This window comes from Musca vetustissima, unplaced genomic scaffold, assembly GCF_032173495.1.
Source record: "Musca vetustissima isolate MV318-11 ecotype Yass unplaced genomic scaffold, APGP_CSIRO_Mvet_v1 utg90517, whole genome shotgun sequence".
In the NCBI taxonomy this organism is placed as follows: Eukaryota; Metazoa; Arthropoda; class Insecta; order Diptera; family Muscidae; genus Musca; species Musca vetustissima.
The window spans coordinates 1,947-74,035 of record NW_026888116.1 but is presented as its reverse complement, the minus strand read 5'-3'; the positions used below and the strand labels follow the sequence as shown (position 1 = coordinate 74,035).

The window sequence follows — 72,089 nt, the reverse complement described above, 5'->3', positions numbered from 1 at the left end:
GAATACCTATCCGAAGCATTTGAATTATTTACCACATAATATTTTTGAAATTTTGATATTTCCGAAGGAATGGGGTTCTAAAATTTAATATATACATACTATTTCTCCTATGGACAATTGGAAAATTGGGCAACGCGAGCAGATTTTTCTTTTGATTTCAAATTTAAGCTCAACCCTTAACTCCACATATGAAAACCAAATGGGGTTATTTTGAAAAAAATTGGAACTCCATACCCACGGAAGTACGAAGTTATCCCCAAACAATAATTGTGGTTTGAATCAGTATCCAAAGGATCATTAGAAAAAATCTTTAATATTTTAATATTTTCCCGATCAACTTACCATTTATTTACAACAGAAAGTTGTTACGTGTGATCGGGGTTTCCAGCCTTTGTTATGAAGGTCGCTCTTACCCCATTTTCAATAGCAATCCCTATGATAGATAGATATGACACAGAACTTATCTACCACATATGTTCAAACCAAATTAGGCCAATTAATTGGTGATTTATCGTCTTCAATTCGAGTTCGAAATAATGAGTTCATTAGGTCCTGACAACTCAGGCAATTAAAAATATAAACAGATCCTAAATCTGTAATACGGAATTATTCCACAGACTATTAATTTGTTTTATACTATCTATGAATTTAAAATCCTTGTGTAATATTCACCCTAAATCTATATGTGCCATAAAGCAAATGATTTATTTTCCTATCAAACGAAAGCTTTCTACCATAACAACAACTACTACCGCTGTATAGCACAATGCCATCCTTGTTACAACTCTGTATATATTTTTGAAAGCTTTTCTCCCCAGTGTTACCACTACCTACCTACTACGCCTCTTATTTTCATCACACATACCGAATATCACAATTAACCCATGTTATTGCATCAGTCACTACTTGTATTCACACCTAAAACATTACTACATACATGATATCTGTTTTTATTTCTATTCCGGGTTCAATCAATTCTCAATACGACATAAAAAGACAACAATTCCCCAGCTATTTCAAATTGTTTTGTCAGCGCAAACAACAACTTTCTTTAACTGAGAAAATAGATACAAACGCACACATTTGTATAACAACACGTTGTATTTTGTGGAGTTATCAAAATGACGAAAAAAGTATTTTATAAAGCAAAAAAAAAAAAAAAAACTAAATTGTTCCATTAAACAAGAACTCGTATCATGGACAAAGTTTCATTATTTATTTATCTTTTGTTATATTGACACGTAAATATACCACCAGACCCCATCACATACGGTTTTTTTTTAATAATTCAATACATACATAATTGTAATACATAAATACTTTGGTGTTTCTTGTTTCAAGTGTTTTGTTTTCTATGCCCTACATTATAAAGGGGCGAATTCGAAATAATGTATAATATTGATTTTTTTACTTCTTTTTCCTACACTTACAGGCCAATAAGATGAAGAAGGAAAAGCAAAAGAATGCTCCTGCTGATACTGGCAAGAAAGGTAAGAATTAGAAAAACTTATGAAACCGGCCGGTATATATAATTGTAGCATATTCCACTTCATATGTTCGTAAATAATAAAATTATGAAGTAAATATTTTATACTGTATAGAACGGGAACTCTCCTCTCGCCTCTGTGAATATATTAGATCTATATATGCATATCATGAAATTATATATACTATCTTTCGCATGTGCCTATCTTATAAAGATATTTAAGATTTTAGACTGAATTCCGTTAATCTATATATCCAATCAAGCATTTTCTTCGCACTTAAAGTACTCCCTTCTGATTGCAATACTCTACTAAAGCGAAAACTCTATAGGAAATACCCTCCTAACGCACTACGGTGACAGACTCGGTAGCGATCCTGGTGTCTCCTCCGAAGCAAGGTGAGTCCTCCCAGATGCTGAGTAGGGATGTAAACCATGGCGAGTTTGAGGATCCGAACTCAGTCTCCATGCCCTCTAGTGATGTCGCGAGACTACTCAGGCAGTTGGCTGTCGATGCGGATACTGGTACTGATGAGACTCCCGTCGATAAGATGGATGAATCACCAGTAACTGCAAGGCAAGTCGATCGCTGCGAAGAAGATGTACCGGAGAGGGGTTAACTACTGCAACCGATTCATTGGAGGGGACAGCGACGCCATCACGGGAAAGTAGTTCCTTTTGATCAAAAGGAACTTCAAATTCATCCGGAAGTTCTCGGCTGGGCCTATTTCGTCGGCGATTGTAAACCCGGGTGCCAAATCTCGGCAACAGCCTACAGCTGTTAAGAGAATGAGGTCCTCGGAGGAACAACAACCTGCTGCCAAGAGACCCATACAGTCGTCAGCTGCACAAAGCTCTGCTTCGTTTGCGTCTTTAGTAGTGTCGAAGTAGAAACCTGCCAAGAGCGGTGAGTGTGTGGTGAAAATCAAACACGCTGTCTCCAAGCAGGTATCTTAGAAACCTTCAACGGCGCTTAGCGACTCTGCTGCTCCACAGGAGGTACTGGATGATCTGCTAGATGATACAAAAGGGTCAAAGTTGTTAATTGTCAAAGTTGTTAATTGTCGAACTAAGGATACAGCGGACTTCCTTAAGAAGACAACAGCTGCGACCCTCTTTGATAATGTAGCTGACTGGCAGCCGTAGCGGTCCAAGATATACCAAGCGGAATGTTAACCTTTGAGTGGATCCCACCCCTTTTTATGGGGCTGGAGAACACACTAAGGTTAAAAGCAGAACGGCCGTCTTCAGATGAAGTGGAGAGTCCCCGCCTCATTTGAAAAGAACGGCGGTGTAGTCGCAAAGTTCGCTACGGAATCTGCTGCCGAGAAATTTTTTGAGAATATGGTCCGAACCGGCCATGCTGCAACACGCTGATTAACGGGTATGAATGTCCTAGTCTATGGAAAGAGGTAACAGTGATCTTCATCCCGTAGGCCGGGAAGCCGAGTCATACGCTGCCTAAGAACTATAGACCACCGATCGATGGTTCATGCACTCGCCGCAGAACAAATGGAAAAACAAAACGGTGTAGGTTATTCATATATCCCACATCCTTCAAAATATTTAATGTCGGTAGAGGAACTATTAGTCACCGTAGTAAATGTGCCGATATCCAATAAATTCGTATGAATTACAAGTCTGATTATATGGCGGAAACAATCAGACCAGCAAAGGTATTTGATGCAGTCGGATTACCTGATCAACTATGAGTATATCAAACGTGGCGATTTGAAGGATTTAGTTATTAACAGGTCGTACCTTTTGTGGTCAATCAAGATGTCCAGGAAGCAATTATTTAGAACCAAATTTCTAATGAAACCACTCTTGTTGCATTTCCACATGCAGGGTGTTCTTTGTATCTTTAAAAAAGCGAGATAATTTGTTGAACGTTTGCAAAAAATTAAATTTGTCCTCACTTTGGCGTTCTTGAACGTCTCTCACTTAATTTCATTACTAGTTTGTTGATAATAAATTTACCACAATTTTTATTTTTTTCTTTTACTTCTTTACAGTCAAAGAACTTAATCCATGGCCAGCATATATTGAGGAACGTAATGCATTGTGGGAAAAATGCAAAGCTGAATATTTAGCTGAATTAGCTGCCAAGCCACGTAATCCCATTAAGATCACTTTGCCCGATGGTAAACAAGTCGATGGTACATCATGGGAAACTACACCCTATGATGTAGCTAAGGGTATTAGTCAAGGCTTGGCCGATAATACCATTATATCTAAGGTTAATGGTGAGGTATGGGATTTAGATCGTGTCTTGGAGGGAGACTGTACATTGCATTTGTTGAAATTCGACGATCCTGATGCGCAGGCCGTATTCTGGCATAGTTCAGCTCATATTATGGGCGAGGCTATGGAACGTATTTATGGTGGTCATTTGTGTTATGGTCCACCAATTGCTGATGGTTTCTATTACGATATGCATTTGGAAGGCGAAGGTGTAAGTTCCTTTAATATCTTTTATTAAACGTCGTTTAACTCAAAATTTCATTCCAACAGATTTCCACAAACGATTACCCAGTCATGGAGGGCTTAATCAAACAAATTGTTAAGGAAAAACAACCATTCGAACGTCTTGAAATGAAAAAAGCCGATCTATTGGAAATGTTCAAATACAATGAATTCAAGTGCCGAATTTTGAATGAAAAAGTTACAACGGACACTACCACTGTTTACAAATGTGGACCCTTAATTGATTTATGTCGTGGTCCCCATGTCCGCCACACTGGCAAGGTAAAGGCTTTGAAAATCACCAAGAACTCCTCTACCTATTGGGAGGGTAAAGCTGATGCTGAGACATTGCAACGTGTCTATGGTATTTCATTCCCTGATCCCAAACAACTTAAGGAATGGGAAAAGATTCAAGAAGAAGCAGCAAAACGTGATCATCGTAAAATCGGCAAGGAGCAGGAGCTTTTCTTTTTCCATGAACTATCTCCTGGATCGTGTTTCTTCCAACCCCGTGGAGCTCACATCTATAATACTCTAATGAATTTCATTAAATCAGAATATAGAAAACGTGGTTTCCAGGAGGTTATTACACCGAATATTTACAATTCGAAATTGTGGGTAACATCTGGCCATTGGCAGCATTATGCCGAGAATATGTTCTCATTTGAGGCTGAAAAGGAAACATTTGCATTGAAGCCAATGAATTGTCCTGGTCACTGGTAGGTGTTTATTAGAAATTTAATCAATCATTTGTGTTAGTTATTCTGAAAAAGGTCTTCATAACAGTTAAAGAAAGTCTTCTTGCTTTAGAAAGAAAATATTCTATCTATAGAGAAGGTGAAGAAGATCATCTATATATAAGATTTGTAGAAAGTGTATAATTTGTAGAAGATCTCAGTAAAGAAGAGCTGAATAAGATCTCAATCTGTAGTAGACCCTCCTTTTTTGTTTACAAACAATTATTTGTCTTAAAGTAATTTTAAATAATGTTGTTATTAAACTATTCCTCCCACTATAGTGTAATGTTCGACGTACGCAACCGTTCGTGGCGTGAATTGCCCTTGCGTATGGCCGATTTTGGTGTTTTACATCGTAACGAATTGTCCGGCGCTTTGACAGGCCTCACTCGTGTACGCCGTTTCCAACAAGATGATGCTCACATTTTCTGTGCACCCGAGCAAATCAAGAGCGAAATGAAGGGATGCTTAGACTTTTTGCGTCATGTCTACACCATCTTTGGATTCTCCTTTAATTTGGTACTCTCGACCAGACCAGAAAAGTATTTGGGCGATTTGGAGCAATGGAATGCTGCCGAAAAGGCTTTGGCCGAGTCTCTCGATGAATTCGGCATGCCATGGAAAGAAAATCCTGGTGATGGTGCTTTCTATGGTCCCAAAATCGATATTACCATTATGGATGCTTTGAAGAGAGCACATCAATGTGCCACCATCCAATTGGATTTCCAACTTCCCATTCGATTCAATTTGAACTATATTGCCGATGATGGCGAAAAGAAACGTCCCGTTATTATACACAGAGCTATTTTGGGTTCAGTTGAGCGCATGATTGCCATTCTTACCGAAAATTATGCCGGCAAATGGCCATTCTGGCTGTCACCCCGTCAAGTAATGGTCGTTCCTGTTGGACCACAATTCGATGAATATGCCCAATCGGTACGCGATCAATTGCACGCTGCTGGTTTTATGGTCGAAGCTGATTGTGATGCTGGCGATACAATGAATAAGAAAATTCGTAATGCTCAACTGGCTCAATTTAATTTCATTTTGGTCGTTGGCGAAAAGGAACGCTCTTCGAATACCGTAAATGTACGTACACGCGATAACAAAGTACATGGTGAGGTTTCGATTACCGATTTGATTGGCAAACTACAAAAGATCCGCGATGAATTCATTACAAATGAAGATAGTTTTTAAATATGCGTAATATTTCAATAAATTTACTTAATACAATTTCTTACAATTACTATTTATTTAAAGAGAGTATAACAAAAATGATAACAACAACAACAGTATATGAAACTATGTAAGTTCGACTTGAATATGATGAAATGAAATAAGCACGCATTTTTTTTGGTTTTTGTCATTGAAATGCCTCAAGTGAAAATATTGTTAACAATATATAGAATAATAAAAATGCCGCGCTAAATGCCTAATCGGAGGCAGAAACAAATGGATTGGTATTTTCTTTTTGGGAGGAATTTAAATAGGAAATCATAATGGGAAATGGAATAATTCCTCACTATTTGGAAGTGTCTATCATTCTATCGGTCAAATCATAATATGTACGGTATGCTACCTACTTAAAAACTATCCCCTATCTAACTATAATTCTGAAATTTCACAAACCATATTGAATTTCTAAAAGGTCATTTTATCCAAAAAGTGATTTGTAACTCTTTAAGGTATTGAAACTATTCTCATGATTAGTTTTCCATTTTTCGGTCCAAATTGTTTGCTATTTGCATATTGTTTTTTTTTATATCTCTCTCATCTAATATCTCTCATGTAAATATTCGCCGGAATATTTACATTCTCACACTCCTCGACAAATCTTCAGATAATTATTCCAAAGATTTATAAAAATATTAATGCGAGGTGATTTTTAGTTCCCCTAACAAGGTGTTGGAATTTCCTCCCACTTCAATTACGAATATTTAAACATAAAAAATAGCTATAATAGTTTTCGGTTTGGCGTTTAGAATCGTTTTCAAGATTCCTCTGGGTTATAGTTTTTTTAGGTTGTAATGACCTATCTATTAGTTGGGTTACTACTCGCTGGACATACATATACAATATATAAATACACACATCTTTTATTATGGCTGGGGAGCCAACATTTGAAGACGCTTATGCCAATTTAAAGAACATATAATAATTAAAAAATTTATAAATTTTTTAAAGTTTTTGTTAGTTTTAAATTTTATATATAAACTAGCATATGCCCGCAACTTCGTTAGCGAATGTAGGAAATACTTAAACAAGTATTAACATTTTATTTTATTTTCACAGAAAACTGCATATGCCAGATAAAAAATCCAAGCATTAATATCGACTATAAATTAAATTTGAGTACCATTTAATACCACATTTCAAAATTTTAACTCTAAAGGTTCACCAAAATCCAAATTTAGTTCCATTCCAACGGTGATTCTAAATCCATGTTTCAAGATTCCAACTCCATATGTTCACAATTCAAATTGTACCAAATTTAGTACATAGAAGTACTTATTTCCAAAAAATTCCTTCCTACCCTAAACCTACACCCCCACAATGATCCTAAATCCAAGTTTCAGTTTACCACAATTCAAATTGTACCAAATTTAGTACACAGTAGTACGAATTTCCAAAACTTCCTACTTAACACAAACCAACGCCCCCACAGTGATCCTAAATCCAAGTTTCAGCATTCCAACTCTTTCAGTTCACTTACAATTCAAATTGTACCAAATTTAGTACACAGTAGTACGAATTTCCAAAACGTTTAACATACTCCAATCCTACACCGCTACGGTGATCCTAAATCCAAGTTTCTGGATATAATACCATATATATTTTACACCCCTTCAATGACCCTCATTTAACATTTAAGAGTTCTAGCTCTACCGGTTCGCCATATGCAAGTGGTACATTTAGTACTTTTCGTACCGTTCTAGTACGAATTTCCAAAAACCCAGCCTTATCTGTCACCTTTGGACCAAGAGTGACCCTCACCCAAAATTTCAAGATTCTAGCTTTAGCAGTTTCGTCTGGGCGTCGATGAATCGTTAATCACTTTACTCTTTTATTAGTATAGATTACCCTGTGCAGCACTAAAATCTTGAAAGACCGCCAAAATCTGAAAGCTTATGATGGGAGAAGATCTACAAATTACACAAACACAAAATAACATGCATATTCAAAGCATTTTTTATAATTTTTCGCACTGGGCTTAGAGCTTGCCATTAAATCGACCAACAATATATGACAGGAAGATAATATAAGTATATCTATAAATATATATATATTACTTTAAGTTACAATACGAACCATATGACCACTTCTTATTACATTTCCAATATGGTATAGAATATCATAGACAGCCTCTTCCGACTGTTTTAAAGCATTTTAGTATTGTGTATTGGTTTCCAAATGCAAAGTGCTTTTGTGGGACCATTGTAATTTTAAATATACCCAAGTGTTGAGGTAGGCCAGTGATAAAACTAAAGAAACCTGCTGTTCTTGATTACAAGTTTAAAATAGAATGAGGTTAATTTAACCGTGCCGTGATTACACCTATTAGCTGTGACGATGATGATGATTGAAAAGGCAAGTCATTGAATTTGGTTTAGTAGAACATGCGATAAAATAAATGATAAGATATAATAGGAAATTTCGACATACATATGTAGTTTAAAGATTGTATTATACTTGCAATGAAAATACATCGTTTGAAATCTTTTAATAAAAGCAGAAATAGAATTTTGAATTTATTTAGATATGCCAATACATTACAGTATTTCAAAATACCTGATAGCACAATCTTTGTGTATATTAAGATTGAACATTGTGCAACGACAACATTTTGTTCCAGTAATGCAAATAACATTAAGACAATAATAGAAAAATCAAATATAAAATTGAAAGCTTGAAGATAAAAATTTAACCCAAATAGCCAGAAATGCAAAAAACATTCTTAAGACAAATATAAAATTGAAAACTTGAAGATAAAAATGTAACCCATGTTACCATACCAAAACGCTTAAAGCTTACATTATATTTTCTAAACGAACACAGATACTTACTACACTACTCCGCCCACATTCAAAATTTACATAAATTCAACATTTTTTTAGATTTTTGTTTTATTTATTTTTGAATGGATTTTTCTCATTATTCTTCTTTTCCTTGTGTTATAATCATCATCATTATTATTTATTTTACGTTATAAATAAACTTAAATATTACATATATCTTTAAAAAAATAATAATTGTATAGTAGAAATGAATGTAAGAATATATAAAAAAATGTGTGTGTGTATATACTATATATGAAGTTGCCATTATGATAAGTGCTAGAAAGTCCTTTTCTTTTTCGTTTCATTATAAATAGATATATCAAATCCATTTGAACTAAAAAAAAGAAATAATTTACTTTCCCCTTTGGAAAACTGTGTACACACACATTTTGGCTTGTTGTTGATTTTAAAAAATGTTGTTTTTACTTTTTTTCTTTTGTTAGGGTGTTGTTTTTTTCATTATTTTTAGCTACTTTACTAGTTTAAAAAAATTAAGTTTGACAAAGTCTTGTTTTCGGTATGGAGAGATTGAGAGGATGTTTGCCTTTTATAAAAAAAAAGAAAAACAAACAACAATCCTACATATATTGTTGTTGTTGATATTATTTCTCTTGGTAGCCTGGGGTATGTCATCATTCATAGTATATGAATTGTTGTGGGTGAAACATGAGTCGTTGATTGAATGTTTGTTTGGAGTAGGGGCCGATGTCGACGACAGTTGGAGATGGAATCAATGGAATATTGAAACTAATAGCAGCGACAGCATTCAGCAGGCACAGCCTCCTTCGGGATCCTTTGTTTCTTTTTGTGTGTCAAGTGTAATTTCTTGCATATCTTCATTTGGTTTATTCTCTGTCGCTGAGTCCATGCCCGGCAATGCAGCAGCCACACGTCGAAACAGCTGTTTCACATTATAGCCGGCTTTGGCACTTGTTTCAATAAACATCACATTCAACTCTTTCGCCTTGCGTTCACCCTCTTCCGTCGACACTTGCCGCTTGTCCGACAGATCTGTTTTATTGCCAACCAACATGATAATGACATCACTGCCTCTCTCGGTTCGCACGTCATCGATCCACTTAGACGTTTGATGGAATGAATTTGTGTTGGTGATATCATAGACGACCACAGCCACGGTCGAGTCGCGAATATACGATGGAATTAATGAACGGAAACGTTCCTGGCCGGCAGTATCCCATAATTGTAGGCGCACTGTACGATCTTCCAAGTACATTGTCTTTGAAAGGAAATCAATGCCGATGGTGGCCTGATAGGTATTATCAAAACTGTCATACATGAAGCGTGTAATTAGCGATGTCTTGCCCACACTCTGTTCGCCCAAGAACACCAATTTAAATTTACGCAAAGGATTTGCAAAATCTCCGGACATGATGAGAGTTTTTGTTTTCTATGTATAAAAATGCCAAATACAATAAAAAGAAATAGAGATCGTAACTTGTTTAAACAGGCCCACCACGTATACACAGAATGTGCTGAAACACTTTAATTGCTTATTGCTTTTCTTTCGTACACAACGACAATTGCTTTTCTAACTTCTTCTACTGCTGCGACTTCTACCAATGATGATGATAGTTTTTAACAAATTATCACCTAAATCCAAAATAATCTTGTCAACAATTACTTCTTGAATGACTTGAATGAATGGAGTAGTAAGTAGTTTGCGTTGTCGTTGCTTGCGTATTCGGGGCTGGGCTGGTTACTTGAAACTTTTTTTTCACCTATGCGTAGTTTTTTCTTCTAATCGCAGCAGCACTTGTCCTCCTTTGCAATGAGTATTTTTTTCTTTACTTTGTTACTGTAGCGCAGCGTTTATGAATAGTATATTGTATAGATATTTGTATTAATTGCACTCTGTTCTTCACTTCCTTTTTGAATAAATTCTCTGTATTGTTGTCCCCGATTGTATTGCTAATTAAATTTTTGTTAAAAGCGTAAAAATTGACATTCTCCAACTGAGTCACCACCAAAAAGTTATTTGCCTGATTGGATGAACTGTTTTATCGGCCAACACATATGTCAATTACGGCGACGTGTAATGTTGCCACTTGGTTTAGTATTAGTAGTGGTAATACAGTGATTTGGTGTAATGTCGACTTTGTGATATCTACAAATACAGTAGGACCTCGACTACGGTAACTATTATAAATTTTTATTCAGGAGCTTCAACACGTTATTACAATTAACATCATATATTTAAACTAAATATCGCTGGCTTAACTTGTAAAGGCGATAAGTCCCTTTTTAAACAATTTTTCAGGAGAGTTTATTGTCTCAAAAGTAGCACGTTTACATTTTATTGTATTTTATTGAAATCTCAATTCCATCCATTACATTCGAAATAAATCCTTTTATTTTGGTATGAGGATATATTTGACATACAGTGGTGGTCACGTAATTAAAATATTACTTTGGCAAACATTTTTTGATCAGCTCTCGATTCGTTTGAAGTATTCTTATTTTTTTTTTTTTAATTCAGAACATTTAGATATACTGCACTTAAGAGATTTAGTGTGGAAAGACTAAATTATAGCTTGCAATTTTTCCATAAAAAACTTTTTTTTTGATATTGATATTTTCTCACATACTGCAAAAAAATTCCGGCCTTCTTCAATAAAGCCTTTCGAAATCGGATTGTTCCTTTAGGTTAGTTCCCATATTTAGGGTTTTTATTTCAAATATTTATTTATTTAAAGAATTATTTATTGATATCTACTAGTTCCAGCAATTTCTGGCACATTCGGACCTTTTTTTCCATATTTTGGGTGATTTTCTCAATGTTATGTGTACTGTACAAATTGTTGCCAATTTTAATAGATTTTACAGATTTTTTTATCGGTGCTTAGTTTATTTAATTTATCAAATTTAATGAGTTTCTTTAAAACATTTCCAAAAAAAACTGCAGTAAAGTAAAAAATCACACAATGTTTTAATTATGTGGCCACTTCAAAGACCGTTATTTATGGAAAAACTGCATGATATTATTCTATATTTTCACACTACATCTAAGTGTTCTGAATTAAAAATAATTTAATTTAAAAGTACTTCAAACGAATCGAGGACTGATCCAAAAATGTTTGCCACAGTTAATTTTTTATTTACGTGACCACCACTGTATATGCAATGGAATTGACAACTTATACCCACAGGATTAATGCGTAATTTTTAGAAAATAAAATTACGATTATTCCATCCAGCGATTTAAATTTATTTGTTCATCTCATCCAATCATAGGATGTTAAGTTGGCATTATTTAACGTACAGTATTTTTCGGTTAATTGCACATCAAATTTTGCACAAATTTTCGTTCAATTAACCGAAGAACCAATTATTCAAACCCGCTTAAGTGAATAGTTTGTTCAATTACAGTAATCACGTATAATTGGAACTACTAATGATTTAAAAAAATCGAATGTCAAATACAAATTACGCTTTCTCGAAGTTTTTCCTTAGCAATAAACATATGTTTTGAATTAGTACAGATGCCGCCTAGCCTTTTTCACAAATTATGTCAAATATGTATGTAAAAAATGACAGATTATTTTTCAATTATTATTATGCAATTAACCGGTAAAAGTAAATTTATTTTTGATGACATGAATTTTGAATCAATTAAGCGGGAAAATCAATCAAATGTAACTTATATTTATAAATTTTAGAGGCAGGGAACTTCAAAATATTTATTAATATAGATTATTTAGCAATTTTTGCCATTGTACACATGATATGCGTGCATTTCGAAGGAAGATATTTTCATTTAAATATTGAAAGATGACTGTATAAGACTAGCTTGTATAATTATGCCATGGTATAATAATAAAAAAAGAACGGCGTATAAACTCAAGCCCGACTCTAACATCCCCTTACAAATTGGCATTTAATACTGTTACGAATATAACTTTAGATTTAAGTTAATTTAGATGAATTCCGTTAATTTAAGAATTTGAATTGTAACGTAAATTTCTACTACGCAGTTTTTTCGAATAACTTCACAACAACAAATACTGTATAGATTTTTCTACATCCTTCCATTTCCTCTTTCATTGTCCATTTTGTTGTTGACGTACAATTCTTGTTAAACGTCATCATTGGTTATCGCTTAATTCCTCTTTCTTTGTTACTCCCTCGCCTGTATTTGCGTTGTTGTTATTGTTCACTCAATGTAAGTTTGTATGTGTTTGTTGCATTGGTAGATTGTTCGTAATCTAGGTGTTACCAAATCGTCTAGAAACTTCTGTAGCGACAGGCAAGGCTCATATAAATAGGGGAAATGGCAAGGCAGTTAGTCAGTTGTGAATCAGACCGCGAATTGGAACCGTCAAGTAAAGTAAAGTACAAAGTAAAGTTGTGTCAATAAAATCATTGTAATATTCGTAATCAGAAAGAACACGCGTTTTATTTAGTACAAACTGTACTGGGAAATAAAACAACGTCTACACGGGATTAAGTAAAATCCAAGAACGTAACAATACATTATGTTTTTTACATATGTGCTGTCACTTCTTTCATCCGCATTTGCGTCAAATTAGCATCGTACATAAAACGGCATTTACATAAGAACTTTTTACGGGGTTAACCTACTTCATGAGGATTTATTTGGTATATATTCAAAGGAATTTACAATTTAAACTCACTGGGTTAACAAATTCCGATATAATGTAAACATACTATAAGACTTTTTGTTTTTGCGTTCATACCTGCATATGGATTTTTCGTATGACTACAAATAAAACAATGACTTTAAATTTTTTTAATCAACATCATTTTTTCATCCTTTCAATTTCTTTGATTTTCAATTCAAAAAAAATTTAAATGTGTTTCTTCCAAACAGCTGATTTCCTTTTGTTTCACATACTATTTCCGTATGTTTTACACGACGAGTTCATGTGGCATATGTAAATAAAGTGACACCGTTAAAGAGGCATGCCAGAAATCTTCGAATGTGTCTCCTGTTTATCTGTAAAACGGCATTTACATTAGAACTTTTTACCGGATTAACCTACTATATTAGGATTTATTTGACATGTATACAATGGAATAGACTATTGAAACCCACTGGGTTAACGAAATCCGGTATAATGCAAACGTACTATAATATAGAATTTTTCTATATGATACTTATAACACATTCCAATTAAAAAGAAAACAATGAACAACACATTTTCAAATTTTGATTCATTGTGACAGAAATGTATTGTTTCTTACATAAACTGACTTGCATCACATTTGTATAATGATAATTCATGATTTAAACAAGTCTATTAACTTTGTATTACAAATCATGAAAATTTTAGCATGATTAAGAAGAAAATAAAGCCTGATTCAGCTTTTAATCATGATTAGCTCTCAGAGCGATTTTGAGATTCCGCAATGAGAATGAAAATGTGGTGTATATATTTAAAAAAATGTCCTTTTTAATAAAACTTCAAATATGTTATCTCATAATAAAATACATATTTATTTTTTAATATATTTAACAAAAACAATTACTTTTCTTATCATTCTTTTGTGTTGCTTCTTTCTGCATTTCCAATTCGATTCTTTGTTCATATTCATCACTTGATGACGTTCTTGGAACAGCTGAAGCTACCGCCGGCAATGCGGAAGCTACACGTTCAAATAATTTCTTAACATTATAACTGGTTTTTGCACTTGTCTCTAGGAACATAACATTCAATTCTTTGGCTCGACTTTCACCTTCTTCCGTTGTGACTTGCCGCTTACCGGCCAGATCTGTTTTATTACCCACCAGCATAATTATTACCTCATTACCGCGTTCAGCTCTTACTTCAGCGATCCATTTTGAAGTATATTCGAAAGTAACTGGTTTTGTAACATCATAGACAACAATGGCGGCTGTCGAATCGCGAATGTAGGATGGTATTAGAGAACGAAAACGTTCTTGACCCGCGGTATCCCATAGTTGAAGGCGTACAGTTCGATCATCTAAATACAGAGTTTTCGATAGGAAATCTATTCCTACTGTAGCTTGATAGGTATTGTCGAAACTGTCGTACATAAATCGTGTTATAATAGACGTTTTTCCCACACATTGCTCTCCCAAGAAGACTAATTTACATTTAGTTATTGGACTAGAAATTTCGCCAGAAGCCATTTAGATGAACTGGATGATTAATACAATTATTTAATTAATTATTTTAGCGCGATATTTAATCTCTGGCTATACAATATTAATACTGATTGTTCGTTTGTGAATGTAGCAATAAAACATTAAACTTGATATACTGTTGTAATTTAAAATCGTGTGCTGAATTTAGAAACTTGTGGTTTTGTGATATATGAGTATTATTTTTAGAGCATTACTAAAGTTGTTGTTGAAAAAACAACAACAACAAATGCATACTCTGTCTAGAAAATTCGTATTTGAATGCAAACAATTCTATATATACAGTGATGCTCAAAACATTTGCAACTAAAACTGCAATGCAATAAAATGGAAAATACTTGGAAAAATAATATATTTCAATATGTTGTTGTTATTTTCCCAAGAATATAAAAAGACATGATTCGGCCTGCTCAAAACATTTGCAACTACTTAATACTCCTTCTTTTCTCCCTTGTCTGTGGTAATATTATACAAAATAGTGTCTCAAAAAGAAATATCTGAAATTTATAAAGTCCATAAATCCGTCTCATAGAAAGCAGAAACGCCTAGAAAAGTTGATCGGAAAATAAAAATAATTATACAACAATTCCCTCATATAACATCCATAATTTCAATAAAATGAGTTGGTTGCAAATGTTTTGAGCAGCACTGTATATATATGCTATGCCCCTGTCCACGGTAATTTCATGAAATTGTTACTTCTTAGTAAATAGATGGAATTCCTCATTGAATCAATTCTTTTTTAAATTACTAGAGTGGAGAACTCGTTGTAAGACCGCCTAATTTCATGAAAGTACTTTAGTGTGGACCGCGACTAAACAAATATATAACACCAACACTTTTCATCATTTTGCTATGTCAGGAAGAAATTTCGATATTTTTATTATATTTAAATGTTGGCGTTTCATACATTTTTAAAATAATGTTCTTAAATAGCATTTACATTAGAAATTTTTACCAGGTACTGTCAATTTTACACGAGCCATCAATGCCGTTTGTACTGTCAAATTTTATATATGTGAGCAAGGTGTATTTAATAAGGTGTAAGTGACAATCATTTTTGTTTGTGAAGCAAAATGTCAAACGAAATTTTGAAAAAAAAAATTGATTTAATAATTAATTCCCCTGTTTACGAAAACTTGTCATAGGGATACGTGGTCGAGCACAAAAGTAGACTTTAAGATTTTCAATTTTTGCCTCTGACCAAAAAGCCGATTTTTCTTGTTCAAAATTGATTTTCGACTTTTACTGACTTTGTAATAATAAACCCAGTATTTATGAAGAAAATTTAAAGTTGATCATGAAAAGTTTTCCTGCAAGGCCAAAAGTCGACTTTTCAATACAAATTGTCGAATAATCGATTAGTCAAAAGTGGAAATAATAAAGCCAATGAAGTGGAGTATACAACAAGTAAATCCTATAAAATCCAAAAGTTTTAAATCCCAGCTGTTAAGACTGGTATTAAAATAATATAAAGATGGCGTTGTAAAGAGCTTTTTTCACCCCATGACTTGTAATTTTCGAGACACGTCATTTATATGATGTATAAATGATAAGTTTTATTAAACTCAGTTTGGTGCAAATATATTTATTTTTATAATGATGTTTGTGGTTTCACAATATATTGTGGAGGAGTAACAAAATGGATTTCAGTTAATCATTAGGATTCTAATTTTTGTTCTCGGTGTGTGATCAATTCCCTAGCAAGTGAGAGCTCTTTCCATTTACATGTCATGTAGTTGAACGTGACGATTTTCTTTAATTGCTAACTTTTTTGAAATGACCTGAATTAGTGATTTTCCATTTGGTATGTTTCTTATAAAAACCACATTCTATTTCATCAGTGATTGAACTAAATTAAAAAAAAGTGTTCTACACATGCACAATAACATCATTAATATGACTAACAATTTATAGTTAATACGTAAATCCCAAGAAATTTGTTTATTAATAATTTTGGATTAGCTTTACATTAGAACTTTTTACCGGGTTAACCTACTTTATGAGGATTAATTTGACATATATACAATGGATTTGACAATTGAAATCCGGTTAAATGTAAACGTACTTTAAGAGATATACGTATTTCCAATTTAGAAATATACCGCAAAAGATGATTTGCATACATTCAGTATAAAATAATTATCCATCTATAATGCATATAGATCATTCTTTAGCGGAAATCTACTACAGTAGGCTAGGTATTCATTTAAAAAAATTGCAATGTCGTCGAGAAATAAATTCAAAGTGATTTTCTTGGGAGAACGAAATGTTGGAAAGTCAACGTTAATTACACGCTTCATGTATGACAATTTCGACAATACTTATCAAGCAACAGTGGGTATTGACTTCCTCACAAAGACGATTGTTGTGGATCAAAGAAGTGTACGTCTTCAGTTATGGGATACAGCGGGACAAGAGCGCTTTCGTTCTCTAATACCCTCCTATATACGTGAATCAGCAGCAGCGATAGTGGTTTATGATGTTGGCAACAGTCGATCGTTTGTACAAATCTCGATGTGGATTGATGAATTACGAGCTCAGTTGGGCATGGATGTGGTTATTATGCTCGTAGGAAATAAAAAGGATCTTATTGACGAACGTGTAATCGAAACTAAAGAAGGTCAAGAAAAAGCCGAAGAATTGAATTTAATGTTTATTGAAACAAGTGCAAAAACTCGTTATAATGTCAAAGAATTGTTTTATCGCGTGGCAAAGGCATTGATCTATAGAAATTTAATTTCCAACAGTTCGTCAATTATTGAGGAACATGTAATCGAACTGGAAGTAGAGAATGAGAATAAAAACGATAAGAAGGGTGTATGTTTTTGCTGAATTGTACAAATTTGTGAATCTTTAATAATATGAATGCATAACATTATAAAATACATGATTTGAGTATAAACAATCAAAGATGCGAATTTCTTAAAATACTTTTAAAAATTGCACAATGTATAACATCTGTAAACAAAATAATAAATAACGAATTATGGATTATACTATGGTAGAATTGCTACATCGTTTTACCGAACAAAATGAAATCCACCCATTATCTTAATTTGCTCGAATTCATCAAATTTTTTGAAGAATATAAAAAATGCAATACTTATAAATATTGTTTGCCGTGGCATAATTATACAAGGTAGTCTCATATGATTCCAATTTTTTCATAATTTTACTTTTGTCGACATTCAGCTTTCAAAATTTAAATGAGAATATCCTTCTTCGAAATCTGCGCACAACACAAGGTTTATTCATAAGGTTAACAAACCGTAGATTGGTTTGGCCATGATGACAGGAGACCTACTCTTTTATTGTGTACCGGCTACTCTCAGTCGTCCACACACGGCTACGTACAAAAAAAATTCATATGTCACAAAGAAAATACCATCGATTAAGTTTGTTGTTGTTGCGGACTCAAAATGTTGTTGTCGTTGTGGTTGGTACCCCTAGATGACAATGGGTACCTCTTATCCCTCCCATGGGTTCTGTAAGAACCCCCATATGGGCTTCAAAACATTTGAAGACCCCCAAATTCTGTCGGCTGTACCTTAACCCTGTTTACATATCCTTTTTAAATTAATTAACTAGAACACATTTTATTTTCTTTTAAATTCATTATTCAAATTCATATTCATTTTAAGAATAAACAATTTCTACTTAAAGATTATACTTAGATTTACTTAAATCTAATTATATCCATAAGTGGAATCAAAATCTATACAATTAAAAAAAATCAAAGAAAAAGGCACAATTTAATCAGCAGGATACATACAACAATTATTAATTTAAATTTTTGTTTGTCAATCCCATTTCGGTGCCAATATGCACTAAATTAATAATCCAAATAATACCTAACACCTATTGAGCTCAAAGGGGTTATTATATAGTCCTTTTAATTAATAAGGGCTGATTTTGTTTTTCTCACCCAATGGGATTAACAACTAACAATATTGACTCTAAATGATGATAAAAAAATGAAATATTTGTATATTTATATTGATTTATATATATACATATGTATATATTCATATATATATATATATACTCATATATATGTATGCCTATATATGTATATATGTTCTTATATATATATAATGTTCTTATACCTATAGACGTATTTTTAAAGAAATAAAAAAAGGAAATTATGTACATATAAATAGATTTTTAAATTGGTACATTGGTACAGGCTCATATAATTTTTTTAAAAACAATTTAAAATTATTGGGATTGCAACAAAAAAAACAAGAATTTTGGAATTTGTCCAAAAGAAACAACAAAATAATTGAGAAATATCTCGGCTGACCGTCGAGGAACTTTTTAAAAAAACTGGGCCCACACCATCCCGTCTGTGACTGGAGGTGATGGTTACCCTTGCTCTGATTTTATCAGCGTCAAATATTCACGGGCTCTTGTTGACGTACTTACTCCGTTTCTTCTTTATAGCACGTTGGATTTGAAGCTTACGATTTTGTTGAACGCCGGCACTAACAGCTTTAAATGTTCAATGCGGTATTGTGTTGAACAATGGTCTTAATAGTCGCTTCCAAAAGATTCACTATTGGCCAAAATGTTGAAAATTGATAGCAATGAGATGTTGGGGTTATATGCCCGGAGTACTGCTGGAGTAACGGAGTAACGCTGATTCGGGACGTTAACCTTTCTCAAAATCGGAAGTGGGGAAGAACCGCGACCCTAATACAATTCAACAACAGCCGGGCAACTATTTCATGGGAACTATATGTTGGAGGTCTTTCGAGTGATAGACCCCTATGTTACGTCCTTGCAGATCCTCGATTTCATAAAGTGAGGTCCCTACCTTTTTGACTACCCTACATTTGACGAACTTCCGACAAAGCTTTGAATTAAGATGGCGGGCTGCGTCACTTAATACAAAGTTGCGTCGAAGTACTTCCTGTCCGGGCTTGAAGCTAACTTCACGTGATCTAGTGTTATAACGTGCCGCTGACCTTTCGTAAGAATCGTGGAGTTTTTCTTTAATCGTGTCTCTGATTAGATCGTGTATGTTGTGTTTCGGGATAATTTCAACCGATCCGTCTTCTAATGTGCCTAGCTTACTCGCTAATGTATACGCGCTACCGTGTGTGATCATGTGTGTTCCGAAAAGTGAAAAATACGGTGAACATCCTATGGATGTATGGATTGTGGATCGAAGTGAACACTCAATCGCAGATAAATAACGGTCCCAATCCTTCTGATCTTCGGATACATAAGTTCGAATCGCCGCAACAATTGTTCGGTTGACTCTCTCCGACGCATTCGCCTGTGGAGAATACACCGCGTTTCGGATCTGAGTACATCCGTACCGATCTAAAAATGAAGTGAATTCGGAAGAAATGAACTGTTTTCCGTTGTCAGAATGGACGGTTTGTGGTACTCCAAATTTATGGAAAACTTCACTTTCCAAAAATCGAATGACGTTTCGAGAGTTTGCTTTCGCTAAAGGCTTTAAAAGAACGAACTTTGTTAAGTGATCTAATACGATAAAGACGTATGCGTTACCTAACTTAGACCTCGGGAAGGGTCCTATAAAATCAATGAAAATTTTCTGAAAAGGTCTATCAGTGACGGTCTCGTTTCCCATTTTCGGTCGTAACACCTTGTTTGGAGCTTTCGTTTCTTTACACAAAACACATGAGTTTATATAATCGCGAATTTGCTTTGCCATCTTCGGCCAATAAAAATATTGTCGAAGTGCCGCTATAGTTCTACCAATACCACAGTGACTTTTAACTATTGATTTGTGAGCATTTTCTATCAGTGATTCGGTCAATTCGGATGGAACCCAAAGTTTCCAAATGAAATTTTCATGCACCGGTGTGCCATCAGACGGAAGTGTCTTTTTATAAACGAATTAATCTGAAATTTTTAAATCGGGAAGACTGTCTTGGTTCTCACGCACCATTTCAACCAACTGTGTATATTCTTCATTCTTGAATTCGGGCGAGTCTAAATCAATCAAAGGTTTTTCATCAGTGAACATGTTGATTTCATCCATGTGTAAGCGGGATAAAGTGTCAGCAACTACATTTTGCGACCCCTTACGATGCTGAATATCGAAATTAAAAGCCTGTAGTTTTAAACTCCACCTCGCTAAACGACCGCTGAGATCTTTCTGTCCCATCAGCCATTTCAACGCACTATGATCAGTAACAACAGTAAACGGCATCATCTCAATATATGGACGGAATTTCTTTATTGCACTGATCACGGCTAAGCACTCTCGCTCAGTGACACTATAGTTTCTTTCGGCTTTTGTCAACTGGGCAGAATGAAAGGCGATGGGACGTTCCAAGCCTTCAGCGTCTAGTTGGAACAACACTGCGCCTAACCCTAAATTGGAGGCGTCACACTGGACATAAAATCTTTTGTCGAAAACTGGATGATTCAATACAGGACTTGTAGTCAAAGCTACTTTTAATTTGTTAAAAGCCTCGATAGCATTATGATCGAAAGAAAAAACTTTGCCCTTTTTCAAGGTGCTGGTTAAGGCAGCTGTAATCTCAGCATAATCTTTAATAAATCGCCTGAACCAAGAAGCCATCCCTAGAAACCTACGAACGTCTCTAGTGGACTTCGGAATCGGAATGTCAGTGATTGAGTTAATGTTGGATGGATCTGGCTTTAATTTGCCTTCGCCAACTATATACCCCAAATATTTAAGTTCTCTGCGGCAAAATTTAGACTTTTTCAAATTGATGGTCAGGTTCGCTCTGGACAACATTTCACCTACCTTACGAAGCAGTTCGATATGTGAATCAAAATCTGGGGAGACTGCTAGCAAGTCATCGAGGTATACGAAAACTTTGTTCTTCAGTTCCGGTGAGATCACTCTATCCATTAACCGACATAACCGTTGGGCTGCATTGCATAACCCAAACGGCATGACAGTGAATTGATAGTGTGGTCTCCCCGGCACTGTGAACGCAGTCTTCGGACGGCTTTCTGCTGCCAGAGGGACCTGCCAGAATGCATCCTTCAGATCTATGCTCGATATATAATATGTGTCTTGAAGTCGACCTAACAAAGCATCTATAAATGGTAGCGGGTATGCATCTTTCACTGTGACTTCATTCAACTTACGGGCGTCTAAACATAGTCGATTTTTTTCGCCTCTACGCACTAAGGTGACTGGAGAATTCCATGGGCTTGTACTTGGTTCAATAACACCTAGACTCAGCATGCGATCAAGTTCCTGATATATAAGAGTTTCGACAGCTGGAGAAACAGGATAATGTCGCTGCTTTATTGGGACAGCATCCCCTGTATCAATCACATGCTCCTCCAGATTTGTCTTTCCGAGACCATGCTTATCGAAATCAAGGAAACTGTCTTTGGCTTTCTCAAGCAAAGCTGATTCATCATCGGACAATATATGCATATCTGAATCTACTTCTTTAGAACTGATCTCCAAGCTGCTAATAAGTTTTGGTGCTACACCGAATTCTTTCCAAAAGTCTATACCACAATACATTGAATTCTCTAAGCCAGGTACAAGATAAACCTCCATGGTTTTCGTTTTACCATCGTACGAGAGCTCAACACTAACTTTTCCACAACAAGAAACTCGTTGACCATTCGCTGTACCAACACTACACTTATATACCGGATTAATATTCAATTTTAAATCATCAATCAACGAAAAACAATTTTTGCCTAAGCAAGTTACAGTGGCTCCACTGTCAAAAAGAGCTAACACTGGTATGCCGTTAACAATAACTTCTCGAAAAGGTCGAGGATCATTGGATTTAAAATCAGAGAATGTGGCAGAAGAAATCGATATTCTTTTGAAACGTCTAAGCCTATATCGTTCACGTGCCTTCAAGATACGTTTGGAAACAAAAACACCAGTATTTACAGAAATTTCGGAATTAAAAATTCGTTCTCGGGTCTTTAAATAATTTGCCATACGCACGTGAAATGGTAACGTCAAATCAGGTTTGGATATAATTAGAGGTTCGGAATGTTTTGGAGTTACTAAGTTGTCAACAATGGGTGGATTTATAGAAATATGGTCTGAATCTAGTCAGTCTACGGTCTGTGTAGAAACTGATTCGGATTTAAAAGGATTGGATGGCCGAATATTTTTCTTGCAATTATTGCATTGAGGAGCTGTTATTCCTGGTGAGCCGCATTTAAAACAAAACAAAGATCGTTGTGAACTAGTGCACTGTTTGAAAACATGACCGTTGTCACCACAGTTCCAGCAACGAGAAGTTTCAGCTCTGGGGAAACTAGTTACCTTCGGTCGCAGCTTCAACTCATCAACTTCCTTAGTAATTTCTTCATAATCGGAATCGAAAATTTCATTAACCATGCGAGGTGGTGCATTCGTTCTAATCCTAGCAACTGACTCTCTGTCTAGAAACTCTTCAGCCTTCCTACATTCATTGCGGAGCTGTTCCACAGAATAAATATCAGCACTAAACAACAGATGAGCGATTCTGGGTTTTAATCCTGCCTTGATAATATCAATAACCTCATAATATTGGAGTGGTTGCCTTAATTGAGTGCGTAAAATAGTGATGGCATCTATGTACTGAGTCACAGTTTCATCGCGACCTTGTTTCCTATCCATCATCTGCCTCAATACATCCAAGTTTGATTGGTACCGCTGAAATTCGCGAGTCATATTCAATTTAAAATTTTTCCAATTCATGTCTGGATATTGCCGAGTTTGAGCCCAGTACCACTGGTTAGCACGGCCTTCTAACAACAAATGAAAACCTTCCAATAATTCACGCTCTGAAAAACCATAACTCTTCCGCAGTCTCTCAACTCTGAATAAAAAATCCTCAATCTGTGGAGTTTTTGTAGTACCGTCAAATTTTATACCCCATTTGCTGATGTATGGGTATTTGGGTCTACTGAAACAATTCCTATTCTCAACATTAAGAAAATCGTAATTTGGAATATTCGAAGCGTAATTTGGAATATAGTCAAATCTGATTACAGATTCACTAAAATCGGAAGCTCTCAAATAAATTCAAAACCACAAAAAAAATCTACACTTGAAAATCAAATATGATCAAAATGTTTCATTAACATTTAGTTTCTTTTCTTCTTCAGAAAATCAACTCATACGAAATCAAAAGGATATTATAAACAGTTTTGGTATCAGCCATAAAAATCAACAACAACAATAAAATGAGTATATAACTATGATTAGTTATATGCAACACAATTATTTTCCTTCCAGGAAATGGAAAAAAGTGAATATCTTCAATATGTCATACAATCACAAACCAAATGAAATATCGCAAATTGTCTTTGTCCATACATGACAATGACTAATGACCATATATCTTCAATGACTTGTATTTAGATATAGTATTTTGATATAATATTTTATCGCAAATTGGATATTATCATATATATAATACTCCAATGACATATAAAATATCTTTCTATAAGATGAAATTCTAGAAAACCATTATAATTAATTTCGTTGAATCGCTATTGAGTGTTGTCATCTAACAAAAACTCAAGACAGATACAAAGAAATCAATAAAAATCAAAAATAAAAAAACATATTATGATAAACCAGGATTAAACCTGGCTTCTACGTTGGGCGCCATTTTGTAACGTTCAGGGGCGTGTGTGAAACCGTAGATTGGTTTGGCCATGATGACAGGAGACCTACTCTTTTATTGTGTACCGGCTATACTCAGTCGTCCACACACGGCTACGTACAAAAAAAATTCATATGTCACAAAGAAAATACCATCGATTAAGTTTGTTGTTGTTGCGGACTCAAAATGTTGTTGTCGTTGTGGTTGGTACCCCTAGATGACAATGGGTACCTCTTATCCCTCCCATGGGTTCTGTAAGAACCCCCATATGGGCTTCAAAACATTTGAAGACCCCCAAATTCTGTCGGCTGTACCTTAACCCTGTTTACATATCCTTTTTAAATTAATTAACTAGAACACATTTTATTTTCTTTTAAATTCATTATTCAAATTCATATTCATTTTAAGAATAAACAATTTCTACTTAAAGATTATACTTAGATTTACTTAAATCTAATTATATCCATAAGTGGAATCAAAATCTATACAATTAAAAAAAATCAAAGAAAAAGGCACAATTTAATCAGCAGGATACATACAAAAATTATTAATTTAAATTTTTGTTTGTCAATCCCATTTCGGTGCCAATATGCACTAAATTAATAATCCAAATAATACCTAACACCTATTGAGCTCAAAGGGGTTATTATATAGTCCTTTTAATTAATAAGGGCTGATTTTGTTTTTCTCAACTAATGGGATTAACAACTAACAATATTGACTCTAAATGATGATAAAAAAATGAAATATTTGTATATTTATATTGATTTATATATATACATATGTATATGTTCATATATATATGGGCAATATTGCCAATTTTTTAACATAGCTGAAGCGGAGGTTCACCCCTTTATAACTCGGGAACTACTTAAGTATATGAAAAAAAGTGAATAGTTTTGGGTTAATTGATCTGTCGTTGCAAACTGTTCATGATATTGACCTCCAAACTTTATTTTGGTAGAAGCAGTGTCTACTTTATTGTAAAAAAACGTGTAAAAACAGGTTGAGGCGAACCAGTTTTTTTATGTTCTCTATCGATTTGTGACTAAGCCACTCATTGCACGGTCTTCGTGTCAAAAGAAAACTAGAAGCCAACAAAATGGGGACTACGCCCCTTATGTATCATTTTTCAAAATTTTAACTGCATCTACCTTTATATGATGCTGACATTTTGAAGCTCGATTTTGAGTGTTTTTTTTTTTTAATTTTACTTCTAGCTTTAATACGCAAACAGGAATTTATAAAAATCGATTATAAGATTATTGTAGTCGCGAATCTGCGTAATTTGATATGTATTTTGTGTATGTAGTATGCACAGCTTCAGAGTAATACTCATCCGAAGGTGCGAATTTTGTGCGATCAAATTTCTAAAAAAACTATTTTTCGGGCCAAATTTTTAGATCTGTCAACTGAATGATATGGGTACCCGCGATCAATAAGGTTTTTTACGTTTCGGATGATATAAAATCTTCTTCGTGAAAATCCATCTACTAGAACGGCGGGAACTGGCCTTCCAAAAACACGAAATTTGGCAAAAAATGTTTTTGAAAATATCGCGGATTTATTTGCGTTTTCTGTGTATCATTTCCGCTTCAATAAATGACCTCATACGGATTTTGATCTTCTTCGAGAAGAGAACTTTAAAAACTTCAGCCGAAAGAGAGATGTACCCAATTTATCTCAAAAATAGATTGTGATGGCACATCCATGGTTCTTAATGGACCACATTGAAATGGTATATATCGATGTATTTTTTTAGGGTGCACACCGAAATCGGATGCGCGTTAATGGCATATGGAGTTTTCGGAAATTATTCGCGTTTTACGATTTTTTGGGTACTTCAATGTAACGTGCGGCACATCTTAGCCGTCAAATGAAATTTCGCAAAATATATATGAATTGGAAGATAAACTTCAGTACTTCCTGGAAACCGCATGCGCATCAAATGATTTTGAGAATTACGCGATGTAGACGCAATTTAAAATGTATATTTCATAATACTATTTTATTTTAAGATTTATTCCTATTTATAGAATTCTAAGATTTTTCGGAAGGGTCTTGATATAATCCGCAAGTCGTATACTTATAAACAAAAAGTGATTATTTTTATATATGTCAATTTTTCGGCGAAATACGGGTAAAATAGCAGAATAACTCAAACATATTTTTCTGAAATTTCTTGTATAATATTAAAAAAACAAATATGATGACATTATTTTTTCGAACCAAAAACAAATATTTTTCCTCAATATTTTGTTTTGTTGTCGATTTGATTTAGAAACCGCTACACGGACTTGTGTGATTTTGAAATCATTTGATTCACCATCGTGTTTAGATTGTGTAGATATTTTTAAATTAATTTTTAGGTGTGTGTATGTCATTAATATAATGAAAATATTGATGTAATCTGCTATATTTTTTTATTTTTCTCATATTTCGCGAATATGTGCAACTTTATCGTGATTATTATAATATATTCATATTCTTATTTTACGGAGGAAGATATATATCAACGTTTTTGGTCAATATAATAAACGGCGTAATATTAAGATTTTTTTCTTATGCCCAAAATTAAAACCTCGATAACTTTTGCGCGCATCAACCAAAAATTTGATCGCGAACGGTTTCGGAGTCAGAACATTTTTCTCTATATGTGTACCAAAAATCATAGATGTGCTACAAAAACAAAAAAGCTGATTTTTTGAAAATGGAATATTAAAAAATTGGCAATATTGCCCATATATATATATATACTCATATATATGTATGCCTATATATGTATATATGTTCTTATATATATATATATATATAATGTTCTTATACCTATAGACGTATTTTTAAAGAAATAAAAAAAGGAAATTATGTACATATAAATAGATTTTTAAATTGGTACATTGGTACAGGCTCATATAATTTTTAAAAACAATTTAAAATTATTTGAATTGCAACAAAAAAAAAACAAGAATTTTGGAATTTGTCCAAAAGAAACAACAAAATAATTGAGAAATATCTCGGCTGACCGTCGAGGAACTTTAAAAAAAATGGGTCCACACCATCCCGTCTGTGACTGGAGGTGATGGTTATCCTTGCTCTGATTTTATCAGCTTCAAATATTCACGGGCTCTTGTACTTACGTACTTACTCCGTTTCTTCTTTATAGCACGTTGGATTTGAAGCTTACGATTTTGTTGAACGCCGGCACTAACAGCTTTAAATGTTCAATGCGGTATTGTTGAAAATTGAAAGAATTTTGGTGATCAATAATTTTGGGTACTGTGTTGAACAATGGTCTTAATAGTCGCTTCCAAAAGATTCACTATTGGCCAAAATGTTGAAAATTGATAGCAATGAGATGTTGGGGTTATATGCCCGGAAGCCTGATAAAATTTGCCTTAATATCCACAAAAGCACACGAAAAATCCAGACTATTAGCAAAGCCAGCAATCCGGCTCTGGAACGTTGTGCCGTGTAAAGGAAGTGTAAAAAAAAACAAACAGAATTGTTGATGGAGTAATCCTTAGGGTTCAATATCGCCAATGGAATATCACCAAGCACGTGTTGTTCACGTTGGTAACGTGTACCCAGCATACGTATATTGCTGTGCGGTACCGTTAACCAACGGGACTTCTAGAAAAAAACCAAAAATTTGGTGTGAATTTTTGTTTAAAATTTTCACAATTCTTTTTAAAAGCTCACCTTAATAGAAAAATTTCCTTAAGAAATTGAACGTGTTTTGAACACTTCACAATGCCTCTTAATGATAAGCAATTCACAATTTCGATTGTGCAATATTGTCTTTATGCACTGTTTACTATTGCAATGACTGCAATCACTACACACTTTTTTCTTTACTTTTCTCTGACTGGTGTTCGTGTTGCTCCTTCGGATATTTTTTTGCAATGAAGCAATTTTGAAGGTGGCTGCAATGCGCCAATTACGAATTGTCAAAAATGACAAACAAAGAAAATGACAGACGCTGTCAGGGCTACCAACGTCTGCGCTCAATGACGACGTTTTTTACGCCGTCGCTTGCGCTGTCGGGTTATGGTAGGTTAACACAACACTTTGACTGTGATCACTTATTGTTCGAAGAATAAATAAACAAAAAATTACGTTACCATAATTACCGTTAAATCATTTTAAATTTAATAAAAATAATTCAATTTTTTTTTCAAAATTGCGTTTGACAAATTGCTTCACAAACAAAAATGAAAAAAAGTTTGAAACCATATGATTGTCACTTACACCTTATTAAATACACCTTGTACAATTTGACAGTACATACGGCATTGATGGCTCGTGTAAAATTGACAGTACATGGTAAAAAATTCTAATGTAAATGTTATTTAAGAACATTATTTTAAAATGTATGAAAAAAACGTATTTACACCAAACTGAGTTTAATAAAACTCATAATTTATACGTCATATAAATAACGTGTCTCGAAAATTACAAGTCATGGGGTGAAAAAAGCTCTTTACAACGCCATCTTTATATTATTTTAATACCAGTCTTAACAGCTGGGATTTAGTTTTTTTTTCGATTTGAAAATTGATTCTAACTAAGAAATTCACTCGATATAAAACGTCAAAAAAACTTTTGGATTTTATAGGATTTACTTGTTGTATACTCCACTTCATTGGCTTTCGACTTTTGACTAATCGATTATTCGACAATTTGTATTGAAAAGTCGAAGTCGACTTTTGGCCTTGCAGGAAAACTTTTCATGATCAACTTTAACTTTTCTTCATAAATACTGGATTTGCTATTACAAAGTCAGTCAAAGTCGAAAATCGATTTTGAACAAGAATAATCGGGTTTTTGGTCAGAGGCAAAAATCGAAAATCTTAAAGTCTACTTTTGCGCTCGACCACGTATCCCTATGACAATTTTTCGTAAACAGGGGAATTAATTATTATTATGCGTTTAGGTCAAAATCTTTGTAGATATAATAGTAATTCCTCTCCGTGTGAAAAATATACATATGAAAAAGCTTATTGTCAATATTTTAGAAATAAATTTAATGAACTCGACCAATTGAGTAATACTGATAATCTGGCGTTTACAAAAGATATTTATGAGTAGATAATAGCAAAGTTATAAATCATCTTTGCTAACATATTTAAAGTCCAAGAATATTCACCGTGTTACGTGTATGTGTTCATGAATAATCACGGTTATTCATGTGGAATATACAATTTCACTACCATGGAAATTTATATCATATTGCGGCAGGATTTATTTTAAATCATGAATTAAATCAATTTACTAATAAGGTAGATGACAATTTTTGTAGGGCAGAATACACCTCTCTCACAATGAACCCAACATAGACTACTAAACGGCATATACATTAGAACTTTTTACCGGGTTAACCTATTTTATGAGAATTTATTTGACATATATGCAAAGGAATTGACAACCCACTGGGTTAACGAAATCCGGTTAAATTTAAACGTACTACTAAATCCATTCGATTTCAATCATCAATTCCATAGCGTATACGCCAAATATAAAGGCGCATTTTTATTTACGAAATGGTTTATAATCCGATGAATTTGTGAACATGTCACCATAAAGTGCGTTTAGATTTACGAAATCCACTCGATCTCAAATGTCAATTTCATAGCGTATACGCTAAATATAAGGGCGCATTTATATTTACGAAATCCATTCCATCTCAAATGTTTTATAATCCACTGAATTTGTGAAGCGTATTTAATCATGATTGAAGACTTAATCAAGTTGAATTTACCATGATTTATCGTATAAATTTAAATCATCGTGTGACAGGGTTTATTTTAAATCGTGATCGAAATCGTGATATTACTGATATTCAACGCTGTTTTTGTACGAACAAATACAACTCTTTCACAATGTACCAAAGTTTGATTTTAAATTTAACGGTTGCCAAATACAAAAATGAGTTTTTCGTTTTTATGTGTTTGTTTTTACTTTCCAAACGATCACAGCATCGCAAAAACATTTCCATTGTTGTAATTCTTTTTTCATTATTTTCAAATTGCAAACACATATTTTTGGCGCAAATTAATAATTTTGTATGTATACTAACAAACATCAGCTGATCGGCATTTAGATCATGCCTGTGAAGTAACAAAATCAAATGAGCATCTTAATAGAGTCAGCCAATCGGCGATGAAAAAGACGAGAAAACAGCAAACAATTTGACGAGCGCAACATCATTGGAAATTATTAAAAGTGAATTGGATGTCCAAAAACATCTTTTGGAATCCACAAAAAAATTTGAGGAGGATCAAAAAACCCAAAATGAGTATCAAAAGCGAATATACAGAGCAATTGGGGGATCTTCAGAAAAAACATTATCAAGTAATGGAAAATTGAAACAACTTAATTGATGAATTTCCTCTAACTATGAGTTCAATTTGTTCAACTTTTTTCAAAAAAGAACTAATTTTTATATGAATTAATTTTATGTTTTAATAAAATAAACTAAACTACTTTAATGGTTTGTGTTCTGGTATAAGTTTTGGGCGGCTGCAAGATATTGGTTAGGAGTAGGTGTACATGGGGACGTCCCTTCTTCTGGTGTTTCTGTTGTTATAACATTTTCCTCAACATTGTAATGTATGCATATACACCTAAGTCTGTTTTTACAAGGTCTTTTTGTACACGGTTTTGATATAACACGGTTTGAAAATTGAATATTTTTAATTTTTTACACGATTTTATTTCATTTAGCACGATTTGAAATTTTATGTACTTAAATTTTTTGTCACATTTAATTTTTGCGAAGTATGTTCATATCACAAAAAAGTATTTATGAAAGAAAAAAGTCTGAAACAATCGTTGGTATCGATAATTTGCGAATTCCCCTTTAGCGCGTACAAACAAATTTTACTGGTCAAAGCAAATATGAATAGCACTAATTTAGGGGAATTCCCTTTATGTACAAGAACAATGTCTTTATTTACACGGCTTCTTTTGGAACCAAGCTACCGAGTAAAAACAGACTAAGGTGTATTATGTAATTGGTCCCAATTCTATATTTCTTTTTAATTATTTTGTACAACACAAACACTTTAAATTTGCGCAAACAAATAAGGGTACACAAAGTATGAAAAAGACCCAAAGTTTATTAAAAAGAGATGTCATATTCCAATATTCTCCTATATTTTCCACGATTGGAGGATTTTTCTCTTGAAAGAAATACTTTCCTTGGGAATAGAATTTCTCCCACATGTTGGCAAATGGGCTGATTATTTTTATTTAACAAAAATGATAGATATAAATTGGACTATGGCAAAAAATTGCCTTTTTTTCTTCTTCTCCAGCTTTTGACTTTCTATGAAATCCAAGATAGTCGCTTCATACAACAACAACGACAAAAGTATCTTCCATTCGTTTCTTCTTCTCCTCCAGTTAATTGAATTCTTTTTAATTTCACTTTCGAGTTATGTTCTATTAGCAACATTGCAACTTTTTCAAATAGTTGATTTATATTTGTACTTAGTTTGGCACTGGTTTCCATAAACATTACATTTTTTGCATTAGATTTGCTTTCTCCTTCTGCGGTGGCGATTTGACGTTCTTCGTAGAGATCAATTTTATTGCCAACTAGCAATATATTTACACACCTATATTGTTCGGCACGAATTATATCAATCCACTTAGATGCTCTGCGAAATGATAATGCATTGGTAATATCATAAACCACGATTGTCAATATTGAATCACGAACATATGAAGGTATAATGGAGTTAAAACGTTCCTGACCACCAGTATCCCATATTTGGAGACGTAAATATTGTTCGTTGCAATAGATTCGCTTCGTTAAAAATTCAATGCCCTGTGTAGGCTTATATGTGCTATCGAAGTGGTTGTGTAAGAAGTTTTTAAGCAAAGAACTTTTACCAACGCCCTGCATTCCAATAATAATAATTTTGTATGTTGTAATTTTATCAGAGGCCATATTGATTTTTATTCAGCTGCAGTTATTATAAAGTAAATGCGGTTTTATAGCTATGCTATGTTATACTAACTGAAGAGCATTGTCTATAATTGATTTATATAAAAATGTAGCCGTGATCTTTTATTTATTTTATCACACATCACATTTTTTCTGCTTTATTACAAAAATCTTTCGGTTTCTATTCTGTTGAATAAATGTGTATATATCGATGTGATTCCCTTGAGACATAGGAATTTTTTTTGATGAACTCATAAGCCGTAAGAAAATAACAATAATATTTCATTAGTCATTCAACATATTGGTTATGGTGCAATTCTGCAAATACTTGTTTACTTCCTTGAATAAATGATAAAGACACCTTTTTTTGCAATATCTTCGATATATCAGCTGGATTTTGCAGTAACTTTGTATAATTGTACCATGGGAATTCCCCACTCGATTTTTGGAAGAAATCATAATCTTTCATTTATTTTTAGTTATTTGTTGAACAAATTTCAAATCATACCAACAACTTTTGCGTATATTTATTTTATTTTTGACAGAAGAAACCAAAACCTACAGAGTTGATTTGTTGCTATTCACCTCAAGTTAAACGGCATATACATTAAAACTTTTTACCGGGTTAACCTACTATATGAGGATTTATTTGACATGTATGCAAAGGAATTGACAATTGAAACCCACTGGGTTCACGAAACCCGGTTAAGTATAAACGTACTATTATCCCACTTTGTATTATTGTACCATGTGCACACGTATGTATGTATGTTAGACTACTAAATTCACTCAATTCCATAGCGTATTCGATACCTTAAAGTACATTTGCATATGATTTTAAATCGATTAACGAAATCTATACACCCTAATTGTTTACACATACCTTTAATCATGATCTAAATGCCGATCAGCTGATGTTTGTTAGTATACATACAGCATTATTAATTTGCGCCAAAAATATGTTTCCAATTTGAAAATAAAGAAAAAAAGAATTACAACAATGGAAATGTTTTTGCGAAAATAAAAACAAAGACATAAAAAAGAAAAACTATAAATAATTTTTTTTTTCTAATTTCCTTTGATCTTTAATTTTTGTATTTAGCAACCGTTAAAATTAAAATGATGCAATAACAAGGTGATGTATCACAACAACAACCTTTGTTTTTGTCTCGATCATCTGTCAAAATTGTCCTTATAATATTTTACATGGTTGGCAACGTTGCACATCGAATTCAAGTAGAAATTACGCACTTTGACAGTTAATCGAGACATCAGCTGCGCTAGATGGACTACCTATTTATTGTGCCATGCAAACAACATGTGAAAACAGTTGCAAGTTTTGGTACATTGAGTGAGAGTTGTATTTTTTTGTACAAAAACCGCGTTGCATCTCATTAGTATCATGATTTCGATCATGATTTAAAATAAACCCTACCGCACGATGATTTAAATTTGTATGATAAATCATGGTAAATTCAGCCTGATTAAGAAAATAAACCCTGATTCAGCCTTTAGTTATCACAGCAATGCAAAAACATCTCCATTGTTGTAACTTTTTTTCTTTTCAAATTGCAAACAAATGTTTTGGCGCAAATTAATAATAGGTGTGTCTGGTTACTTTTCCAGTAACATTTTTCAGTAAGTTCTAGTTCAGAGAGTAAGCCGTTTTTACACTCTTTTGCGATAATACTGAAAAAAGTAAACAGAAAACATTTACTAAAATTTAGCAAATAAACAGCTGATTCAAGAAAACATTTGATTTGCGCCAAAATATACAACAAACAAAGGACGAACACAATTATTTGTATTGCATTTAATATTAAAAATAAAAATGAATAATAAAAGAAAAATTGATCTGGTATGTCCCCCGGGAACATTTAAGCTCCCTGCATCAATACATTGCCCTCTATCTGGAACTTGCCTAAAAATATATAAGGAATTAGTTTCTAATTTAATGAAACTTTGCATTACTTACGAATTTTCTTCCATTTTCTGTAATTAACTTCGAATTGAACTTTGCAAATTAAAAAAAAAATTAAATAATTTTTGTGTTTGGTCTGAAAACAGCTGATCAGAAAATGGCTGAGTTGTCAAACTTGCTCTCTCACTTGACTCTCTTTTACTGGATTTTTGTGTAAACAGACAACATTTAGTAACAATTGTTACCAAATATCGAGTTAACAGACAGAGCTAATGTTGTATGTATACTAACAAACATCAGCTGATCGGCATTTAGATCATCATTAAAGGTATGTGTAAACAATTAGGGTGTATTTCTGGATTTCGTTAATCGAGTTGTTTTAAAATCGTATATGTAACTGTCATTGAAAATACGTCTACAACTTTCGTAACATAATCATAAAAATATTGTACTAGATTTAAAACATATATAATTTGTACGTATATTTATTTATTATTAACATAACTCTGGGAAATATATTATAATTCTAAAAGGACATTTACATTAAACATTTTGCCGTATAAACCTCCTTTATGAGAATTTATTTGGATTTTATATGTTATGGAATTGACAAGTTAGATCTGCTGGATTTAATAGATCCGGTACATTGTAAACGTACTATAATAATTTGAAAAATATAACATTTAAATATTCATTCGAACGTAGAGTCACATTTCTCCGTAATAGATAGTAATAGGCCAACAATAGAAAGGCATTTGTGTACATATTTACCATATATTATGAAATATCGGGAAATGAGAATGCTCACGTTTTAATTACTTATAGTTTCAATCAAAGAAGTGGGGATCGTATATAAACAATTGTCTTATCAATTATTTTGCTTAATGCCCTACACTTACGTTGGATTAATGTTCGATGAGTCGTTTTATATACTATTTTCTTCATATATTTAAAAAATTCCCAAAAATTAAAAATAAATCTTAAAGTACAAATTAATAAATATTTAACATCAACACTTTTTTGATGATTTTATTATTTATTACATTAATCTATTAGAAATCATTTAAAAATTATGGCATCTGGTCATAATGTCAAAAGTACATGTATTGGCAAAAATTGTTTTTAACTTGTATTATTGATTACTTTAGAATGTCGTTTGTAAACGACAGGCATGCCACAATAATTAGGTAGTCCATTAAGCGCAGCTGATGTCTCGATTAACTGTCAAAATGCCTAATTTCTACTTGAATTGGATGTGCAATGTTGCCAACCATGTTAAATATTATAAGGAAACATTTGGCAGAAGGTCAAGACAAAAACAAAGGTTTTTGTTTTGATACATCCCCAGTAGAAAGTGTCTTGCAGACAACATTAACGAATCCTGTAAGACAATGGCAATTCCTTGAAGACACCTTGCAGACAACAATGTGAAATCGTTGACGAAATTTTCACACAAGTGTCGCAGTATTCATGCACGACAACTTGGGCGACAGGGTAAGCGAAGTTGTCGTTGACGACAACTTCGGCGACTAATCTCCCTACTTTTCGTTATCGACAGATTCACTTCCTGTCGTTTACACATTCATTGATGACTGTATACCTATTGTCATCAATCCTGTCGTCAATCATACCCCATTTAAAATTCAAATAATAATATATATACATATTTTTCATTTATATTTTTTATAGCATGAAATTTATTATATTACAAAAACATACTTTATATTTACATAATATCATATAATATAAATAAGCACATTGTGTGAGAATTTGGCGTAATGATTATCTCCATTGTAACATCATCTGTAAAGAAACAACAAAATTAAAATGCATTGGAATATGAAACTTCTTTCAGATATTACTTACAATATTTCACCAATTGCCATTCATTTGCCCCATCCTAAGAGTAAAACAATGCACTTAAATAATGATATATATAATTATATATTCTTTTAAACTTACCTATTTTAACCAAGAAAACACGTCTTCTTTATCAAATTTCTTATATATATTTTCAGGAAGAATTTTCTATTTGTTTCTGTCAATATTTCATAGTACACTCGATTCAAACTATTTTTGTTTTGTTTTCATATTTCGAGAAGAACGACATTTTCGACGACATATCATGTGTTTAGTTATGAATGACAATTCCATAATTTTCGTCAACGTTTCGTTAACGAAATTGTCACGCAAGAGAGTATTTTCTACTGGGTCACGTTATGATTGCATCATGCATGTAGGCGTATTTACGTATTTACATAAAAACTTCTAAATCCACCCGATTTCAAACGTCAATTCCATGGCGTATACGCCACGTTAATCCTGTTTCCTTATCAATTTAATCTTAAACTTTAAATCTACCATATCAATAATTAAATCTTCTAAGGTATAGCTACTTGTAAGGTATAACTTTGTCGTCTTTACCGGACAAAACATCTGCCCATTGTGTTTTGAGAACGTTTATCTTGGAGAGGCACTTGTATGCAGCAATAAAGTGCTAAAAATTTTAATCTTCTTGGTCAGTTCAATTATTTTCGCCATGGGTAACGTACACAAAGTATTTTACTTCTGTCTCATGTTTATTTTGGGATTCGCCAAAATAACATGCGAAGCAAATACGTTGGCCAGAGTTACGCCTGAGGGTCGGTTAGTTGGTGGCACCAATGCAGCTGCTAATAGTGCTCCATACATTGTGTCTATACAAAAAGGTGGTGTCCATTATTGTGCCGGAAGTATTTTAAACCAAAATTGGGTCGTTACCGCCGCGCATTGTTTGACTTCGTCATCCCAGGTTATGAGCAGTACCCTCGTCGCTGGAAGTATTTATGTTGCAGGTACCGGTACTACAACCCAAAAAAGATCAATTGCTTATTATGTTGTAAACGATTTGTATTTGGGTGGAACCACACCGTACGACATTGGCTTGGTCTACACTAAAACACCGTTCCAATGGTCGATTGCTGTGGCCGCTGTTTCGTTACCCGTTAGCGGTACTGTTCCCACTGGAAATGCTCTACTTTTTGGTTGGGGTAGTACGTCAACAACAAATACTGCTGCATACCCTTCGATACTACAAACGGCAACAGTTCCCATCATTTCTTTGGATTCATGTGAAAAAGCTTTGGGATCAAAAGGCGCCGATGTTCACAACACAAATCTGTGTACAGGACCTTTAACCGGCGGCATTGGTATTTGTACCTCGGACTCTGGTGGACCATTGGTACAACAAGTAAATGGTAAAAATGTCTTAATTGGTATTGTTTCATGGGGCAAATTGCCATGTGGCCAGCCCAATTCGCCATCAGTGTTCGTTCAAGTGTCATCGTTTAATACATGGATTGCTCAAAATCAAGTTGTGCCATCTTCATTGGGTTAACACAAGTATCGGAAGTGATGGACGCCCGTTAATCAATTTTATAAATAATATTAAATCGATAAAAACATAATAATAATACAATTCAGTATTTCTTAGAATTTCTCTCTGTGGAATTTTTGTTTACAATGGAGCTTATCTCAAATTAAAAAAAAAGCAAAAAAACTTAAGACAATACGTGATAGCAAATATTATTTTTAAATTAATTTAGCTGTTATCTGCCATATTTCCGAATGTATTGTTTGATATAAACATGTCTGCAATAAATACAACGTCATATCATATTTTTTGTTTATTTTGTAAAAAATAGGAAATTTTCATCAGTTAGTCAGGGGGTTTTCCTTACTCTTGAAATTGGACATATTTTTATTATGCGCGTAAACATACTGTATTTTCAAAATGACATTTTCACGCGCTTATCAGTCGTCGTAAACCGTAAAGACTGAACCATGGTGCAATAATAATGAGATGTATAAAAACAAAAACGTTTTTGACTCGACCATCTGTCAAATTTGTTCTTATAATATTTCACATGGTTGACAACATTGCACAACGAATTCAAGTAGAAATTACGTACTTTGACAGTAAATCGAGACATCAGCTGCGCTAAATGGACTACCTATTCATTGTACCATGGACTGGACCATGATACAATAATAAGGTGATGAATCAAAACAGAAACCTTTGTTTTTGTCTCGACCATCTTTCAAACTTTTCCTTATGATTATCTTGATTTAGATTAGGCGAGTTTACTTGCGGCAAGTCTTTGTTTTTAGGAGAGAGGGGCAAGGGGAATAGAAATGAAAAAAAAATTGCTCGTACCGACAATTTTCTGGCAATTCGTTTTGTGTATTTCGTATTTGTTGACATTTTATATAGATTTAAATGTGAAAAAAAAAACAACAAATAGAAAAATATTTTGGAAACCAAATTGCCTTGTACAAACGCATTAAGTCCTGATTTATATTAGGCGAGTTTAGTTGCGGCAATTTTTATCGTTCTCTTTTGAACTTGCTCCATGCGTCTATACAAGGCAAATCGGTTTCCAAAATATTTTTTTATTTGTTGTTTTTGCACATTTAAATTTATATAAAATGTCAACAAATACGAAATACACAAAACGAATTGCCAAAAAATTGTCGGTACGAGCAATTTTTTTCATTTCTATACCCCTTGCCTCTCTCTCCTACAAACAAAGACTTGCCGCAAGTAAACTCGCCTAATCTAAATTGGGACTTAAGCAAGTTCAAAAAAGAACGACAAGAATTGCCGCAAGTAAACTCGTCTAATCTAAATCAAGACATTTATCATAAAAATTTAAATCATCGTGCGGCAGGGTATATTTTAAATCATAATCGAAATCATGATGCTATGGATGCAAAGCAAAATTTGCAACTGTTTCCATATGTTGTTAGTTTTTAAATTTAACGGTTGCCAAATACAAAAATGAAAGATCAAAGGAAAAAAATTATATATAGTTTTTCGTTTTTATGTGTTTCCAAACGATCACAGCATCGCAAAAACTTTTCCATTGTTGTAGTTCTTTTTTTTCATTATTTTCAAATTGCAAAAACATATTTTTGGTACAAATTAATAATTTAATAATATAAATCGACTCGATTAACGAAATCCAGAAATACACCCTAATTGTTTACACATACCCTTAATAATGATCTAAATGCCGATCAGCTGATGTTTGTTAGTATACATACAAAATTATTAATTTGCGCCAAAAATATTTGTTTGCAATTTGAAAAAGAATAGAAGAATTACCACAATGGAAATGTTTTTGCAATACTGTGATCGTTTGGAAAGTAAAAAAAAAAAACACCTAAAAACACAAAAATTCTATAATTAATTTTTATTTTCCTTTGATCTCCCATTTTTGTATTTGTCAGCCGTTAAATTTAAAAACAAACGGCATGTAAAAACAGTTGCAAATTTTGGTACATTGTGAGAGTTGTATTTCTTCGTACAAAACCTGCGTTGCATCTCAGTAGTATCATGATTTCGATCATGATTTAAAATAAATCCTGCTGCTTGATGATTTAAATTTGTATGATAAATCATGGTAAATTCAGACTGATTAAGAAAATAAACCCTGATTCAGCCTTTAATCATGATTAGATGTTATATGTAAATTCGCTTTAACAAACATCAGCTGATCGGCATTTAGATTATGATTAAAGGTATGTGTAAACAATTAGGGTGTTTTTCTGGATTTCGTTAATCGAGTCGATTAAAAATCGTATATGTAAATGTATTTTAAATCTTTACTTCGACTTATCAATTAAATCGAGATAAAAACATCAAATATATAAGGCACTTTAGACTATGCATTCCAAATTGATGTGATTTGTAAATCTACATATCAAATCCCATGTGTTTAGACTAGTATTAATATGGAATGATTCGAATTGCTCACCATTAGAAATACATAAAAACATTTGACGTTTGAAATGATAGTAATATTTATTATAAATTCAGAAAATGCAATTTTCAGCAACTGATATATTTTTGTTAAGATGTTATTTTGAATATTAACCAATATTAAAGAATATTATGTAAAATTATCTCTATAGGATTTCGAGATATTGAATGAATTTAATTTTGTATGGTAAATGGAGGTAAATTGATGATTTAACATTTAAATCGAGATAATCCACTTTAAATAAAAACTGTAGTCTATGCACGCTTTTACCTAAAGTTCGTAATAATCGATCAAATATTATATCATTTCAATAGCTTAGGCTACGTTTAGAATACTAAATCCACTCGATCTCAAACTTCAATTCAATTGCGTATACGTCACTTTAATCCTGTTCACAAATCCGGTAGATTATAATTGACGTATAAGCAATGGAATTGACATTTGAGATCGAGTGGATTTCGTAAATATAAATGTACCTTAATAGATTAAAATAATCCACTAGATTTTTGACTGGCATATAAAGCATTTTCTCGAGCAAGAAATTCATAAAGACATTTTTTTGGATTTAATTGGTTTCTGGAATGGGAACGGGTTCCGTGTTAAAGTTATAAATGTTTAAACAATAAATAATAATCAGGCATGAACGCATTCTCAATAATCTGTACAATCACTGTGTCATGGTACAATGCAATTACAGACTTGTTATGTCAGAATAAGTAAATACAAATGCAACAAGTCGTTGTGTTGATTTGTCATATTTTTTATATTTTACTAAAAGCGCGAAAAATTAATGGAATGTCGGATTTTCCTCACAAAGTTGCGTAGGACATAAACGACATAAATAGATAATATTTGTTATATGTTTTGAAAAAATTACACATACATTCACACATTTTATGTATGGCTTTGACATAACAAGCCACAACAAAACAAATTGTAATTTGTATGTTGCTTTAGCCTAGCTTGTACAATCCATGTACTGTATGTTGTTTGTTTGCTCAAAAGTACAGTAGGAAGAGTGAATTGAAATAAATTCTTACTAGCAAAAATCGCTCTGTATAAAATTTTAATTCAAGACCTATTAATAAGCCTTGTGCAAGGTGTAAGTGAAAATCAGTTTGTGTTTTACTAAAAAAATTGTAAAAAAATTGTCAGAATATATTAGGATCTTCACATAAAAAAATATTTACAATTAATTTATTATAAATTGGTCTCAAAACGTACCGGAAAAAAGATTTGCATTTTAAATTTTACCATTTTACCGCGATAATACAACAGTATGTTTATTTGGAGAATTTGTTTAAAGATTTTATATATTTTCCTACAAAAATTCTATGACCGACCCTAATATTAAATTTTAGGCATTGACAATTTATTTTCATAACAATAATGTTGTTTTTGTTATATAATAGGAGTGTCTGGTTACTTTTCCAGTAACATTTATTCAGTATCTCTTTTGCGATAGTGCTGAGAAAAGTAAACAGACAACATTTAGTAAGATTTAGCAAATAAACAGCTGATTCACGAAAACATTTGATTTGCACCAAAATAAACAAACAAAGGACAAACACAATTATTTGTATTGCATTTAATATTAAAAATAAAATGAACAATAAAAGAAAAATTGATTTGGTATGTTCCCCGGGAACATTTAAGCTTCCTGCATCAATGCATTGCCCTCTATCTGGAACTTGCCTAAAAATATATAAGGAATTAGTTTATAATTTAATGAAACTTTGCATTACTTAGGATTTTTCTTCCATTTTCAGTTATTTTTATACAACTTAACTTCAAATTGAACTTTGCAAATTAAAAAATGTTTTGGATAGTTTTTATGTTTTTGGTCATAAAACAGCTGATCCAAAAATGCTGAGTTTGCAAAATCTTACTGCATAAAATTCTTTCAGTAAACTCCAGTAAGTTTGTTGTTGTTCAACTGTGAAACTTGCTTTCTCATTTGACTCTCTTTTACTGGATTTTTGTGTAAACAGACAACATTTGGTAACAATTGTTACCAAATATCGAGTGAACAGGCAGAGCTTATGTATACACCTTTTTAAATACACCTTATGCCATGTTCTGACGGGCATTCAAACAACGTAGTTCGCTCTCAGAATTACCCAAGGCCTATATAAGGTCGTAAAGACTGGACCATGGTGCAATAATAATGAGATGTATAAAAACAAAAACGTTTTTGACTCGACCATCTGTCAAATTTGTTCTTATATTTCACATGGTTGACAACATTGCACATTGAATTCAAGTAGAAATTTCGTAATTTGACAGTTAATCGAGACATCAGCTGCGCTAAATGGACTACCTATTCATTGTGCTATGGCATTCATTGTGATGGGCATTCAAACAACGTAGTTCGCTCTCAGAATTACCCAAGGCATATATAAGGTCGGCCAGTAGGCGAATTCATAGAGAAAACTTAAGTTTGACGTCAATCTTTTTTTATATGTAAATTAAAATTGAATTTAATGTTGAAAAGTATTAATATTTTCGTTTTGACGTCTAACATAATTTTGTATGTATGTATGCACAGGTTTCAAAATATGATTTGACAGCAAACTTTATACTCAGCTGTGCTTATTGCCCGACCTTATATAGGCCTTGGAATTACCTACATGAATTAACCCGTTCATACAACACTATTCTTAATTCATGTCATTTGAGAATATAGAACAGAAAGGAGTTAAAAAGGCATATCGGTAGGCCATCGAGATGAGAATACCATGGATCCGAAAACCTAATTTTGAAATTGAAAAGAAGATCTAGATTCAATTGGACCTTTTTGTCTTCTAAAAGATTCCTTTCACTTCGGTCTTTTATAAAAAAATATTATTGTCTTCTATTTAAAAAGACTTTTTGCAAAAAATAGACCATTCGACCAGAATAGTTTGTCTGTGTGGTGACACTTGAGGTTCTTGGAGCGGTTCAATGTGTACATCAAAACACGTTTTCTATGCCTTCAGTTATGCTTTATTTATTTGTTTTTCACATTTCATATGAGGACATAAAACACTCCATACATCCGCTGACGCCATCTTTATTGATTTTAAGTCGCTCCTTTGATTTTGTTTTCTATTCACAAATCAGATATTTTCACATATATTTACAATTTTCAAAATATTAAAAAAGTAAACAAATATTTTTTCACATTTCAAAATGCTAAATTCTGATTGGTTGAATTTAATTTGCTTTGAGTTTTGTATGTCATGGCGAAATTATTATTATTCGTCTTGATAACAATTTTGACATATCATGTTCCCAATTCGCCGTTGGGGCTACCTAATATATCTAACTTGCATGTGTATTTTCATTTTGTTTATCCCACATTTGTTTCTTGTTTTTTAGCTAATTAGAACCCAATGAGAAGAAAGATATATAGAAATAAATAGGACAATAAATTTACTTCCCCCTACACGTATAAAAACTAATCATTTTTATACTTTTCATTCATCATTTCCATTTTTTCTGAAAAAGTTTGGAAATTTTACAACGTTACCTAAAATTCAACGAAGCGTACAAATATATTCAACATCCCCACTATGGCAAAATGTTTTGTACGGCCGTATTACCCAAATACATCGAATCCATTTCTCTTAGCGAACTAAACAAAATTGCGAAATAAAATTAAACAAATTATAAAATGTGTTCAAATATCTCATTTTTTTAATTGAAAAAATTATATTTCTTAACGTTTTGTTTCTTTTTTCAACAAAAGAAAAAAAGAAAACTACGTTCTGTCATAGTTGAATTTTTTCAACTTTGAAAATTCGTAAGTCGACGTATTTCGGTAACATTCATATAAATACATGTGTTGTACTATTGTGGTGAAAAACGTCGAACGAGCTAGTTGAATTTTATGTCATGTACTGACGAGTGTTTTTCGCTCTCTCATTCGTTGTTTGACCCTTAACATGGTATAATAATAGAAGGTAACAGCAAGTGTTGTTGTACAAAAAACGATACAACAACCACATGGAAATTTGTTGTTGTAAGTTCTACTAGTGTCAACTCATTTGACAGAAAAATGTAAACAAACAAACAAATTATCATCAAATTATTTTTATTTTGAAAATGAAATATTTTCGAATCCTCAAAATAAAAATTGAAAAACATGAATGAAAATATATCAAATTTATATTTCTATCGCTTCCACATCTTTCCTATAATTGAGCCATTGCCATATATATGTGTAACACATATGAAAATCCTGGGAATAGCGAGTTATTCCTCGAAGAAAGATTCGCTTCCTCAAACTTTCCCAGCAGGCAGATTAAGTAAATTGAATACGAGAGCACATTTAATAAATAACAATTTCAAATTGTATGCTTTCCCAATTTTCCTGTTGGGTGATTTTAAAAAACATAATTTGTCAAATTCATATTGACACTAGTATTACGTTGGAATCAAATCAGCTGGGATTTGCTGTTACCTTTTATAATTGTACCATGGACCCTTAATTATGAAAATATGAAAATACTCTCAATTGTTAGGGATGGACAAATTTCTTCGTTATTCAGAGAGTGATTTGAATTGAACTTCGTACAAAAATCGGTGTTCACTCAGACAATTTTGTATGGGGAACTTAGTAATTACTTCATAATTAAGGGTCGAACAACAAACGAGAGAGCGAACAACGCTCGTCTGTACATGACATTAGCCTTGTGTGCGGTGGCAAACCGAGAACTGCATTATCGACAGATCCAATAAGACAATTGACATAAACTATCAAATCCATTAAATTGCTTTAATATAACTCTCGCGAAGAAGAAGAGTTGTACTGATCTCGTGTGCAACCTTGTTTTGTAACACTTTTTGGATTTATATGATTGTAATTCAAGATAGAATATATCTTTAAACGATTGTTCAATCAATAAATCACAATTTTTTTCCAATCTTTGCTATTTTGTACGCAAACGATGAACAATGACAAAATTCCATTACATTCTTGCCGGTTGTAAACGTCATAAAACGTCATGAACTAGTTCCCTTCACGAAATCCAATAGCTGATTGACATTCTTCCATTTCTTCCTATTCTAAACATGACGGATGTCACGAAGTTATGCATCACACTCATTCGTAAACATCTTGATGGTTCCCTTCCATTTATCTTTCAATTTGGTTTTTATCAGCCATTCTCTGCCGTCCCCATCTATTCGCAATGTGCGGAACGTTTTTAAATTTGGTTGGGTCATTTCATTCGACTACAAAACGCACTCAACGCTGACTGTATACGGAGGAATATAGTTCGCCGCCTCTCTAATATCTTTTTATTCCAACAATTCAATTACTAACCGAATATTATTTCAATAAACAAAACATTTTCGTATCGAAGAATCCAGTCACAAATTTAGAATCATGTCTATGGAAAATGTCGATGATATATCAAATATGCAACGCGATTTTGCCGATGTTGATATAAATAATGGTGGCGATTCGAACAATGAAGAGGAGCAAGACGAAGAAGAAGTACCATCTCCGGCCTCAAATAATAATGGTTTAAATCAATCTTCAATACATGTAAGTAAGGATTAGATAGAACACGAAATGTAACATGTTGCACCCAATCGCAATGGGTAATGGGGCCGTCCTGTGTACCTTTTTGCAGGAGATTTAATAATTGACGAATATGTTAATAGCTTGCGTGTCAAAAGCGTTCATTACTCTTCAATCGGTGTGTGTAATCTGTGGTGTAAAGAATGTATAGAAAAGCAAAACACAAATTTAAAAGAAATTGATGGGCGGTGTCTGTGGTGTTCAACATATTATGCTCTTTGCGGTTGCAACTAGGCTGGGGAATGATGCGGAGTATAATCCGAATGGACTGAACTGTCTGCAGTAATTTCTTTTCGACTTTGAATAGACTGAATAGAGTTTGTTGTTGGGGTTGTGCATACAACTACGTTAGGTTCTGCAACCGCTCTACCCTCCGCCTCTTCTTTCACCCATTGCTCTTGTTATTCTATACTCCACACCACAATACACACATGCATTAAATTTATAAAATATGTATTTATTAACTTGCTCAATCATCCTTTGTTTATTTTATAATAATTTTGCATGTCTTGTATATTTTTTTTATTTCATTTGTTGCTTATCAGGTTAATATCACCATTCAAGTCCAGCAAATTTAGTTTATAATATTTGTATTGTATATATATTTCGGTTTGCTGTGATGCATAACACTGCAGCGGTTCGAAAGATTATGGTCATTATTTCCGTTGAAACCAAAGGGTTGGTTGCAGTATTTGTTGATGTTCTACTGATATCAGTTATTGTCCATAGACTATTATTTAGATTTTGTCTATCTTCAGAATTGATTGATAATTTTGTTTTTTTTTTCAAAGTTTTGGACATAAGTACGCAACATTATGATTCATTCTAAACATAGCGCAAAGATAATATAAATGTAATGAGTTTCTGATAAGTGTAGACTAAAAATATAATTATGACTAATTTTGTACGATAGAACCGCGATAATTCGTATTTTGAGAATTCTCAGTAATCCGGATCGAAAAACCCCAATTTTTTCCTAATTTTGATCAGTCTGTTGTTGAACATATTTTGAGAAAAAGGGTCCCACCAGGATTGGATGTGGGGATTTAGCATTATTTTTTTTTTGCAGACTTATCTTGTGGCTATGAGGGTAGAATTTTTTATTTATTTATATTTTATTTAAAAAAATAAAGGCCAATAAGATTTACAATATGCATTAAATTATAGTACCTACTCCAGATTGGGTACTTTTGAGACAGGGAATCCTAACATTAGTTTTCTTCTGGAAGACATTCGACGTCTGGTACAAAAGGGAATACATATTGATAGCTCTTTCCACCGGAATATGGGTTTCTAGATATTATCATCGGGCCACCCATTCTGATAACTAATGTAAACTAGCTGGATGTAATTTTTCTCGAATCTGAATCATCCTATTTCAGACCTCTGAATACCGCACTTAACATAACTTCGGAATAATTCAGAGAATTCACCATACCTCGCTACAGATAGAACATCAACCTGATCCTAGATTCGATAAGTCAAGAAAGCCTTCGATACTGTTAATCACGCCAAGCTGTTCGAGGATATATAGAGATATAGGATATATATAGAAGACCAAACTACGGCCTAATTTGAAACGTTGGATAATCAAGTACATGTTTGGTCGCCAGTCATATGTGAAATTCAGAAACAAGAAGTCTAAACCCCGTAGAATGAAACAGGGAGTCCCCCAAGGTGGGGTCATATCTCCGGAACTATTTAACCTACTTTTCTGAAATTCCACAACCACAGGACGGCGTAGAGATCGTAATGTATGCGGATGATTGTACGATCATGTCGTCGGGTCCAATTGTCGGTGACATCTGTTAATGGTTAAATGTTGCAGATTTAGTACAGTTCTTCCATCTGAGGAATATGAAGATATCCGCAGCCAAATTCAGAGCCACTCATTTTACCACATGGACAGCTGAAATTAAGCCGTCCCTCTGAACTTCATGGTCGATTGTGCACTAATTCTGACCACAAACTATACCAAAAATTTGGGTGTAACGTTCGATAGCTTATTTAAGTCGTCCGCGCAAGCCACTGCTATTTGCGATAAGATGAGAAGCATGAACAAAGTCGTCAAGTCGCTTACCGGCACATCTTGGGGTGCTGATAAAGAGACCAATGCAATAGGTCGGTCGGTGGTAAGCTATGCGACGCCAGTGTAATTCGCGAATGTAAGCGATACGCAGTGGAAGAACATTCAAACCTTTCAGAATGCCGCCCTGAGAACTGCGACAGGGTGCCTCCTTATGACGCCAGTGGACCGTTTACATGAAGAGGCAATGGTCTTACCCGTACATCGTCACAACAGAATGTTGTCGATTGGGTGTTATCGCAGGAGTCATCTATGCCATCACCTTATGGATAGGATTCCCCCACCCAGGCATGTAAGGAGAAAGAAAACCCCTAGATCAACAGGCTTATCGAGCAGGAATTACCGGCATTCACACGAAAGCAGTGACCCAGACAATGGACCAATACCATGTGAAGAAGCCGAAGAACAACAGCTGCCTAGACAATCGAGAGTGGTTTTAGCCCAACTAAGATAAGGATGGTACAGCCGCCTCAATTCCTATTGGGCCCAAATTGTCAGCACGGTTCCAAAAACAGCCCTGCGTGTTGACTTTGACCACACGATACGCTACATCTATTTAACTGTCTTGCTAAACCCACTCATCTCTCTCCGGAATCTCTTTGGACGCAGCCGATGCAGATTGCAACCTTCCTGAACCTGGAAACAGAGGAGTCAGAACCAGAATAATAGAAAATACAACAAACATGTAGACAGTTGCTACAACAACAACACTTTACGATCGGTGATGTTGCGTCATCCGAACCGATATTTATTTGAATTTAATGTGTAAAGATTATTTCATGACAAATCTTGTCAGAGTCCAAATAGGTTTTATACCCTACATAGCTATGTTTTGAGATTATTTGAAGTATGTTTGTGGTACAAACTCATTGTATCATCACCGAATATTCGTTCTAGATCATCATATCTCGACTAGCTGAATCTGTCCATTATAACTTTGTAATCAAATTACAGGCCGTTTGACACGAAATTTCGTATTATCACCTAAGCACCAATATATATTTGAATATTGTTTAGTTCAGTCTTAACTACATTTGAGTTGCAACTGCCATGAACATTTCTCAAGCTCTTGACATCGCTTTTTATACAATTAATGTTCAAAATATTTGTCGTCCCCGTATATTCGTCGTCTTTAAATATTTATTATATTATTATATATTTTTTCAGCGTCGCATCTCATCAAGTAACATGCAAGATGTTTTGTCGGATAATGGTGATTACTTTATAGAAATTACTGTATCAGAACCACAAAAAGTTGGTGATGGTATGGGTTCATATTTGACATACAAGTAAGAAAAATATTTGAAATCCACAATTCAAACGCATTAACTATGTATTTTTTTCTAATTAGGGTTACAACAAAAACCAACATTCCTAAATTTAAACGTACTGAATTTAGTACATTAAGACGATTTAGTGACTTTCTGGGTATACATTCGCTGCTGGCTAGCAAGTATATAAAATTAGGCAAAATTGTACCACCGGCTCCTTCGAAAAATATTTTTGGTAAGTTTTTGAGATGTCCTTTAATTTGTTGTATGTGTGTATATTTATACTGTATTTTATTTTTTCATAAATAGGCACAACAAAAGTTAAAATAAGTCCCCAACAAAATGAACCTGGCAATGGATCAAATGTTGAATGGGTGGAACAGCGTAGAGCCGCACTAGAACGTTACATAAACCGCACTGCCCAACATCCAGTACTGAGGGTTGATTTGGATTTCATTAACTTTTTAGAAAGTGATCAGGTATTTAGGTTTAATATGAAAACTATATACACATTTAAGTAATAATATATCTATTTTTAAAAAAGGAATTACCTCGTGCTGTTAACACTGCTGCCTTAAGTGGTGCTGCTGTGGTGCGTCTATTCAATAAAGTTGGTGAGACTGTTAATAAAATAACATATAAAATGGATGAAAATGATCCAGTAAGTTGAACTTTTATAATTGGTATTTAATATAAATTTATTGTAAAACTAATTTTTATTCTCCTCAGTGGTTTGATGACAAAATAACCGAAGTCGAAAATCTTGATAATAATCTACAAAAATTACATTCCGCTTTAAAATCTTTGGTTACCACGCGCAAAGAACTTGCCAATCTTACCGGTTTGGTGGCAAAATCAGCTGCCATGCTAAGCACTTGCGAGGAACATACTGGTCTCTCGAGAGCCTTATCATCCTTGGCCGATGTTGAAGAGAAAATTGAAATTTTACGTTCGGAACAATCAAATTCCGATTATTATATTATGTCGGAATTCATAAAAGATTATTTGGGTCTGTTTGTGGCAATTAAATCGGTTTTCCATGAACGTGTTAAAGTTTTTCAAAACTGGCAACATGCACAAATGCAATTATCAAAACGACGTGAAAATCGTGGTCGTTATGAGCTAAATAATCGTGCCGATAAATTGGAACAAGCACATCAGGAAGTAGAGGAGGTAAGTTCGAGAAACATAGAATATAAACTTTATGTTACAGTCAAAGAGAATATCATTTGAAAAAGAAAACCAACCTGAGATAAAATGATTTAAAAAATATACCTTATTATTAATTAAGCAAATATTAAAAAAATATTTTTTCAGTGGCAAGTTAAAGTCCAAAGATGTCAACAACAATTTGAAGAAATTTCAACTGAAATTAAGAAAGAAATGGAACGTTTTGAATTAAATCGAATAAAAGATTTCAAGGCAAATATTGTAAAATATTTGGAAGATCAAATGGCCCATCAACAACAGGTAACGCATCATTGTGTAATTGATAAATGCTAATTTAATTAATTAACATTTTGAACCATTGTAGATAATAAGCTATTGGGAATCATTTGTGCCAAGTGCCCGTGAGATTGTTTAAAAAAAGAAAATCAAGTCGTCCCAATAACTAAGTCAAAACGCATTTTCTTCTACTTTTTGTGGTTCGTAAATAAATAACTACAAATATTTGCCGCCTTTAATGCCACTGCATGTGATGACTGCTAAAATTTTTGGATTATGGGAAATATCCTTTTATGCGTGGGACCAAATGCGTTAAGACAACCCTCAACAAAACACAATGGCTTTGATAAATTACCACCAATGAAATTGATATTTTTTTTTTTTGTTTTGTATATTGTCCATGCTTATTACAGGCGATTACATTTCTCAAAATGCGGAGGAGTCAAAGGAGTGTTGCTATCAAAAACAACAAATTACAATATTAAAATATCTGTGCAAATTCTCATCTCAAGATGATTACCTCAGTTATATAATTATTTCAATTTATTCTGTGTTGAACCACAAGAGGTAAAACACACGCATACTACGTTCCAGCAATTTTTTTAAGAAACTCTCACAGATTTAAAATCTCGTAAATTGTATACAATAATATTATTATTTTTTGTTACAAAAACAAATCTATGTATTTCCATGAAACTTTCAAAGTTTGCTATTATTATTATTATGTTATTGCAAATTATTATTATAATTATAACCTTATTATTTTTGCCTTAATCTTTTTTTATAGTAAAATAAAACTTTTTTACATGTTATCGTTCTAATGAGAAGAAAAAACAAATCGAATCGGTATTAGACAAAAACAAAAAAACTCCTAACTGTAAACGAAAACCAACAACAGCAAAATAATTGGCCTTTACACATTACCGTAATATTATCATGTTTGTATTAGAAAAAATGAGAGTTAAAAAATGGGAATTAAGAAACATATTACACATCTATAAGGAAAAAATATAATATGAATATATTATGTATGACTATAAAATAAACAACAACAACACATTTATTAAAATGTATTATTTTCAATTTATATAAAAAACATATTTGAAATCTAAAACAAATTTTTATTATAATATAAAAAAATAAACTGTAAATAATGTTAACCATGTGTCGTATTTTGTATTTACAATAGCACAGAGTATGGGAATGGGGATCAACGATAATAAATGACCAAGAAACCTATTAACCTTCTATCATTGCATAGGAATTGATGAGTTGCGAGTCCCAAGGCCGGGAAATTCTTCTAAACATGATTGTAACTCATGCAGACGTGATATAATTCTGCTCGACTGGTACCTTTTCCAAATGAAAGTGGATACCTTATATATTGACAGATACTTGAAATGAAAATTAGAGAACATACCGATAATTCTACAAACCGGTTTATGTAAACCATTGTAAACCCCAAAGCGTGGATTAACGTGGACTACTTATAACGCATGATAGAATAAACAATCCTCATACTGCAATTTAGATTGCATTGTGAAGGAATTATCGAATATTTGGAGTTATAATTATAAGAGGGTCGTGCCTAATAAATGACCGACATATGCCAATTTCGACCCCAATCTCAATTCTTTCCTTCAGGAGGAATAATATGGGGGAGATGCCTAAATGCTGGCCGACATATTTCATTATCGTCAGGTTTGATTTTTTTATCACTAATGTTTACAACCGATGGCTAAATCGTCTTAAAATTCTATAATTTGTAGGGTAAACTGACTACTTCGAGTAACTACTATCCCTTATACTATGGTAGAATACGCCTATATGGAGACAACACCTACGGAAATAATCAACACCTACGGAACTGACCAAGAATATATACACTATATAAGGTCGGAAATTAATATTTCGATGAGTTACAAATGGGATGACAAAATTAATATACCCTCCATACTATGGTGGAGGGTATAAAAAAGTGGCATTCTGTAAAAGTGAGTCCATAATGATGGCCTCTATTTGCTTTTGGAAATTTAAACTTCTAAATTGTCTTTTCGCGTCCATGTTGTAAAGAAGTTGACTTTGCAGAGGAGTAGCTTACGGAAGATGTTGGTCTTTGTGGCTAAAAAGCTATAAAATTTCGCACTTACCACGTCAATATGTAATCCTGAAAAAATTACAGTACAATAATCGACACCACTAAAACATCTGATGGAGGATGGCAGGATTCCCATTTTCATTTTGCGATATTTGGAGTTATGATCACGGAATTCAACGATGGCTTGTTGATCATTGCGGTAATTGACAGCCGAAATGATCATGACGTCAGATCTCAGAACGGAATGATGCAACGTCGTAGTTGTTGTATGCTTCCTTAAAACCAATAAATATAAGATTATTGCAAGTTCCGAAAAGAGCAAATAGTTTTTGCTCAACTTAAGAGAGTTAAAACAAAAATTGTGTTTGTCTTAACTTATTACCCGCTATGAAAATAGGACTAGTAAAAACTTTTGTTGATTTCTAAGAACTCATTGGGTAATTTTTTTCTATAAAACGTTTAAAAAGCATTGAAATAACTGTCATCTGAAGTGAATTAATTTCATTTATTTATCATATAGTTTTTTCTATTGCCCGCTTGGTGTCGCTTTTGCTACACATTAAAAAATTGACATTTTACAACAACAGCTGGTTTTGACATTTAACATTTGGTTCGAGTGTGTGTGAAATTTTTTGCATTTTGCTGTGTTTTCAATATGGCCTGCCGCAAAGTTGTTTCCAATTTGTCGATTCTTTCAAAGAATGGCAAGAATTTGATTGCACCCTTGGCCACCAGTCCCGTGCGTTCATATTCAACACGCAAAGATTTGGAACAAGTCACCCATACTGGTCAAGTAAGTTGAAGAATAGAACCGCTTCGGGGCGCATCAAAAGCGTTCTTCGTTGTGTTACGCAAACGTTTCGCTATGGAGGGCTTTGCTAAATAAAATTTTATATGTATGTTGGTATATAAAGGATGGTACTTTTTGTTTTTCAGGTCTTTGACGAAAAGGATTATCGCAATGTCCGTTTCAACAATGCCAAGCGTTACGTCAACGAAAACTGGGGTATTAAGTTAGTCGATGAAATTCCTCCCAAAGAATGCACAGAACGTGTTGTATACTGTGATGGTGGTGATGGTCCATTGGGTCATCCTAAGGTTTATATTAATTTGGTAAGTTGGCAAAAGGAATGCACAAACTTCGTTTTTAATAAAGAAAAAACAGAGATTTTCAGTGAATATGAGCCAAGACATCACGGTTACCTTTTTCGAAATGTGATTTAATGTTTTCGTCATAATCTTCGATCTATAAAAAATACAATATAAAAAAATTGAATGTAGCATAGAAAAAAGTATCACGAGCTCAGCGTTGAATGCTAAGGAATTTTTAGTGAAGATCACAATTAATTAACATGTTGTTGGTCAGTGTAATGACTCCTATATTATTAACATAACAGAAACACACAACTCAGGTTTGTAGTTTCAACTTGGGCTAGGATAGGTTAATTGAAGCTGAACTGATGGAATAAAGTTAGTTGTTCCACTGCTCGGAGACCCTTGGTCCATTGTATTTTTAGAAGATACCAACGGAAAAAGAGCACCTGTCGAAAAAATTTGACATATTTACAAGGGTAGAGCTTTTCATCCTGATGCCAGTGACATCAGAAGTGAAGTTCCAAAATACTAAAAATCTTATTCGATTCTATAAGAGATGTATTCCAAAAGTTTAAAAATATTTCTTGCCAGGAAATTCAAAATTTGTTGTTAATTAAATTAATATATTTCTAAATATCTGACAATCAGCCAGAATTAAGACTATCAAGTATCCGGATTTTGGTTGGAAAGTGGGTGCCTTCCCTTTTAAGTGGGGATTGCGTAGTTATACCAACCCGAATAACTGGGAAATAGTATGCAACATAATCAAAATAAGGTTGGAAAGTGGGTGCCTTCCCTTTTAAGTGGGGATTGCGTAGTTATACCAACCCGAATAACTGGGAAATAGTATGCAACATAATCAAAATAAGCAAGATCTTTCCGGAATTCTTATATCTCCAGAGATATGGATTTCCTATTCACAATAATTGTAATCGCTCTAATCAGGGCTTGGGGAGTTGTCAATCTTCTTATAGGCGGATGCAGAGTGAAACTGGCCTAGGTCTTCTAGGTCAACTTTTCTCAGCACTTTGTGGAAACCTTTAAATAAATATAACTATAATAAATTATATTTTTTTTATTGGTGATATAATAATAAGATATTTGAACTGTAAATTGAATTTAGTGGTTGAGAGTAGATATAATATTGAAGTCCTTTGCCCTATGGATCCCCAAATAATGGAATAATAATAATAATAAAAATGTTTTTGAAGTACAATGGTTCTGAACCCCTCCAACTGAATAGTGGACCAAAGCTTTTGGAGTAGTTTATTTTTTGTTGTTTTTTGAATCGCTTTTGGCCCTTTGGGCTATGGAAATGGATCGGGGTAGTGCCCTTAAATTAATTAACTACGATGGGTAAAAGGAACAAAAAGAATAAAGTTACGGTGCAGGGAATTAATAACCCAGTACCGGCGGCAATCGAGGTCACAAGCCACGGATCGTCGAGATCAAGCGATTGTGATCCGGCTGTTCTAAGTGTGGATGCCTTGGCACCTGCAGCTGTATCTGCTACAAGTGCATCAATTCCAAATCCAAACGTTGACGAAACATCTATTCTTTTGGCAAACGAGCATGTCAAGACTGATGAAAATCAGTCTGTTTTTTTTATACTGCGTAAATTACAAATCAAATTGTTTGGAGGTTCTGCATTCGGGTTTCTATAGTCACCTAGCATAAACGTTTTGCATTGGATCTTATAAATTGTGTCGTTTTGGTAGTCTAATGTCCACACATATATTGTAACGGGTCTGAAGTTGCAAATCCCAGGTTCTTTGTCCGACTGCTTTATTGATGGCCAGGGAGTCTGCTTTGTATCATCCTTAACCTTGGAACATTTTCAAGATGTATCATTATGCCCCCGGCCTTATTATGGCTAATGAGGATATATACACATTGATACGTCAAAAATGTGCCTCATCGAAAAATTGATTTCATACCCCATGTTTTTTTTTTTTTGACCAAATCTGTTGCAGACTATTTGGCGTGAATTTACAAAATGTCCATCCGTCTGCCTGGCTAGTTGTTGCGCACGATAACTCTCGAAGGGAGTAACAAATTCCATCCAAACTTTACACATCGTAATATTTCTTCCAAACATTAATCAAGTTCGAAGATGAGGAATATCGGTCCACACCTTCTGGAACCTCCACACAAAATGGTTAAAATTTTGCTGAAAATTTATTTTGTAATATGTAATTTGAACAACCTAATATTTTTACCAGTCCTGTATATTGTGGCATGGTGAGATATATTAGTACATTCCTTCTAGTACCTCCTCACAAAGAGTCAAAATATCGGATTTGACCCAAACATTGCACATCATAATACTTTTACCAAACCTAGATCATGTCCGAAGAGGCGACCCATCAGTTCAATCCTTCTGGTGCATTAAATATACCTAAAATTGAACATTTGGCTAGAACTCTTAATATGCTACAAATGAATTGTGACGTTTATATATGGGGCCTAGGTCAAAACATGGACCTGGAAAAATTTTGCGAAGAATTTTGTTATCTACACAGAACAGCGGCTAACATCTTCAAAAAATCGAAAATCCACCAGTCTATAAAATTCTAAAATAGCTGCCAATTTACAGCCACATCGATTTGTAAAACCGCCTTTAGAGCTGGCCAATGCCAAAACATTAACAATTTTTGAATATTTTCTGCAAAAGTACGGAATGCCAAAATCGGCGATACTGTGGGCCATACAAATTTTATTTTTCTGATCAAGAAAATATACTTTATGAGCTCCTCTCCTCTTTGATGGATTTCCATTGAAATTATAACTTTTGTGATTATTGAACATATCAATACAGCCCAAAGAATGTAGCGGATTTTGAAATTATAGCAAACACATAACATACAAAAGTACCAGCACAACATTATTGTCTGGATCGTAGCTTTTTATCGATTTATTGAAAATTAACTTTTTAAGTAGGGTTTTATTGTTAAAATTCTATTCAGTTTTCAACGAAATATATTTTTTTGTTCGTCAAAATATTTATATATTAAATATGTAAAAAGTATACAAAAATCCGAGTAATATTTATTATGTTTTTGATTCCAATAAGATACTTACCACATTTCACTCTCTTTCCCCTTTTATTTTCAGGATAAACCTGGTGCACACACATGTGGCTATTGTGGTCTCAGATTCGTGAAGAAAGATGGTCACCATTAAAACAAATTAGAAAATTAAATTGAAATAATTTTGTTGAATATACATATTACAAATAAATAATAAATGATGTAAAATCTGAAAAGCCCAAAACAATTAAAAATCAATTGTTTTAATCGTCTCCTACACTAACTACTAAAAGAAAGTTTCATAAGAATTGGTTGGCCAATATAATCACCAAATGCTGATGATAGAGTAAATAAAAAGTCCCCAAAAATATTTAATCTATTTTCTGAAGAAAGGTGACTTTTTGGGAATTTCATCGACAAGGTAAGTAAACGATTAAAAATATTTAACATTATATTAGTTGCCAGAAAAACAAAGAAACATATTACAAAACGAATCAAAACTAAATTATAACAATTGCAAAACAAAAGATTTACATTTTTCCATTGAGACCTTTAGAAACAGGCCGTTTATTTGAATTTTATTCCATTTCAAATTTAAATTACATGGCATGGAAAAATTAAAACAAAACTAAAAAGATTATGCTCATACAACATATAAAATTTATTTTATAAACTAAAAAAATAATAATTATTTAAAAATAACCCTTATGAAATAATAAAAGAGAAATTAAATTTCTCCAACATAAAGTAAACTATTTCATAAAAAAATATGAATCTACATTTAAGAAAAAAAAAATTATATATTAATTTGTCTTCTTTATATTGCATAAAACAAACAAAAATTAAAAGTAAATAATTTTTGTTTTGTATTCCAAAATATAATATTAATAAAAAAAAAATTTAATTCATCTTCTTCGCTTTTCTTTTTGTGATGTATGGAAAAAATTAGTTTTTGTCGTGTTTGTTTTTTTATAGCAGATTTTATTTATAAATTGTTTATTTCAAATAATAGTTCAACATCAAGATGGTGAAAATTTAAACTTGTTGGCTGACTTCATTTTTGCAATGTTTTACCATTTAAATTACTTGTTTTTGAAGTACTACATTCACGACGTCAGCCATTTGTTACGATAAAATTATATTCTATGTCATTTACTTTAAGCAATGATATTGATAATTTGGTATTTTAGATGAGTTTTTGTTTTTGCTTCGCTTTTTTTACTTTCATTATTGAGACAGACGACTGACTGTGTATTTGTGAGAGTGTGTGTGTGAACTATTTTTATGAAAATGTTAATTGATTAACTACTAAGAAACGAATCCTTATTAAAAATAAAAAAATACTTTTTCAAAACTTTGGTTTGTTTTATTTATTTTTCATTAATACTCTTAGGTCTTTTTTTGGGAGAATAAAATTTAAAACAATGTTAATTCGCTTACAAACAGAAATCGGTTCAAAAAAACTCCTTGAAAAATATGGTATAAAAAATTTTTTCATTTTGGTCGTATCCTTTAAAAAATCCGAGGTATAAAATTTTTTCTTTATCCTTTAAAAAATCCGAACAGAAAATGAACGAAACATTTTTTTTGAAACACTGGAAATTTTGGAAAATATTGGACAAACAATAAATAAAAAATAGAATATTCAAATATATCATATACAAAGGAGCGAAGGACTAAAGTCGAACATTACAGATCATATAAAACCCTACACCATACTTTAGGTATATGTCACAAGGTCTCCTTTGATTATAATTCTATTCAGACGTTTGTGTAAAAATGTTAACGATCGCATAGTCATTGGTGCCTCCATTTACATTAAATCGGACAAAACCAATTTCAGTAGGGTTCAATGTAAATAAGAACAAGTGACAAACTGAATCACTAATGAACATGGACCGACAAACGAACATACGCTGACATACATAAATCAAAACAGAAAGAGTATATCCTCTAAATTATGACAGCATATTCTTGTTTCCTTTTGTACTACAGTGTGGTGTAGAGAGCAAAAAGACCTAAGTGTATTTAATAAATATTCTCAAAGCTTAGTTAAATAATTTTGGTTTGTAGAACCAAAATAAAAAAATAAAAGATTTTAAATTATATTGCTATTCAAATTGCATTAATGTCTTTTTTTAATTTTTTCAATATAATTTCTTGCTTCAAGCATACATGCATATGGCCTGACCCTTAATGCAAACAAAAAATTATCATTAACTTTTAGAGCCTTGAGATAAGAATAAAAAAGACAAATTATACAAAAATAAAAAAAACCTTAGAAAATATTGCAAACTACCAGTAGAAGAATATACTTCTTCGCACAGAATTTGAAAGTTTTTATTTTCGTTTAGTTTTTCATATTTGTTGTCTTTTTGCGTTGTTTATCCCAAGTGTGTTTCTGGTGATGCACCACAAAGAATTTGTGTACATCCCCGCTTATGCCAGCCAGCCAGCTGGCCAACAATAATCAGTCAACCACAAACTGGCTGCAACTGCATTCCATAACAATGGTATGTAGATTACCATCATTGTTACAGAATGTTCCAAACAATATTATAAAGACAATTGTTAACAAAATCAACAATGACTCGTTCAACTGCTGGGGTGGGTGAAAAAAGTCATTATGTTTTTGTAATAATTGTAGCTTTTTTGTTGCTGAAAAAAGTGTCCCAATCTCATGTGGGATAGTTTTCATTTTGTTCTTGTTGTGTTCATTTTATATCTCAATAAGATTTTCTTCATCTAAAACACCAAATTCGTGGTAATCTATAAACTAAAATATCATTAGAGACGACGATAGGTGTTAATGGTGTTGATAAATAATAAATATTTGCTGTTCTTGTTCTTCTGGTTGTTTTTGTTGATTTTAAAGAAGCTAAAGCCATTACTACTACAATCATTATAATAATAGAAACTACAATAATAACAGTGTCCATAAATAGAGGAGGGGCTGTTGCTGTACGCAATTTATCATGTTTTTGTTTTTGCTGTTGTTGATATTGGGCAATAATAAAATTAATTTGCAAATTATCAGTGATCTGCAATTGGCCAACCACTGGTCACCAGAGGTTCCGTGGTAAGGCATAACCTTCTTTGGATACATAAACATTACGATCCGAATAGACTTGAGCCTGTGGTTCGGTTGTTGCAAATTGTTTTAATTGATTCTTTCCACCATGGCCAGCTGCAGCGGCTCCATCATATGTCGTTATGGTCTCAGTTTTGCCATCAACCACTCGTGTAATGGTTGTTGTTTTATTACCCTGTGAATCTTGGGTAATTTTGGTTGTTTCATATGTACCATCCGGTTTGCGTATGGTTTTAGTCATAACACTTTGACTGAACATTTTGGGACCCTGTAAAAAAACAAGAAGATTACCAATATGTTTTAATAAAAAAGAAAAATAATGATCCGGGAAGTCCAGTAGAAAGAGGAATAAAAATTTTTATAGGAGAGTTGTAGTAGCACTTATATTTATAGAAGATGTGCATAAGAAATCGTATTACAGTAGAGACCTGTCAAAGTTTATTTCTCTATAAATTGAATTCATATCCATATTTCTAAAATACCAATCGAATATTTTCCATTGAAAGATGATAATTCAAAATGTTGTCATCTATAAAATCATATATATATATATATACAGTGAGTGTAAAAAGTATTTTGCCTCAATAAAAATTTGAAAAAATTCCAATATATACGCCTGAAGCCAGCAAACTAAAGATGTAAAATGACTTATGTATGATGGAGTACATTTGTGGACATATTTAGATCGTATTTCTGCAAGAATCACAGCGAAAGACCTATTGGTCTCGAAGATATCGGCCGAAATATATAATAACCCAAAAATGTTTATCACAAAAAAGTATTTTGCTTTTTATTATTATTTTAGAAAAAAATTTTACATTGAACACGTTTGGTCTTTTTATAGTTACAATTGCGGTTAACCACATACTATAATCGATTTGACCACGATTCTATTACATCACGGCATTTTTTCGTGGGTATTTTCTCACATTTAAATTCAGTACATTCTCCATCAGTATTTCATTTAATATTTGGTATTTTCTCGTCCTAATCTTAAGATGAGAGTATTAAACATAGTCATTCGGCTTCAGAACATCCCAAATTTGTTTATATATAAAAACCAAAATCCGACAAACAAATTATTTAAAAAAAAATTCGCGAAACCCAATTTTCTGACTTCGAAATTTGTATGGTCCAGTAATATTGGTCCAGTATGTGAGAAAATACTCGCGAAAAAATGCCGTGGTTTATTGAAATCGTTGCCAAATCACTTTCCAATGGTAACTATAAAAAGACCAAACTATGTTCTTTGTAATGATTTTTCTAAAATAATAAAAAGCAAAATACTTTTTTGTTAAACATTTTTGGGTTATTATATATTTCATCTATAGGTCTTTCGCTGTGATTCTTGCAAAATACATATATATATATACATATATATATATATATATATAGAAGAAGACCAATAAATAATTTTACTCATAGCTGAACTATGATAACAATTGTATTCTTAGAAGACTTATTAACGGAATTTTATGCATAGAAGGTCTAAAAAAGGTTTTCTATCAATTAATGTCTTTTGATTTATTTAAAATTTCGTCTATTGTGGCTATGGAGAAGACAAAAAACACTTATTAAAGAACTCGAAATAGAACGGCCTAATAATATCCTTCACTTTCTTCTTCTATAAGCCGGAATAAAAATTTCCATAAATAGAAAGTCTGTACATAAATAGTATTTGAAAATCTCAACTTACACTATAAGTCCCCTCAAAGGCACCACCGCCACCACCAAATGAACCTCTCGGCATCATCGGAGTCATTGGTGTCATAATATCCGGACGACGTGGGAATGCTGGAGGCGGTGGTGCACGTTTATGCTTCTCTTGACTCTCGTCATCATCAAGGGTACCATGAATTCTACCCATTATAATTTCTTCATCGCTCATTTTTGGTTTTCTATTCCAATTGCGGAATGCTTTGTTATCGTTGCGCGGCAAAATATGACCAGGTGGTGTCTCTGGATCATGTAAATGTTTCATAACTTCTCCCTCACCGTTGGCAAAACGTTGCAGTAGCGAATGTAATTGATCTGGATAGATTCTATGCAAAATAATAAAAAAGGAAATAATTAAATAAATAGGAACATTTCTAAAAAAATGTTATACTTACTCTCCATCTAAATCAGTATCATAGTATTTAGCTTTTTGCTTTTCAAATTCTTTCAATATTTCACTTTCAAATCCCGGCTTTAGATAATCTTCTTTGATATTCTTTTCAACAATGATGTTCTTGTCTACAACAAAATGAAACATAATTATTAGTTGGTATTACTTAAGTCAATAATGATTTGCATGCATACCTCCACCATCCATTTCACTAACCGCCTCCAAAATTTGTTGCATCTGACGTTCGAAATGCTTTTGCAACTCCATTGGATTGGTGAATATTTGGAAAGCAAATTTACGATCATCATCAAATAATTCATCATCGGTTTCGGCCTCTTCAAACCATTGTGGTTTACGGAATTCATCCTTGGCTAAGGAACTGAAATTTATTCAAAACATGGAACTCAATTAGTATTTGGTTGGGGAAAAAGAAATCCATTATTTTTATATGAACTATAGAACTTTATTTAACATATCCGATTTGGGCCAAATATACACCGTTTTGTTGTATGATTTGTTGCCATTTTAAAGGCATTCTCCGATTTCATCGATATTTTCGACGACCGGACTACCGGTGCAAGGTGCATCTAATATTTAATATATATATATATATATATATATAGCGCACAGCTAGGATGTTGCTGATATATTGAGTTGGCTTCAAATATGTGAAAATAAGGCAATATAAACCCCCTTATCTAAGAAAATGCCTGAAATATGTCAATGCCGCTTTGATAAATGTTTTCCTAATAAGTGAAAACAAACATCAAACTTGGTTTTTAATAAATAATTGCAATGTTGAATATCTAGTAGTAGAAAATGTAGCTCTGATTGTAAATGTGTAATTCGAGCATTTTTTTTTTTAGCACAATAGTCGAATCTTTTTGCAAAATCGCCAAGCACTTTGTTTTTCTAGAATATAAAGAAGTTATGTGTTTTCTTGTTTTCTTTAAGAAAAATATATTTTTAGCTGTAATTACAATCAGTGATTTTTAATTTATATTCATTTTTGAAGTCGATATTTAATGTCGGGTAATGTGGACCACTATAAAAAAGTGGGACCTTTACATGAGGACAAGTCCGAAACATAGGCGCATTTAATATGCGAAGAGGTATTCTATCATCTGAAAACTCGATATGCGAAATTACAGGTGTTTCGGTTAGATAATGAAGCAAGGACCTTCAAAATACCACAAATGGAGTGTACCCTTAAATGGGGGCTATTCCAAAATATGAACCCATATATTTTTGCATTCACACACACATACAGGTCCAAATTACCCGCCAAATTATTTTTATTTGGAGTTTAGAGTTTTTTGAAATATAAAACGGCATATACGTTAGAACTTTTTACCGGGTTAACCTACTTTATGAGGATTTATTTGACATATATACAAAGGAATAGACAATTGAAACCCACTGGGTTAACGAAATCCGGTTAAATGTAAATGTTGGTCCACATTACCCGAAGTTACTCTATGTCTTTGTGCATATGTTTGTAACAGGCAAAAGGAACCGAGATAGACACATGGTTCCTTTTAAGAATATGCATAGAATCACTTTTTAAGTCGATTTATGCATGTTCGTCCGTCTGTCCATGTTAAATTTTAAACAAAGTACAGGTCGCATTTTTGATTCGAATTGGATGAAATTTGGCACAGCTCATTTATTTAGCCTAAGGTCAAGCCCTATTGAAATTGGAAAAAAATCGGATCCGATTTAGATATAGCTCCCGTATATATTTTCGTCCGATTTAAAGAAAATGGTGCACCAAAGTACCTAAATATTCTTCGATTTGCACGAAATTCAGCACAACGTACTGAATTACTGTGTGTTAAATTTTGTAGAAATCGGTTCAGATTTCGATTTTGCTCCGACATATACATTCTTCCGATTTTACATAAATGGTGCACCAAACTCCTAATGTTTGTCCGATTAACACGAAATTTTGAACAACGTATCAAATTGAAAATTGAATGACGTTATTGCGTTTTGTTGAAATTGGCGGAGATGCAGCCATAGCTTCCATAGGTATTTCGAACGGGTCTTGATTGAGATTAAATTTTTAACAGTGCCGCGTACCGAATAGCGGGTATCAATTTTGCTAAATTTGTCCCATGGTACGCAGACGCCGAATGAAATTTAATTTAGCATAGGTTGCAGAAAGACATGAGTTTGTTCCTTCGAGGGAACATTGACATGCAATTGTAAGGATATCATTTAGTCAGCCCAGAATCAGATAGAATGATGTCAATTTAATAGAATATACCCTATAGGAAAGAAAAAAAATTCTTTTCGATCCAATATTAAACAATTTGAGTTTTCAGCAAAATCCTAGCTAGACTTATATTTCCAAAAAAAAAAAAAAATACCATTTTGTGGGAGAGGTACCAGAAGAAGTGGAAAATATCAATGATTAATGAAGTTCAAACTTCCAGATGTATAGGACACTGATATCATAGGTTTTAAAAATAAATAAAGCATTTCGGCAGTCATTTTGAAACAGCTAATGTCCGTGTAATGTGTGGTTTATAAATAAGAATTTTTATGGGTGGCCAGTATTCGGACGCGGATATAAGACTCCTATGTATACTCTGGTCAGACGCCAACACCAGAATTAGAAAACTTTGTTTATTACTTAACACATCAAATATTTGGAGGTCCATTATTGCAACAATAAATAAATAGTTCCTCAAAAAAAAAAAAAAAAAACAAAGCGATCTAGATTTACAACAATTTCAAAGGACGAACACTTTCGTGAGCAATAAAATCCCAGGTCATTATGTTATGTACAAAATTGTTGTAGAAATGTAATTCAAAAATTTTCCTTTTGAAAAAGTTTGGTACTGCGCAGCCTCCATTTTGCCATCAACCAACCAACCGTGCATACATCCTTCCTTACGGGTGAATGGTATGGTAACTTTTGCAACAATAACAATAAAATTGTCTATACTGAAATGGTCCATATATATTTGGTTAGTATGTGTGTGCGTGTGTATTAGACGGACGATAAACGGAGGAGGCATCGCACCACCGCAACAGAAATTTGTTGGCCAGGAAATTTTATAGATATATCTGCTGCTGAGGCACACAGGCAAAAATTTGCTGTTTTGGTTTATTGATTTTCTTCTTGTTCTCTTATGAACGATAGATTATTTGAAATTATATTCTCTATCAGCTGGTCAATTCATTTACTATATATCGTACATATACTATAGAAAAAGACTATGATGGGTGCCTATGCATTTATGCAATTCTATTTATCGACAAATTGAAAAATAGTTTATCATCATCTCTAGAATTGAAACGTATTAATAAAAGTTTTCAAGCTTAGCAATAAAACACCGTACAAGCAAAATCAGTCTGTTTGGTACTTACTCGTTTTCCTTGCCGTCTTCCTCAGTTTGCTGGAACATTTTCTTTAGGATATCCATAATTCGTTCTCAAAGATAATACAAAAAATATAGTGGAAAAGCGATATTTGTTTTGCCGATGCCGACACACACACGTACGCACTCACACAAATTAAAGATAGCGAGAATTTACCCGGAAAAAAACTATTAAACACCAACAAATTGGAAATAAAAGAAATTAAAAAACCCCCAAGTATCTTACAGATTCTTGTTGCAGTTTGTTTTTGTAATTAGCTTTTTAATCTTTTCTTTTCGTTGTGCTAGCAGCAGAATATGCTCGAATGTTTTTGTTGCTGTTTTCCTTTCTTTTGTCTGTTGGTTTTTCTTGACACTTCTCAGTTGTTGTTGTTTGTTCTATTATTTTGCTTGGGGTTGCACTTATATTCACTGAAAAACACTTGCAATTTTCCAACTAATTTTTTTACACAATATCTTCCCGATTATTTTTCCGCACGATAATACGTCTGTCCTTTACGTCTGTCCAAACTAATCTGTCAAAACCGTATGAAATGATCTAGTTGTAAGGCGAGAGCAGGAATATTCATGTATTCTCTGTGGTTGGTTGGATGGATGGTTGCTTGCTTTTACGTGGTTAGTTGTGTTATGGTTTGTTTTGTAATGCGCATGTTTTGTTTTTTACAATAAATTTTGGATGATTTGTTGGTATCCAACAACCCTTATGTCACACAATTTTTATTGTTTATTTCAAAAAATGTTATTTACGAGAATTGTTTTCTCTCTCTCTCTGTGTATTTTCTAAATACGATAGAAATGTCATAAACGAGAAGATAGTCCAGTGGCAACACTATTTATTTTTTTTGTTCTTTTGACATATTCTTATTTTTATTATTGTATATTGCGGCGACATCTGGAAGCTGTTTTATGTAGTTAGGTTTGTTTCCTTCGTATTTATTTTCTATTGGCTACCTGTCGCTAGGTGAAATTTGTTATTGGGAATGAAGCATATTGGTCATACATTAAACTTACAATATATGTGGCTTCGGACGGCTCACAAGCAAGACACAATTTAAGAAGTATAATACGCCCACGGGCTTAACAATTTTTTCCAAAATGGCGATTTGTTAAGCCTTTGCTTAACTAACACATGTTTATCAAATTAGACGAAATATACGAATAACCTATCATGTCTTAGCGGGCCTACTCAAAATATCAACTTATTGAAGCTAAAGTCGATTTTTAAAGATTTTTTTGACTTTGTCTACGCATGATATATGGTCCTATACCTTCTATACTAAGAAGAAAGTGGACTAGTTGGAGGAGGAGTAAAGACAAAAAAACTTTCAATATAACTCGGCATTTTCATCCCATTTCAATGCTGACTGTGTGCTCCAAAATTAGCTCTGTCTGTTTACTCGATATTTGGTAACAATTGTTACTAAATGTTGTCTGTTTACACAAAAATCCAGTAAATGAGAGTCAAGCGAGAGAGCAAGTTTGACAGTTCAACAACAACAAACTGGAGTTTACTGAAAAAATTTTATGCAGTAAGATTTTGCAAACTCAGCCAATTTTGGATCAGCTGTTTTATGACCAAACACAAACAATTTTCAAAACATTTTTTTAATTTGCAAAGTTCAATTTGAAGTTAAGTTGTATAAAAATTACTGAAAATGGAAGAAAACTCGTAAGTAATGCAAACGTTCATTAAATTAGAAACTAATTCCTTATATATTTTAGGCAAGTTCCAAATACAGGGCAATGTATTGATGCGGGAAGCTTAAATGTTCCCGGGGAACATACCAAATCAATTTTTCTTTTATTGTGTTCGTCCTTCGTTTGTTGTTTATTTTGGCGCAAATCAAATGTTTTCTTGAATCAGCTGTTTATTTGCTAAATCTTACTATCGCAAAAAATATTAAAAACGGCTTACTCTCTGAACTATAACTTACTGAATAAATGTTACTGGAAAAGTAACCAGACACACCTATTGTTGAACATCTAATAAAAAGAAATGTACTAATTCGAAAACAATATCTTGTATGATGATGATCAATGTAGTTTTATGAACGTTCTCACACCTCACTTTCCCACCCCTGCCGACCGAGGGGGGGGGGGCGACTTCTCCTTTCGTGGGGATCGCGTACACACCATAATCCGCATCATGGTGGAATATGAGAAGGGAATAGAAAACCAGCTACAGAATCTACTCCAACAGCCAGTTTATTAAACTGTTGCACTGCTCATTTAAAAATACAATTACAGTATTTTTCGGTTAATTGCACATCAAGATTTGCACAATTTTTTGTTCAATTAACCGAGGAACCAATTATCCAATACCCGCCTAATTGAACTGTTTGTTCAATTACAGAAATCACGCATAATTCGGCGAAATTATTTTCTAATGTTATTGTCGCGGCTTTTCCATAGCAATAAACATATGTTTTCAATTAGTAGAGATGTACAACTCCTTGTACATTAGAGCTTTTTACGGGGTTAACCTACTTTATGAGGATTTATTTGACATATATGCAAAGGAAATGACAATTGAAACCCACTGGGTAAACGAAATCCGGTTAAATGTAAACCATAGTGTTTTTCATAAATGATGTCAAATATGTATGGAAAACCAATAATGAAAGTAATAAAGTCGGGCTGGGCCTTCGCCATTTTGGTGTATTCTACATATGTATCCTAATAGACATCGTTCTTCGAAGGAACATTGACATGAAATTGAACGAACTTAGATATGTGATCTATGTCTATCTATATTTATGTGAACTGACTAACATCAATCTCTACATATGCCATTCTACAAACGAATGCACCATTTACCTAAAATTGGAACCGATTTCTCCGAAACTTAAAACACGTCATGCTAGACTTAATTCAATATTCTATGCAAAATTTCGTGCAAATCGAAAAATATATAGGGGCTTTGGTGCACCATTTACATAAAATCGCACGAAAATATATAACATACAATGTAATCATCAGACGGACGGGCACGCATAAATCGACACAGAAAGTGATTCTATGCATATTCTTAAATGGAACTATGGGTCTATAAAAATGCCACATTATTAGTCAATAATGAAAAATAAGAGGAAATTTATTTTTAATGGCATGAATTTTGAACCAATTAAACGGGAAAATCAATTAACAGGGTTCAATTATGCGAGGAAATTTACATATGTTTTCGTATGCAATATTTTTTGCCCTATTATGTGGTTCAATTAAGCGGGGAAACCAATTAACCGTAGGGTCAATTATCCGAAAAATACTGTATATTCGATTTTATAAGTTCAACATTCTTGGATCTCCCATAGAATAATTTGTGCGATGAAAATCTACATATAATAGTTGATAATATCTACTAAATCGAAAGGAACATTCTAATAGATGATAGGGTATATTATCATTTAATATTTATACCCTTCACCACACTGTGGTACAGGGTATTATGTCTTTGTGCATATGTTTGTAACAGGCAAAAGGAAACGAGATAGACACGTGGCTGCTTTTGAGAATATGCATTGAATCACTTTTTAAATCCATTTATGCATGTCCGTCCGTCTGACTGTCCATGTTAAATTGTAAACAAAGTACAGGTCGCATTTATAATTCGATTTGGATGAAATTTGGTACAGCTCATTTGTTAGGCCCAAGGACGAACCCTATTGAAATTGAAAAATCGGTTCAGATTTAGATATAGCTCCCATATATATTTTCGTCCGATTTAAGGTAAATGGTGCACCAAAGTCCATATATATCTTTCGATTTGCACGTAATTTGGTATAGGCTACTGAATTGAGTGTAGAATGATGTGTGCCATAGTCCCTATAAATATTTCGATCTGCACAAAAGTCCCTATGGTGCACCAAGCCCCATATATAGCATTTCCAGATTAAATGAAACCTTTTACAAATTAAATGAAACCTTTTCCAAATTAAATGAAACCTTTTCCAAATTAAATGAAACCTTTTCCAAATTAAATGAAACCTTTTACAAATTAAATGAAACCTTTTACAAATAGAATGAAACCTTTTACAAATAGAATGGAACTTTTTACAAATAGAATGAAACTTTTTCCAAATTAAATGAATCCTTTATTCTTATCCAAGGAAATATAATATTTGCAGTAATTTTAAACCAATATTTGAAAATTAAATCAAAGAATATTGACAAACATAGTTGTATGGCTATGTAATTAACATAAATATTCTTTAATTCGTTGTGATTTTATTTTATATCTTTACTAAATAAAACTAAAAAATAGTAATACAAACTGGGGTATTTCTTGACATTTTAATAAATAAATATTTTAGAACAATTATTGAATACCCGGTCCTAAATGCGAAATACATATTTGATTTAAAAAATTGTTGATGATAAGGTAACTGCTTATCTTAATGAAGAGGTTCCCGACTTGCAGATTGTGGGATTTTCAAAACCATGTCCATAACGTAGTTAGAACAATCTTGCCGAGTAAGCTTTTGAATACTTCGCTCGATTACATCAACAATGTTATGTTCCATTGAAACGTCACACAGCTCAGCTCTTGCACATAATTTTATTTTTGAAAATGCATTTTCGATTGGATTTAGCATTGGAGAATAAGGCGGTAAGAATTTAAGGTTGCATCTTTTGGATTCGATCAAATTTTTTATGTCATGTCGCTTGTGTATTTGAGCGTTATCCATTATCATGAACGAATTTTCCAACTCCAAATTGATTTTCTCCAAAAGACTTTCTATAAATAATTTAAATCTGTCTGCATTGACACTGGAATTAGAAATTATTGTGTGATTGGGGTATCCCCAATATGATTGTCGCACTAAGAAGACTTCAGATTTTCTTAAGAAGACAATCAACAGCTTGGACCCCCTTTGGGAGGGTGGTCGTCTGGCAGCTGTAGCAGTCCGAGATATACCGAGCGGTATGGTAACCTCGGTGTTTATCCCAAAACCTTTCAAGGGGCTGGAGAAGACACTGAGGTTATTGGAGAAGCAGAACGACGGCCTTCAGACGAGGAGGTGGAGAATCCTCGCCTCGTTTGAAAGGAACGGCGGTGTAGTCGCGAAGTTCGCTACTGATTCTGCGGGAGAGGAGTACTTGAGTAAGAACAAGGGTGAGCTTGTTTATGGAATGGGGAAACGACACAAAATACACGCTTTTGTCTACCTCCAATGGAGAGAAGGTGAGAACGTGTATTCTTGCTAAAAAGGAGTTAAATTTAATGCTTCTTTCTAATTTCAGCAATGGAGATATGACGACAGCAAGACTAAACAGAGGTACCACGAAGCCACTGATAGTCTCTGCCGTCTATCTTCCCTATGAGGCTCCTGACCCACCCGGTACTGTGGTATGCCGCCTATTGGAGGAGATGGACAGAGTTGGTGGTATCATCATCGGATGTGACGCCAACGCACATCACTTCCATTGGGGAAGCAGCAACACAAATACAAGAGGTGAGTCCATTTTTGAGTTTATACTTAGCTATAATCTTAGAATTTGCAATAGAGGCAATACACCAACTTTTGTTAATAGAGTGAGAGGTGAAGTCATCGACATAACCCTCACAAATATGGACGACTCTGGGGTCGTAAACTGGGAGGTGTCTGAGAAATGTTCCTTTTCGGATCATAGACTCATATCCTTCCAGTTTCCTACCTCTAGAGCTAAACAGAAACCCTATAGGAATCCTCGGAAGACGAACTGGGACAAATTCAAAGCTAAAACAGCAGTCTCTTTTCGGGATCGTAATGATCTCAAAACGACTGAGGATGTTGAATTAGCTGTGAAAAATGCCACGGCCACTCTTCTGAAGAGCTATGAGGCTTCTTGTCCTCTAACATACCCTGGGAAGAAATCTCAGCCGGTATGGTGGTCACAAGACCTTGCAACCTTGCGGAAGGCTGCAAGGAAAGCTTATAATAGAGCTAGTAAGACAAAGCTCAGTACAGATTGGAATGTTTATAAAAGACAATTCAATAGGTACAAAGGCGAAATCAAGAAAGCTAAACGTGAGTCTTGGGTCTGCTATAGTGAGTCGATCGAAGGAGTCAACGAAGCGGCCAGATTCCGCAGAGTACTATCTAAGGATCCAAAATCCATAGGAAGTATTAAGCGAAGTGATGGTACGTGGACAAACTCTGGTAGTGAGACTCTCGATCTTCTATAATCAACCCACTTTCCTGGTTGTAAGGACTATAGGGAAGATGCACAGTGTGAGCATCAGCCTACAGTTCGGACGAGGGAAGAGGAGAAGATGATAGGAGACACTATAAGATACCCAAAACTGATATGGGCGATAAACAGTTTTCAACCCTATAAATCTCCTGGTCCAGATGGTATAATACCGGCCATGCTGCAACACGCAGATGAACGAGTAATATCATTTCTGCAGGACATTTTTAGGGCTTGTTTACTTCTGTCGTACATACCAAGTCTATGGGAAGAGTCATACGTTACCTAAAGACTATAGACCGATTAGCCTTTCTTCCTTTCTATTAAAAACTTTAGAAAGGTTACTAGACTCAGAAATTAGAAATACCATCGACCGTAATAAACTTAGTAAATCCCAGCATGCCTACATCAAAGGCAGATCAGTGGATACAGCTCTGCATGAGGTGGTTGGATGCATCGAGAAGAATATGGAGTCCTCTGGCTACACGTTGGCAGCATTCCTCGATATCGAAGGAGCTTTCAACAATGTGAAGCTAGAGGCAAACCATTCTGCTCTTGTAGACATAGGTATCCCCTCAC

The 72,089-nt window shown here is 33.3% G+C and overlaps 8 protein-coding genes across 8 annotated transcripts; 5 read left to right on the top strand and 3 right to left on the bottom strand.

Moving 5' to 3' along the window:
- Positions 1–2,272: 2,272 nt before the first annotated feature.
- Positions 2,273–5,883, top strand: LOC133335941 (threonine--tRNA ligase 1, cytoplasmic). The gene is made up of 4 exons (XM_061544235.1): positions 2,273–2,359; positions 3,444–3,938; positions 3,998–4,668; positions 4,968–5,883. Exons 1-4 carry the CDS (start codon positions 2,273–2,275, stop codon positions 5,881–5,883), a joined length of 2,169 nt encoding a protein of 722 aa, XP_061400219.1.
- A 3,593-nt stretch (positions 5,884–9,476) lies between these two features.
- On the bottom strand, positions 9,477–10,152 carry LOC133335944 (ras-related protein Rab6). Its single transcript, XM_061544238.1, has one exon. It carries the CDS (start codon positions 10,132–10,134, stop codon positions 9,511–9,513), a length of 624 nt encoding a protein of 207 aa, XP_061400222.1. The 5' UTR covers positions 10,135–10,152; the 3' UTR covers positions 9,477–9,510.
- A 4,083-nt stretch (positions 10,153–14,235) lies between these two features.
- LOC133335940 (ras-related protein Rab6-like) lies at positions 14,236–14,877 on the bottom strand. Its single transcript, XM_061544233.1, has one exon. It carries the CDS (start codon positions 14,875–14,877, stop codon positions 14,236–14,238), a length of 642 nt encoding a protein of 213 aa, XP_061400217.1.
- Positions 14,878–17,112: 2,235 nt separating this feature from the next.
- LOC133335939 (ras-related protein Rab6-like) lies at positions 17,113–17,724 on the top strand. Its single transcript, XM_061544232.1, has one exon. It carries the CDS (start codon positions 17,113–17,115, stop codon positions 17,722–17,724), a length of 612 nt encoding a protein of 203 aa, XP_061400216.1.
- A 19,169-nt stretch (positions 17,725–36,893) lies between these two features.
- LOC133335945 (chymotrypsinogen A) lies at positions 36,894–37,730 on the top strand. Its single transcript, XM_061544239.1, has one exon. It carries the CDS (start codon positions 36,894–36,896, stop codon positions 37,728–37,730), a length of 837 nt encoding a protein of 278 aa, XP_061400223.1.
- A 7,792-nt stretch (positions 37,731–45,522) lies between these two features.
- Positions 45,523–50,676, top strand: LOC133335942 (sorting nexin-2). Its single transcript, XM_061544236.1, has 8 exons — positions 45,523–45,691; positions 48,981–49,102; positions 49,165–49,319; positions 49,394–49,563; positions 49,629–49,745; positions 49,814–50,257; positions 50,402–50,554; positions 50,619–50,676. Exons 1-8 carry the CDS (start codon positions 45,530–45,532, stop codon positions 50,667–50,669), a joined length of 1,374 nt encoding a protein of 457 aa, XP_061400220.1. The 5' UTR covers positions 45,523–45,529; the 3' UTR covers positions 50,670–50,676.
- A 2,604-nt stretch (positions 50,677–53,280) lies between these two features.
- Positions 53,281–56,914, top strand: LOC133335943 (NADH dehydrogenase [ubiquinone] iron-sulfur protein 6, mitochondrial). Its single transcript, XM_061544237.1, has 3 exons — positions 53,281–53,421; positions 53,565–53,741; positions 56,838–56,914. The coding sequence occupies exons 1-3, from the start codon at positions 53,284–53,286 to the stop codon at positions 56,904–56,906; spliced, it is 384 nt and encodes a 127-aa protein (XP_061400221.1). The 5' UTR covers positions 53,281–53,283; the 3' UTR covers positions 56,907–56,914.
- A 2,852-nt stretch (positions 56,915–59,766) lies between these two features.
- Positions 59,767–65,384, bottom strand: LOC133335938 (uncharacterized). The gene is made up of 5 exons (XM_061544231.1): positions 65,329–65,384; positions 62,145–62,329; positions 61,955–62,078; positions 61,540–61,885; positions 59,767–60,111 (listed from the first exon to the last, which is right to left on the bottom strand). Exons 1-5 carry the CDS (start codon positions 65,382–65,384, stop codon positions 59,815–59,817), a joined length of 1,008 nt encoding a protein of 335 aa, XP_061400215.1. The 3' UTR covers positions 59,767–59,814.
- Between the last annotated feature and the right edge of the window lie 6,705 nt (positions 65,385–72,089).

Coding starts and splice junctions, on each gene's coding strand:
- LOC133335945 (XM_061544239.1), top strand. CDS start 36,894: ATGGGTAACGTACACAAAGTATTTTACTTCTGTCTCATGTTTATTTTG.
- LOC133335938 (XM_061544231.1), bottom strand. CDS start 65,384: ATGGATATCCTAAAGAAAATGTTCCAGCAAACTGAGGAAGACGGCAAG. Junction 61,886..61,954: donor GATACTGATTTAGATGGAGA/GTAAGTATAACA, acceptor TATTTTGCATAG/AATCTATCCAGATCAATTAC. Junction 60,112..61,539: donor CCTTTGAGGGGACTTATAGT/GTAAGTTGAGAT, acceptor GTTTTTTTACAG/GGTCCCAAAATGTTCAGTCA.
- LOC133335941 (XM_061544235.1), top strand. CDS start 2,273: ATGAGGTCCTCGGAGGAACAACAACCTGCTGCCAAGAGACCCATACAG. Junction 2,360..3,443: donor CTGCTTCGTTTGCGTCTTTA/GTAGTGTCGAAG, acceptor TTTCATTACTAG/TTTGTTGATAATAAATTTAC. Junction 3,939..3,997: donor TGCATTTGGAAGGCGAAGGT/GTAAGTTCCTTT, acceptor TCATTCCAACAG/ATTTCCACAAACGATTACCC.
- LOC133335943 (XM_061544237.1), top strand. CDS start 53,284: ATGGCCTGCCGCAAAGTTGTTTCCAATTTGTCGATTCTTTCAAAGAAT. Junction 53,422..53,564: donor AAGTCACCCATACTGGTCAA/GTAAGTTGAAGA, acceptor TTTGTTTTTCAG/GTCTTTGACGAAAAGGATTA. Junction 53,742..56,837: donor CTAAGGTTTATATTAATTTG/GTAAGTTGGCAA, acceptor TTTTATTTTCAG/GATAAACCTGGTGCACACAC.
- LOC133335942 (XM_061544236.1), top strand. CDS start 45,530: ATGTCTATGGAAAATGTCGATGATATATCAAATATGCAACGCGATTTT. Junction 45,692..48,980: donor TAAATCAATCTTCAATACAT/GTAAGTAAGGAT, acceptor ATATTTTTTCAG/CGTCGCATCTCATCAAGTAA. Junction 50,258..50,401: donor CACATCAGGAAGTAGAGGAG/GTAAGTTCGAGA, acceptor ATATTTTTTCAG/TGGCAAGTTAAAGTCCAAAG.
- LOC133335940 (XM_061544233.1), bottom strand. CDS start 14,877: ATGGCTTCTGGCGAAATTTCTAGTCCAATAACTAAATGTAAATTAGTC.
- LOC133335944 (XM_061544238.1), bottom strand. CDS start 10,134: ATGTCCGGAGATTTTGCAAATCCTTTGCGTAAATTTAAATTGGTGTTC.
- LOC133335939 (XM_061544232.1), top strand. CDS start 17,113: ATGTCGTCGAGAAATAAATTCAAAGTGATTTTCTTGGGAGAACGAAAT.